At 40.9% G+C, this 72,089-nt stretch overlaps 2 protein-coding genes and 1 non-coding gene across 4 annotated transcripts; 1 reads left to right on the forward strand and 2 right to left on the reverse strand.

Annotated features, from left to right (window-relative positions):
- Positions 1-22,988: 22,988 nt before the first annotated feature.
- Positions 22,989-36,557, reverse strand: LOC146631737 (monocarboxylate transporter 2-like). Of its 2 annotated transcripts, none has more exons than XM_085353884.1 (5): positions 36,493-36,557; positions 35,697-35,917; positions 32,032-32,175; positions 27,478-28,281; positions 22,989-23,689 (listed from the first exon to the last, which is right to left on the reverse strand). In XM_085353884.1, the coding sequence occupies exons 2-5, from the start codon at positions 35,911-35,913 to the stop codon at positions 23,415-23,417; spliced, it is 1,440 nt and encodes a 479-aa protein (XP_085210010.1). In that variant the 5' UTR covers positions 35,914-35,917; positions 36,493-36,557; the 3' UTR covers positions 22,989-23,414. The 2 variants fall into 2 exon arrangements, with proteins under 2 accessions (XP_085210010.1, XP_085210011.1); XM_085353885.1 differs by lacking the exon at positions 36,493-36,557 and adding an exon at positions 36,422-36,461.
- A 2,625-nt stretch (positions 36,558-39,182) lies between these two features.
- kbtbd8 (kelch repeat and BTB (POZ) domain containing 8) lies at positions 39,183-48,952 on the reverse strand. Its single transcript, XM_085353882.1, has 5 exons — positions 48,907-48,952; positions 43,112-43,319; positions 42,681-42,987; positions 41,367-42,186; positions 39,183-41,199 (listed from the first exon to the last, which is right to left on the reverse strand). The coding sequence occupies exons 1-5, from the start codon at positions 48,920-48,922 to the stop codon at positions 40,736-40,738; spliced, it is 1,815 nt and encodes a 604-aa protein (XP_085210008.1). The 5' UTR covers positions 48,923-48,952; the 3' UTR covers positions 39,183-40,735.
- A 12,935-nt stretch (positions 48,953-61,887) lies between these two features.
- Positions 61,888-61,960, forward strand: trnar-acg (transfer RNA arginine (anticodon ACG)). The gene has a single exon. It is a non-coding gene; the product is annotated as a tRNA-Arg (tRNA).
- The last annotated feature ends 10,129 nt before the right edge of the window (positions 61,961-72,089 follow it).

A 72,089-nucleotide genomic window follows, 5' to 3' on the forward strand; every position in this document is an offset into this window, starting at 1 on the left:
GGTGATTGATGACTGGAGGAGAAGTCTTCGGCTTTGCTCTGATTTCCCCTGACCAGTGTATCTGACAGCACCAATCGCCAGGCGGACATTGGAATTGGGCCCTCCGCCATCGAGTGCCCAACCCCTGGCAGAGCTTGCTGCTTAAGCTGCCCGTATCGCTCTACGTTTTGAAAACAGCGGCATAGCTACGCTTAAAATGCCCGTGCAGTAAAAACCAGTCGTGCTTTTGGAAGGCTGTGGTGTATTACACCCACGCAGACATGAAATACCACTAAGCTGGATGTTTTCCACATTCAAGTGCAATTAAGAGAGATTGTGTAGCATATCTGGGGTCCAATTCAGAATGGCTTTTCGCAGCATCCTTACAGGCGAGGAAAGCAGTGAGCCAACGCCTCCCTTCACAGCCCCGTCTGAAGCCCCTGCATCAGCTTTTTGGATGAATGCTCGCCTTGGAACACACATAGGTGGTATATCGTCTTCTCAATTAGCACCTTGTCCAAAGGCCCCCCATGTCCCATTCCCTCCCACAGTACGGGTGTGAAATTTAAAATCCTCCTCCAGCATGACTGCTCTTCTCTTCGGGGGAACTGCACTGCTGAGCCAGCATAATGACAATCACCACAGTAGCCCAGGATGGCAGAGCAACAAAACAGTGAGTGTTTACAGGGAGGGTGAAGGACTGCAAACTAAGCTCAGCGATGAGTGAAAGTGAATTAACAAAGGAATTAGGAGTGTTGGGAGTGCTGTACTGTGAAGGCTGAGTTAAGTCATCGGGCTTTCTTTGGCCACGCTTCTCATAGCCAGTTATGAACGTCTGTTTGTTCCATTAAAACATCCCTCATTCTTTTCCGCCCCTTCCTCATTTCCTACTTCACTCTACCAGTCTGTGTCCCATGGCAGCTCACCAGGTGGGCAAAGTTGCAGCTGGCAATTAACAGGTACCCACCTGAGAGCTAGTGTAAACGTCTGTTTGGTTTAAAGGAATGTGATTAGCTGCATTTTTTTTTAGACAGCTATCTCAGGGGAAAAGCAAGCAAATAAAGGAGGGAGGGAGATTTCTTTTTGATGTTTTGAATAGAGATGTTAAGTTGCTATTACCCACTGGTTTCTTTCTTTTAGTCCTTAGATCTGTTTTGGCTCTAGAGGGTGGGAATGGCACCAAAAAGACTAATTATAGTTGTTAAGGCTTACAGTATTCCCAATCTTTGTGCCTAACCTTTTGGAGCACCTTTTGGTTTTTATGCAGATGAGTATGCACAAGCCTTTGTCCAGTCTTGGATTTGCATTTCTTCTTCTTTGTTCCTGCCTCTGTGACTGATTAGCAGAACTCAAGTTATGGATCGGGTGTAAACATTGATAAGAGCAGTGCATAATGCATGAGTGTAGTTAAAAGTGGAATTTCTCTGTCGTAACTAGAGCAATAGCATTGTGAATACTTAATGTTAGAGTTGCTGTAAAACCTGGAGGTCTTGGAGACACTTCACGCTGACCCCTTCTGATCTGATGCCGTTTTGACACTAGCTCAGAAGCATTCTCAGAACAAGGGAGAGGCAGAACCTCTGCAACCTCTTCCAAGCTCACCTAGCCAAACCTCTCATTCTCAGATTGTGTGACTTTAACCATAACCTGTGAACAACTGAGCTGCTCAGCAGGCTGATCTAAACTTCTATATGAGCGCCTTTCAGGAGTCATGAGTGTTGACACGATTAAGAGTGAGCGGGTGCCTTGTTTCGTGGATGGAACTATTTTGATCCATAAACGCTCACCTGTGGCTGCTGTTGATTCTGATAGAAGTGTTGTAAAGCAGGCTGCCTGTTGTCACTTGTTTTGTCTTTTGGCACAATGGCTAGGCGTGACAAAAACACATCCTCTCCTTCTGAAGCACTTCTTTCGGCAGCGCCGGAAAAAAAAGACACGGGTGGTGCCTGCCAAACTCGCCACAGTCATAATAAGCCAAGTCAGAAATATCAGCGGCCCCATCATATACATGTAACAGACCAATCCTCTGAGTTTTTCATGATCCATTGTGTGATATTTTTTTACCCTGAATCATAAATGCAAATCAGTATTCATTTGCCAGGACGTGCGCTGCCACCCAATTCACTGAAGCCACCCGTCTGCAAAAATCCCAGCCAGTTCCCAGGTCCACTAGGTCCCTTGTGAAAGCACTACGCAAGATATTTTTGCACAATTTGGCTTTCAAAATAAATTCCTAGGTTCTCTTTTATTCTGTGACACTGTTTAGGAAGCAGCAGAGCTCATTTTTGGTTGCATGCCTCAACTTTCCATAAAATCTTTAAAATAAATGTTTCTTTGGCCTGAATTTTGCTCTTCTTGAAAAAGTGTATCAGATATGGAAGAGGATTAGGGCCACCGGAAAAAAAAAAAAGGTCCGAATTCTGACTTTTTTTCTCAGAATTCTGGAAAAGAAGAAAAAAAGACATGCCCACGTTTTGTTTTTGTTTTTTTCTGGTGTGCACCGAGTGACAGATATTATTAAATCACAACCTGGAGCCAGACAAAGATGAGAAAAGAAGGAGGGCAGTGAGAAGAAGAGGAAAGAAGTGCACCTTTCCAGCAAAGCTCAGACACATTACTATGGCAGACTTCCCAGTGTCCTGCACATCAGAGCCCAATCAAATATTCTATTACATTATTCTCCAATTTCTGCCCCCTATCAACTTCTGGGGCCCAGGGGCCTTGCTAGCACTGTCGGCCGAGGAAATGTTTCCTCTGCATCCATCTGTGGTGATGCGAGGACATATTGGAAATCAAAGCAGGAACAGGAGGAGGGAGCAGAGGGCAGGTCCCCTGGCTCCTGGATGGCTCCTCTTCGGCCAGGAATTGCCACTCTGTGGAAAGAGGTAGTAGGGAGAGGTGAATTTGTATGTTAAATGCATACATGCACACACTCCTTACTGTACATACATCTGTTCATGGATGTGGTTGAGCCTTATGCATACAGAAGTAGAAATACAAGCCAGAACATTTGTTCTTCACTTTTCAAATTTGAACTTTATATATTTCCAGTCACCAAAGTTGAAAGTAGACATGGAGATAGTCACATGGGATTAAATGTGCATTCTCACCAAGGACAGCAAACTCTCACATAGGTCAGGTTCAGCAGAGTCAGACATTTTCAAGCTGAGGAATCAGACAGCAGCAGAAAAAAGCAGATAAAAAAATATCAAGAGAACAAAACCCTGCTCAAAAAACAAGGTCAGAGAAAACTGCAAAACTGAAAAGTAAGGATACTGTTGGTGCCAACCCACAAGAAGTAAGCAGTCTTGAAAAAGGCATAAACACTAGCGAGGACACCCATTGAGGACTCACATCAATTAATAATCTGGCCTCTGCTCAAACTGCCTACTGATTCCTTCTGAGCGGGTTTTACTGAGCATTCTGTAATCTTCCCCTTCCCCAAAATATCCCCCTTCAGGAGACATTTCCTACGGCCTCAACTCATATCTCTGCAACACAGTTGGTCAGCAATGTGGTCCTGGCTTGGAACCACAGCTGCAGAGACTCGGATGGAGTTCATCACTGCAGAGGAGGGCAGAATTTTGGAAATCTGGTATTAACAGGCTTGCTTCTTATAATTTCTAATGAGTTAGTAAAGTTAGCCAAGAAGCATTTATAGATTTAGAAGCTTTGTGCAATAAAAACTTTCTCTCTAAACGTGCAGCTACCCCTAAATCCACTTCGCAGCTTTGTGGTTGGACTGGAAAACATACAAACAAACCAAAATACTTGCTTCTGACGTGTGACATCAACTAGCTTCATGCTGTACTCGTTCTAACTGTTACCAGCTTCTGTTTTTGTCATATTTACATTTATGGACTGGATCACAGGTCCCACAGTTGGGACAACAGGAACCACTTTTTTCAGAACCATCCTAATATTACATTTTAATATTGCATTTGTCTATTTGCACAATATTTCTCTGTGAATAGTCTCTGGATTGTTCGTTTATTTAAACAAATAAGTTATAGCTCTAAATATCTGACAGTTTTCTTATCCATCTCAAAAATTGGTACACATGGTATTAATGTGTGTACATTATTATCTGCCCTAATAAGAGAGCAAAATGTTATACCACTACTCATATGAATCCAAAAACCAAATCTGATTTCACTGTGGCGACTATTCTCATCAAGGGCTTCTCCTTATGCACCAGTCAACCCTATAAACCTCAGGCTACAGTTCTCCACATCAACACAAATCCTCATCTAATGAAGACAGATATAAAGGCTTTCTTTTAGTGTTTAGGTATGAATATGTGTAAATACAAAGCTGACAATACAAAGCAAAGATGAAATCTAGCCTAAGGAGATTTTAAAGTGATCGCTACAATGATTCTACAGTGGTTGCCAGATGGTTGCCAACTGGTCTCTAGTCCAGTCTTACCATATCCCCCCCATCAGTTTATGATCAAACACAAGTGAAGAATGATGAGAAGCTTTTCCCCTCACTGTCATTCAAACTACTACTAATGGGTGGCGAGTGATCACATGATTCACCCTGGCAGCTATGTGCATTATGCACCCCGAATGAAAACAAACAAGCCACTGGCTTCTGTTTAACCTTTGGAAAAAATGAACAGATAAACAAATGAAAGGGGGAGAAGTGGAAATAATGAGCAACTGATAACCGTCAGCTGGCGGTCAAACGCTGGTGTGCCACATACGCTTTTTTTCCACCTAAACACACACTCACAGTGTGCCCCTCACTCCAATCACCACCTCCCGGCTGCCCAGCAGGAGACTCGGGTTGATCTCACAGCAGTGTGACAGGACAGCAGGAGCGCCTAGGTGGGTGGTCAAAGGAACAACAGAGGTTAGTGAATAGAGGGGCATGATGAAAGCATGTGTGTGTCTGTGGAAAGAGTGCAGTGTGTAGCCACTATGTCCACTGACAGTGGCCTGAAGATCACGCCAAGGGCACTCCAGCCAGCTACTCTTCTAGCCAGCCCCCTGTCTTTAGCGGCTCAGTGTGCATATGGGACTGTGTGTGTGTGTGTGTCACAGCACATGAGGCTATCTCTATATCTGTGTGTGTACGTGTGATTCACCTATGACCAGCTCTGCTCGCTCGGAGGCAGCTCTTTGTCTTTGTGCTGACAGGGTGAAGATGATCGACTGCTCTGTACCTCCAGTTTCACGCCAAAGAGACAGAGAGGTTTATGCAGTGAACACGTTTCACAGTATATGTTAGAGCTTTGCTTTGTTTCGGTGTAAAGTGCCAAAACATTGGATTTTTTAACAACTAAAAGTCAGCTATGTTTGATATTTGGGTAAGTGACTCTCTCAAATGAGATTAAACTAAACTGTGTGTCCAGAGGGATTATATAATATCAGAATATTATTAGTTATCTAAATTGAATAAAGCTCTCAGAAATGAAAACCATATGTCTAAGAGGGTTCATTCTTCACATGTAATCTCCCTTTTTTGTTGCGATAAGCCTGAATAGTACAATGTTTAAAAATGGAGAGGGGAAAAAAGTACCACGAGGGGATATGTGTGTGAAGGCAGGAATGAAAGAAGTAGTGATATGATCATTTGAAATGATAAGGCTAGACTCATGAAGACTTAATTGTTGTTTTTTTATATATCTGAGGCTTTATGGACAATGTTTTCCTCTTCTGCTCTCCACATAAACTAAAAAGATTTCAGGTCATGCATATTCTCTGTATTCGTTCAGACATTCATGAGTAGTGAACCCTTTTCCAGGACATGTCATGAAAATAATTGCACACTTCCTCATCCAGAAAGATGGTCAACATCAAGATCAGAAGGAAAAAAATGAAGCCAAAATGAAATTTGATCTAGCGTAATATAAGAAAAAATAAAGTCAAAGGGAAAACTCTGAGTACAGAAATATCAGAGCCAAACACCAGTATAACTGTGCAGAACGATAATGACCCTTAACTTGGTTACATCTTTGTTTTTCAGGACATTACAGGTGAGAAGATCTTCACCCACAGTGTTGATTGTTTCTTCTTAAAAACTTAATCAACTGATAGGAAATCAGTTGAGCCCCTAGTTCAACATTTGATTGGTTATTACGGTCATTATTTTCACAGCAAAGATATCAAGCACTGTATACTTCAGATTTCCACTTTGCTGGTTGACTTGAGTGTCTGTGGGGTTTGGACATTCGATTTTACATTATTTTTATAAATTGCTTTGCCTAAAAGAAATACAAGTTAAAATATAACCAGATTAGTAAAAGCAACTGTGACAGCCCTTCATGAGTTAGTAATGTTTTACGATGACTGGCTAATTGAAGTTTCTCCATTTCTTTGAGGAGGCAGGAAATCATGCCAAGACAGTGTTTCTCTTCCTCTCCTTTAATGTCATATTTCTAAGGCTGCTGATACCATTATGTCGACAAGAGTGTGCTGAATTACGGAGTTTGGCTTGCGTCCCTGGAGAGCATGAGCTGTTGGAATGATTAGTAAAGCATGTAACCAGCCTGCATCTTGTTGAGCCAGACAGACAGGGAACATATGTATGTGTGCCGGGCCTTTTAATCAACACATGGGCTGAGAGGATGCTTGCTACTGCCAAGGAATGAATGCGCTTCTTCCCTCTGTGCTTTGAGGGAAATAAGGTAAACCGCCACAACACGAGTGAATCCAAAATAAACGTGCGCTCAGATGTAGAAGCCAAGAAGCAATAAAAAAACCAAAAACCTCTCAACTGAAAGTGCTAAGCAAAATTATATTTACAGAGTGTGAACAGATAGGAATATTCAATCAGTTTTTATAGCCCACAGAGACACATACAGCAAAACCCAGCAGTCATTGTAATATCACTGGCCTAAATAGTGTTATTAAGCTGACAGTGGCTAATTAATTTTATTGGCGGCTTCATTTTCTCCCTCTCCCTGCGGTAAGAGTCCAGTGTCGTCGATAAACGCCTGCCGTCACTCCCGTCCCGCCAAAGGCTCCCTGTAATTAAGAGCTACGCGCTGGGGAGCGCGTGCGTGCATTTATCTATGGAGCGATACATAGAGGGAGTATTATCAACAGGGGTAATAAAGCATGCTGTAGAAGATAACAGGGACAGATTAAAATGCTGTAAAAATCATCTGAAAAGTCAGTTCGTGTAAATAAAGGGAATCTTGATTTGTAAGATGGCTTAAAACATGTCAGTCTGAACTGTAGGTCGTGTCTTCTTTAAGTTGTGCACTGAAAAGCTGAGGCGTTCAGGTCAGGGGGCTAATACTCGCATCATTTTGTTAACTAAGTCTTTGAGTAGGCTTAACTTAACCACACTCAAGATCAGTAGCACAGAAACTGTTTACTATGAATTCAGCAGTATTTCGGTGCTGCAGTAGTTCGGTCTTCACATTTCCCCAACATCAACACACGTCACCTGCCTCCATGCTTCTTCAGACAGTAGTGGGAATGTGTATTAGCTGTGAGTTTAATCTTATTAAAGAGAACAAGGAAGACTGTTATTGTGGTAAAACGTGTTTTTAGGTTTTATATATTATGAGGAAAGCAGGGCTGTGGGTTAAGTGCAGGGAACAGGGTCTAAAGTCACAATACACTGACAGAAAGATTAACCCACAGTCATGCCCATCGTTTTTTAAGGGATTTATTGCATGAAAACAAATACAGTGGCTTCTATATTGTGCCTCATCATTGGCTTCACAGTGTGATGGTTTTAACAATGGCTTAACAAGCAAAAGATCTCTGCTTCAAACCCAGGAGGAGACGTAGATCCCACAGTTTGTTGGCCATGCATGTTCACTGTATATTAACAGGAGTACATAAAGGTTAAATGTGTGTGAGAGGAAAGCTGAGAGCTATTTATCCCCGGAGCTTTGCTCCATATTTTCCCTCCCACCTCTTCCTCCTTGACATGGACGAAAGGTGAAGTGAGAGAGTGAGATGATGGGCTTCGCTTCCTGCAAACGTGCTCATCAGCGCGTTGCATTGATTGCACTAATATCTTCTCCGCAACAATCAATGACTCCGTGTCGTCCTGACACCGTTGCGTGTCTCACAGGCTGTCTCACAGCTGATGGAGACAAAACAGGCACATGTCCTTAAAAACAGCAGTTCTGTCTCAATCAAAAGAAATATATATGTTTTTAAATCATTCTTTAAATGTCAGAATGATGTATTTTTTACACCAGTTTGTCTTTCCACGAATTCTTTTTGTTCCGTTATCACGCGTTCATTATCCAGTAGAAAGAAAACAGAAATTACCGGTATAATTCGACCCTAACTGAGAGCTGGTGTCTGTGACTCTCGTGCGCTCTCCATCTCTGGCAGGGTGGCAGGTGTTAGATGAAATAGAGAAAATGAGCTCAGTGGAAAGACCCATTAGATGCCAGCAGCGGGGGCTCAATTGAACAAATAGAAACACTTTTGTCATCTTGGGTTCACCGTAGCCAGCTGAATGCAATCCTATCAGAGGCTAAACAGGAATGTGCAAACGTGCACATACATATGGGTTTGGATGTAATCCAATAACTACCCCGGCTAACTCGCAGGAATCACACAGAGATGTACGTTCACATACAAAATATTCCACTTTAGATCTAAATTGGCTGAATGTTCCCCACGCAGCAGCTCTTTAGGTAGGATGGAAGATTTCACTTTCAAAACTCCGGCAACTTCAGTGGAAGCCTGTAAAAAATACAAACTTTTTCATTTCAACATTTGATTGTGTTTGCTCCATTTTCATTTACATTTATTGACAATAACTACTCTTCATTTTGGGCAGATTTTACATCATATTTTCCCTTATTTACTGCAGCTGTGTTCTTCCTGTCCTGTTATCCACCAACGGCTTCTGTTTTTTCACCTACAGGATTACCAGCCGTAACGTTACCCACCTTCAGGTTATTCAAAATCAATTTTTATCCTGACCTTATTTCCAGCACAACCTCAGTACTTACTGGACCATACTGTATGCCATCTCTCCTCCTCCTCTTCTTCCTTCATCTGTTGACTTACTGTCACTGTCCCGCTCACCTTCTGGTGCTGGCACATGTGCTGAAATCCTCAGAGCAACTTCACCCCTCCTCCCCTAACGCTCGCAAATTTATTAATATGATTTACATAAAGTTAAAGTTCTCCTGGCAGCCAAGGAGGCCGCTCTAAAATAAGCTGTGGCGCTGACAGAGTCAATGTGTTATGTGTGTCATAGGCCCGAGGGGCTCTGGGGGCTGTTGGGCAGGGAACGTTATAGAGGGTCCCCGGGGGTCTGCTGGCCTGGAAATGACATGGAGTGAGGGAAGAGCCCCCATACTCCAGAATCAGTCATCTCATCTGCAGGGGGAGAGGAGGAAGGACAAAGACGCATCGCCCCACCGCAAGGCACGTACGCACACTCGTGGGAAAGGCACGCATGCACTCTCACACACACTCGCACATGCACGGACACACTCACCGGAATATAATATTTTATGTGTGATTTTTAAATATGGCTTTAGAGAAGGATTATCCAGGAGATGATGCGGGCCGATTATGGTTTCAGGACATCAGGGGCGCTTGAGCTCTCTAGAGAGGCCCAACGCAAGAGTGTATTTTTTTTTCTCATACCGCAAACAGATTTTAAAATAGGGTGAAAAAAAAACATTAATTTAATTTAACATTAAAACGGCCTGTTCACTCAAATGACAGGCATACAATGATGCTTTCTTTTCCTGTATTAGCACGGCTCGAGGGTGAATTTAACAAAAATTATATATTTATTAGGAGTTTATTAATTAAAAGCAGACATAATAAAACACAACTTAAAAATAAAATGACAATTTTAAGTATTTAAAGTTTCTCTATTAATAATGAAGCACTCATAACTCCTTTCAGTTACACAGTGACTGCAACAAAATCCGCTGTTAACATCGTCGAATGACCACCACATCTGAAAATAGCAGTGTGTGGTGTTGCTTACCTACCACAAGGTCAATATCTGCCCGCACCTGATGACAACCAGCTGATGTCAATCCATGCTGACAGCTTTTGGGCTTTTGAGTGGTTTGGGGCCAACCCCACATGGGAAATACAATCTAGTGTAACCAGTAATGGAGCAGAGGTGGTTAAAAGAAGAAGAACAGAAAATCCAACCCACCGCCACACTCGGAGCTATCCAAACAAAACTAAAAGAGAAAAATGTGAAAATCAAGACCTGCGGAAAAACCATTTTGCGCCTGCCTTCGATAAGCCGAAGGCCCGCTTTTCTTTTTTTCTCTCCTAAGGAAGAATAAGTATGACTGCATGGTCTGTGTTACAGCTGTGAAATTATCCCAGCGTGTCTCCTCTGAGCTGCATGACAATGAAAAGGCAAAATGTCAACACCTTGTTTTCCCCGCAAATATTTAAGAAAGCTGTGACTAAAGAAGTCCTCGGAGAGGGGAAAGGAACACAGAGGGGAGAATTAGCCGAAAGATTCGCGTACCGGTTTTCCCTGATGCTTCATCTTAATTACTGCCGTGCAAGCCATGCAAATCCGATTGGTCGTTTATGCCAGGAAATTCATAACCACGGTGCGATATTAATTACTCCGGTAGGATTCGCGCCATATTTGATATGCACGAGGCATTGGCGGTCATTACCAGCCTTGTGTTTCAGCCCTCAGCCCTGCGTGTCAGCGGTAATCAAATCTAAACGTTGACAACAACACATTCACTAATCAATATAGGATGGGAGGGATCCTTTGATGCTGGAATTTTAATCTCTTTTCCTTTCATGTGTGTGTGTGTGTGTGTGTCAATATACCATTAGTATCTCTCACACATGCACACACACAACTCTATTAATTTCTCTCCCAGGATGCTCATTGGATTTCCTCATTTAAAGCACGTCTTTTATGTTCCATTGTTCCTAAAGACATTAGATTAAGTGGAGTCAAATGCAATTACGGCACACAGTTGTTCAGCGAGGGCAAAGTGGGGTTATGTGTCACATTTGGGGGCAGTATAGGGAGAGAAGATGTATGCCATACTGCGATAATCACGCAATGCTCCCACTTCTCCTAATGCATGACCCGGAGAGAAAGATGAATGGTGGGGGGAGTGGACGACGATGTGAGAAAGAGTAATCTGAATGAGACACCGAAGAGAGAAGATGATGGACAGAGGAAGAAAGCCGGCCCTTAATTCCATCAGTGGAGCAACACTGACCTCTCCTGGCTAACGCACCTCTCCTGTCGGTGTCACTTTGTCGCTCGAAGTCCCCGGCAGTGGCTTTAAAATTGCTTTCTTAAATCATCCAGCGTGTGAGTGAGAGGGAACAGAGATCGAGCACGCTGAGGAGTAGAAATAATGAGGAAAAACACAAAGCACGCGGCCAATTACTGACTCGGGTTCTACATTGCTCTTATAAAAATGTAATCAATCACTCGCTCCAGTGTAGGCCACACACAATGCAACCCTCCCACCCCCCAAGTTTAACACTCTGCCTGCCACAGCAACAGGGAAAGGTCACCCAGGGGAGTGGGGGTGAGAGGTAACAGTGCATTCCAGTTTATAACACAGCCACACTTTTAGTAAATATAGAAATGATGGTTAAAGAAAATGAAGCACTTATAATGACAGTCAGCATTTCACTTTCATCCATATTCAGGAAGAACATGCAGGTTTTGCCTCTGAGAAACCCGAGCAGGTCTCTGTTCTTCTGTAAGAGCCACAGTGGGTTTTCAGACCGGCACTGAGGATGCCACCTGAAACTCACAGCAGCTTGAGCATGTTTGGAGAGGAGACAGGGTGGAGATGATGGTCTATATGGGAGGAGAGCATGGATAACAAACAAAAAGGGAAAAAGAAGCCGTAAAGTGGAGGCAAGTACACTGATGTGAAAGCATGTGGCCTGGTATTCATCCATGAACCCCTGTGATGCTTATATGTGCTCATAAGCAAAGATGAAAGATCCAAACAAGCATGGAGACACACACTTTCATGTCCCACTCTGAGTTCAATTTGACCATCTGCATACTGAGTTTATTCAACTGCAGGCAGCTTCTGTGCAAACAGTTATCAGAAATCACTGAATTAAAAAAAAAAAATCTGTGTGTGTTTCTGTCTCACAGTCATCCTCTGCCTCGACTAATGATGTGTTGGCATGCGCATCGCAGCCACATAGCCATTCACAGGGCTGGCGCCTGTTAATGGTCCTGGCACCCCAAGCCACCCCAGTAAAGTGATCCGTCCAACTGGCTTAGCGGGCGCACACGCAGTCGTGGACCGAACAGATGCCACTCATTTCTGCTGGCCAAAGTGACCCAGCAATAAGCTGGCTAAGCACCTAAAAAAAATCTCAGCAAGCTAGTAATGAGAGAAATGAAGTCTCTGCTGTGTGACAACGCAGCGTGGCGCCCCGCCACAGTGACCGCCTTTCTCGCTCTCCTACTTTCTGTTTGTCCTTTTCCTGCTCTTGCCAGTTTTGGGGCTGATCCTGGCTTATTTGATATTTTGCTGACCCTCGCTCAGCTCCTCTATCGTTTCCCATGCTTCTTCTGCATCAGTGTCCTCTTTTTCCAATTGCTTTCTCCATCACGCAAAATTCAATATTTTTCTGCACCACTGTCCTCTCACTGGGCAGCACTGGTATGTTTTGTGTGTGTGTGTTTCCATGTACTTGTGCACCCGCGTGTGTTTTGCTGCTAGCTGATGCGCTCTATGACATATTGAGGAAATAAAAAGCTCCTCCGCGGGGACGGCTGTGGCCCACTAATTAAACACCTCCTATGCGACCTTATTGCAGGCGCCAGTTGCCATAGAATCGAGCTGCATCTTCTGGGCCCTGCGTCAAACTGCATCTCCTCCATCTCTGAATCACAGGAAAGAGGGGGAAGGAGAGGAAGGGCAGGAAGCTGCAAGGTCATTACCTCAACAAAAAAAACAACAACCCTCAATTACTAAACAAAATAAGCTTTACACAGAGCAGAGATATTGGCAGACTTGCTTCCGCAGCTCTGTGAATACTTTTAAGGTGGCAATTTGAGAACAATTTGTCCATGATCTGTTCATGTAAATTGCATAATGTGTAAACAGCGGTGTGTTTCAGTTTTTGTCAGCTTGCACAATGTGAAGCTATTTAATAGCTTTTTAACGGCGCATGTTCTTAGGCAGCTTACTCTGTACACAAGATTATGTTTATCTCACAGACGGTGACTCGAAGAATGCAGCTCAAATATTAAAAAAAGAGGACAAAATTCAGGATAAACTTTATAAATCTTTTTGATAACATTAAAAAGCAGCAGCTTTAGCAGAGCTCTTGTGAATTAGTGCTGGTGACACTACATATTATAATGCATGGGGAAAAAAAATAGAAACACAAACATCAAGGCCCGAGGGGAAATGTGACTACCAACGTCTACCTGAATTGGATAACCAGGGACTCATTTGCACAGTCTCATTTGGCCATTCAGGCTTATTCCTGACAACATTGCATCTTTAGTCATTAGATGTACTGTAAGAACTTGTTGTGACTTGTCTGATTTTCCCCTCTGGTCATCTTTGTTTTGGTCAAATCTCAAAATCTGACTGCATGCCTGCCCCTCTCTGTCTGTGTTACAGTGATATGTTTTATTGCTAGCTTACTATCTGGGAAACTGCTAATGTCATACAGAACACACCGTGAACGCAGCAAAAAGGAGGGCAGGAAAAAAAAAACACAAGCAAACTGAGGGTTGAAATAACCAAGAGGAGACCTGGGAAACACAGCTGAACAGAATCTAACTACTGAGGCAGGGGAAGCAAAATTAAACATAAAACAGACAAGACAAGAGACTACCAAAATAAGACAGGAAGTAACTAAACATGGAAACAGGAACACAGACCTGATGCAAAGACAAAAAAGGGAAACAAACAATGAGACAAGTCATGCTTCATACAGGAGACAGACAAAACAAATGAGAACTAACAGAATCAAACAAGGAGCCGAATGTTTAATGTTTTGAACCATGTAATAACCAATGAAAGTCAAGCATGAGGATACCACATGCGCACTAAGGACTGAGGGATCCCCAAAAGCTTTTATTAATGCTATTCAGCCAGCAAATGAATGTAATAGTTGGAGAGATCCGCAGGTGTGTGTCTGTGTGTGCTAGTGTGCGTCTTGTGTGTCTGCTAGGGTCAAGCCCGCTGAATGAAGGTGTCCTCTGATTTGGTCCATTGTGGTGCGAGGGTCAGCGCAACAGACGACTCAGCACCTGTCACCGGTCGAGTCCCACTCATCACTCACCGCCTCCATATGCTGCCCATTAAAATCAGACATGCGGGCACTCGGCTGGCAAAGTCCACACACCCAGTGACCCTCCTCACATCTGTTGACAAAGTCTTAAACACATGCAGCATGGAGAAGGGGGAAAGGACAGTCGGTAGGGGAGGTAGAACAAAGGGAAACGTTTACATGCTAAAAGTTCACTTTTCCGAACGCACAGCAGAGTAAACTGCGTGACAGATGTGCTCTTATCACTCACGGCATCTTGTGTCAGACAGCATGTCTGTTTATAGAGGGCTCACCAGGCTGAGGCCATTACTTATACCGAACAGAGAAACTACTTTTGTGTGTGTGTGTGTGTGTTAGTGGCAAATCTCTGTAGCGCAAATACTCATATTTTGAGTCACTCATTCATAATTCGTTTATGCAGACATGACCGCCACGAGGATTCATCTATAATAAGCTTTTTATGCAACCATAAACTGATTAAAGAAATCGGGACAGATGCCAAACCATTTAATCATTGAATAGGGTTATAAGATACAACTTCAGTGTGCAGTTGCTGTGTTAAAATGTGTCCATGTGGAAACAATGGGCACAGCAAAATGGTTGCGCTATAAAAGTAGCAGATACTGGATGCAAATGCAGTTATGTGCACAATCCCCTAAAGGGTTTCACGATTTGCTTGCCTGAGGTTGCCAGAGGGACGGAGAGGAATTAGTCTGCGGACGTGTTGCTGAGCCTCTCTTCCCTTAAAATTAGTCATTTACAGTTTCTCACTGAAAAGAGTTAATTTATTCAAAAAGCAATGATAGCAGCCAGAAAACCCCTCATGTTGTATTGCTTTTAGTGGCAATTTTAATCCAAATCTTAAATGATAAAATGTTATTTTGTTTTTTTTAGAGTCAATGCTTTCTAAATCGCCTGTGGCACGAAGCCTCAGGCCCACTAATTTCCACACCATGCTTTTTTTTTCTTTTCTTTTTGTTTTTACCTGTAACGTAAACACAGAATAAACTAAAAGCCTCTTGTTTATTACAACATCTGATCTGGTTTGTTTTTGGACATTCACAGCAAAGGAGCACAATCAAGCCTTCAACTGATGCAGCGAGAGTACTGACTGAGATCATTTTTTGTCCCACATTACCTTCTATTCTTTGGCTCTGTGCTAAATCCAGAACTGAATTGATAATCCTTCTCCTCACATCTTGATTAATCAGCGCCCATCATGTATTAAAGACCTCATAGTACCATATAATCCTAACAGAGCACTTCACTCTCAGACTGCTGGATTACTTGTAGTTCCTAAAGTATGACTGGGAGGCAGAGCCTTCAGCTCTCAGGCCCCTCTCCTGTGGAACCAGCTCTCACTTTGGATTTGGGAGACAAACATACTTTTAAGATTAGGCCTAAAACAGTTTGATAAAGCTTATAATTAGGGCTGGAACAGGTGACCCTGAACCCTCCCTTAGTTATACTGCAATAGACTCAGGCTGCTGGGGTAATTCCCATGATGCACTGAGCATTTCTTCTTCACTCATCACTTTATTAGCTGTGTTTTTATACACGACTACTGTATTTAATAAATAGTAATTATTAAACCCTGGTTCTCCCATAATGTTTCTTTTATTCTGTCTCTTTCCTCTTTCCTCTCACCCCCAACTAGTCATGGCAGATGGCCGCCCCTCCCTGAGCCTCGTTCTTCTGGAGGTTTCTTCCTCTTAAAAGGGAGTTTTTCCTTCCCAAAGTCGCCAAGTGCTTGCTTATAGGGGTTGTGAGTTTCTTTGTAGTGTGCACTTTATATTACCTTACTAAGTGCCGTAAGGTGACTGTTGTTGTGAGCTGGCACCAAATACAAATGAATTGACTTAAACTACTGTATATTAAACAGATGCCTGAGAATAGCAGTAGGTAAAGTACAGAATATCCACACAGTTATACCAAACCAATAACTGAGGTGAATGATCTGGAGTCTGAAGACTGCAAGCTAGTTAAGGCATTTCACTCCATTTTCACTGCTCCACATGCACATAACATGCCTCAGTCTCCTCGCATTAGATGCCAAACACACCCTCAGACTTTGGTGGCCTATTTAACCATTTATTGGGTTAAAAAAAACATTTGGTGAGTTCAGTGGACATCCAAATAGGGTTCTATCCCATCTTTGCAATCCATCAGCAAAGATCAGGCTGTATCACAGATAGTGACATGTTATTTAACCCTAACCTTAGTTATACGTAATTAACCTTAATTTTCAACATAAAGAATGAAAAATGTTGAAATGAAGTCAAAAAAACTTCCACCCTCTCCCTTTGAGGTGCTGCCCTGCTCTGCAACACTCCCTGCTCTTACAGCCACTCCACTGCCGAAGTGCCCACCTGTGGGCTCTGCAGGGATTTTTGCTCATTACTGACTGAGCTTGAATGTTAGACAGCAGACTCTAACCATATTCTACTGTGGTTATAAATGATTTCAAACATGAATAGCTTAACTTACCTTTGAAAATTATCGGTTGCAGTGATAGCAGCATGAAAAATGCATTTCTAACAGCTTTGTATTTTGTGTGATCAGATCTCAAACCTTTACCTGATGCTGTTCATTGCAGTCAACCTTTGTGCACAGTACACTCAATCCATAGCTATTTTGTTATACTGAACTTGAGAATTACTGTTTATTCAATGTTAGTGAAGATATAAATTTCTTACTTTCATCTTACTGTTTTCAAGCAGTAAACCAAATTATATCTGCATGCCTTGATATGGTTCTAGCTAAAGTTTAGTGATTGTTTTTAATAGAATCAGCCATATGACTGCTTTGCAACAGGAATAATCAGCTGTACGGTTTAAAAGCTGCATGTAAGCAGTTTAACCTGAATTAGACCTTTACTGGAGAATAGCCAGTAGCCGAGGTAAGGACATGCATATAAGTGCGGTCTGAGAGAGAAGCAGAGAAATCAAATGAGGGACTTGGAGTTGAAAGTAAAGAGAGTGTCTGTAGAGATTACACGGATGGAATTCTATGCGCTAGGTGTGCACGCGTGTTTAATTTGGTGTAATAAGTGTACGAATCTGAGTATGTATGCAGGCGCGGTTGCAAAAAGTTTAATGTGTGTAATAAAAAGATTCTGAGAGCATGCCTGAGTGACTGTAAAAGAAATGCAGAGGGCATTCTCTTCAAACGGGTGGTATTCAAAGAGCAGGCACTTTCAAAAGGAGACAGCACTGAGGGCAGCCGAGTTTGAACTGTGTTTGTGCAAAGCAGTCTGCCTTTTAAAAAAAAGACAAGCAAAGAATTAATTCCTGAAGTGCATTCACTGAGTCTTCTTAGAAAGGGAGCAAATTTTAGGGGATATAAAGAAGTAGTGGTGGAGCTATGAAGACGTGAAGACAGGGGGTTTACTAACCGAGCAGGGAGCAGGGAGAGGAGGGAAGTTGTGGACTGGAAGGCAAGTGAGTGAAATACATGGAGGGTAAGAAAGGGATGGAAAAAAGGGACACATAGAGGGAGAACACTGGCCCGGGGCGCTGCTACGTGCTTTGCCTTCTTTCTCCCCTTTCTTCAGGAGGCTCTCAGAGAGACGGAATAGACACGAGATGAAAAGAACAAAAACCCACTTTCTACATGGACCTATGGGAACGCTTGAGCCAGTGGTGCCACATATAGCTGCACCGATCTGACCTCGGCGCTGCAGGAGTGATGGCTAGTGAATTACCATGTCAGTGGCCCAGTGCCCCGTCACTCCAGCTCCCTCACACGCATAATAAACACACTCTATCACCCGTTCGGCCCAACCACACCGCCCAAAGAGAGCATATTAATTATAGATACACATTAAATTACTTTCATTACCTCCCCTGCTCAGTCGACGGGACAGAGACAGGGATGATGGATGGAAAGGGGTTTGCTTTACTTCCCCAAGTAGCAAACGCCCCTTCTTTTACCTTCTCTCACCCTTTTCTGGCGTGTTCATTCTTTATTTTGCACCAGTTATCCTGTGACTTGCATTTCCCTATTTGTCTTTTGCATCTTTCCCCCAATTTTTTTGTGACAACTAGACAATGGGAATGTCTGTTCTCTGTCACATAGAAGAGAGCAAAATGTGCCGTAGGGGAAAATTGCCCCCATCAGACCGTTGTTTGGATCAGCTGAATGAATTAATGAATAACTGTGGTACTTTCAGGACCCAATAGGTACGCTTAATTTTTTTTATACTGAATATGAACCATAGGAAAGAAAACCCAGGTTTGTCGTCGGTATGTTATAATACAGTATTGTGCAGCTGAAGTTGTCAATCAGACACTTTCCAGTTGAAACGTGAATAAAATCTGACTCTACTTTTCTCTGTTCATATTTGCTCATGTATCCAACAGCACTGACTGAAGTACAGCCAAAACATTGACAGTTGTACCTCTAATGACCTCCTGCAATTTGAACCAAATTTTCACATTTGGCTTCATCGCTCCAACAGACCACTGATTTTCTGATGTATACCTCAGCCTTTTTTTTCCCCGTTTCCCCTTCTAATAAAACCATTTCCAAAGAGGCTTAAGCAGACAGTCGATGGATCAACACAAGGATCAGATGCATCTCTCAGTTCCTGTGTCTGGTATTTTTTTCTGGTATTTATTTCTTGCTGACATCATTTTCAGATGCTGTTCATCTGCTGTAGGCCTGCTATTTTTTCTTTTGTCCTCCACATGCTCAGTTTGTCCACAATGCCAATATAATGTTTCAGCTAACAGCTCTTTGGGAATCACATTGTTGGTGCAAAAATACTAGTTTTGAAAATCTGGGAATGTTATCCTTGACAGTTTTTGTAGATTTAATTCAAGAGATGATGTCCTCTTGTTGCAAACTGCTCGTAACAAAGTGCCTAAAGATGCAATTTAAAATGTGTTCTTTGGTATGTGTCAGCACAACACTGCCTCAACCCTTGTGTTAGGTGCCTTTTTTTTTTATCCTTGAATGATTTAGTGTAAAGTGGTTAAAAAAAACATTACTCTAAAAAATAGTCAGATGCAGGAACTGGACTGAAAATAAGTGGAAAAGAAGCTAATATCCAAAGAAAACCTTTAGAGACCTGGAGAACTTTCAACTGTGGCTCAAGACTTTTGCACAGCACTGTATTTCCAGTTGTACTCGATTAAACTTGATCTATAAGCTCTCTGATTTGATTAACTTTTGAAATCAATCACAAGAAACCTAGCGTCTGCATGCGCTAATGAAAATGTGGCTAATGTGAAAATAGCACCTCTCCAGTGTCATCTTCTCTCATCCCATACAGTGCAGTCCCTGAGCAAATAACCATGCGCCACATCTCTTCTTTAACCCTAAAGGCCGCTGTAGGCTTCGCAGTGTGTCTGTGTATTTATGTGTGTGCACACTTGTCCTCCTTCGCTGCCTTCTATAAGTTTGATCTCACTGCAGCCAGGAAACCATTACATCGGGTGCCTCTGCTTGCTCAACAACCCCGGGTCTATCTAATCTCTGCTGCTCCGAAACATCCCATTCAATTTCTTCTGTTGATAGATGCCAGTGCTCTTTGAGCCCTTCGGGAGTACATTCTTTCTTTCCTGCTCGTCTCCAACTTTTCGCTTGTGTAAGACCACTAGATTCATCGGGTCAGCCCCCCCTATTGTAAACAACTAGGATCTGATTTGCACAGATCCAAAGGTCAAGAGAACGGCTGACAGTCAGCATCCACGCGCCAGTCTAAGAACGTTTCGTGGCGTACGTAGGATGCTTTATGAAGAGTGATACCCACTTAGATTCACACACTCCTGAGCTCGCTACCTCTTTAACACCGACTGACAGTTACTGTAACTGAGAGCTGCCAGTTACACTTAGAACAAGCAGATGCATTCTAATTGTAGTCGTCATAAACAGATAAGGAAGAAGCACTCTAACACTAGCACTACTCTTCCTGTTTACATTTACAGCCACAGATGCTACTTAGTGTTTCCAGCTATTTTGCAATTATATTACATTTTGCTGTAACCTCAGCAGACAGAGATCTACTGGGCAAGACACTAAAACCCATGATGCAAGGAGAAAGAACACCAAAAGAACCCTTTAGTAAGGACATAGCCCGTGTTTATTGAGATCATGATCACATAACATTGCATTAACTGTGAAATTACTAAACAGCAATGCAGAAGTGTAAACTACCCTCAAGCCATTTTATTCACGGCTGTTTATTTTTTGCTCCACAGCACTTTTCACCCAGCATTGCCTAGTCATTGGACCACCTCCAAGACCCTCTGGAGATCCAGAAGTCTTGTGTTTTTTTTTACCATTGGGCATGGAGGACAACATTTATGGAACTCCACAGGAACAAACATTATGAGAAGGGCAGCCTGTAGAGGAGGGTCAGGAGGCCAGAGGGGAGCACGAGGTGAGAGTGAATATAATAATGACAAACGGATTCCTGGCCGCTGCAACCGCAGCCTCGTCTCTCGGGTACCTTTCCACCTTGTCATGTCCAAAGACCTTGTATAATACTCAGCAAAGGGACAGGAGATAGCAAACACGTGTGTATCTGTACTCGCCTGTGCATTTCTAATTTATTGGCCCACTGATTTGCTGATGCGTGTGAGGCCGCACACAGGAGCACTAGCCTGGAACAGCCGGGCTTTGGTTCATTAGGCGCTCACACCCTTAAGCGGCTGACATTTCCAAACTTGTTCCCCAGTTTTCTAATTGTCGTGAAAAATTGGACACAGGCGCCAACATTGAAAAAGCTGCACGCTACATCTTGATTTGATGGCATTTCTTGAGCATCGCCGGGTGAAAGTGAAATGCAAAAAAAGCACGCTGGATAGTGCAAAAAGTGAGGAGGGAAATTAAACAGGGCTATTCATCCTTCTCATTTGAAGACCTAAATAATCATCTACATAGATAAACCACATAGTGTCATCTACCATTATTGGTACAATTCGCACATCTTAAAAATATGTCAGATGTGGTGTGTAAATTTCAAAAGAATCAGAACAGTTTCGAAAAGTAAACCTTAAAATTGTTACTCAGATAAAGAAATCAAATAAGAAAAGCAAATACATAGCATTAAATCGATTAACAGTTTATACAAATCCATCTTCTCCATAAAATAAATGTGACTGTTAAATGTCAACACAAAATTATGGCATCATTTTGGGGCACTCGTTAGTTTGTGTTTCAGCTTGAAATTAATAAATACTGACAAACGGTTAAAAAGGTTAAAAAGGTGTCATCATGTGCTGTTGATTACAGAATTAAAGTCAGTTTAAGACTCCAACAACAGGCTTTGTTAGTGTATGTTTAAACTTTACAGACTTTACAAAGACCAACCAAAAAAAAAATGGAAATATATGGACCAGCAGACAGGGTATTTCACATACAGAAAGTAGAAGTTATAAAATGTAATCACTGCATGTGCAATACTACAACAAAATATCAGTGTTTTCAGTACGGTGAAAACAACGATGGAAAAACATCACATGTTTAAAGGAAAGTACACAATTCAACATTGCTCCAGAGTCCAGGCAGGTGCAGTTGTACAAATGTCATACCTCTAGAGAGCTGACAGAGTGGACAGATGACTGTAAATTAGTAAAACATGCTGGTCATAATTTCCCCATGAATGTTAAAGAGATGACTGATATTTAGCTGTTTAGAGCAGCTAAAGTTTGACATATAGCTAAAGGTCTTAGCTTTGTACTTTGTCACAGTACTCTTTTATTTCTTTGTTGTCACGGGTAACATACCACATTTGCAATTCATGGCATCTTTTCCATCCATTACTACTCAAATGTAACTTTTTTTTTAACCCAGTAAACAAAAAAGAAAATCCCAGACACATCTGCATTACTAGCGCATTATATAAAAAGACAGAAAATACAATTTCATTTCATTTTAAGAATCACTGTCACAGTTTTTCTTCCTCTGTGTGGCCTTAGTGCTGTGGGATAATTTACTCATTTTCTAGAAAGTGTCATGTAACCTTGAAGCATACTGAGGAAAGTAATAAAAACATGAGATTTGCTGTAACTTACTATAAAAACAGAAATCTCTGTCTGTCCACAAACCCCTCCTGAACCATCAAGAGTTCAACCAAACTTGATGCACAGGGTAGCATCATATCATTTTGACAACAAGACCTGATCAACAAACTGTAAATTCCAGAATTTACATTTTTTACAGTAAATATTCGCATCACTTTTCAATTGTGCAGAAAAAAGAACAACAATACAAGAAATCACAGACTGTGTCTGAGAAAACAATGTCTCTCAGCTACAAACAGCGCTGCTTGAAATGTGAAAAAGCACAACAGCTTCACAACACAGCTGCTGGCGAGGTCCACTGATAAAGAGGTGCCAGTGAGTCAACTCAGAAATAATAACTTCTAGTTTTAGTTCCCCATCCTACTCTGTGGAAAAACAAACAGCTTTTTGTTGTTTACAGAGTAAAAGGCACTCATATCGGTTTGCAATGAGGTAGATCAATACAAATCAAAAGGTTAATGTATAATAAGAGTTGTGCCTTCAGAACAAAATAATTGGCAGGATCAAGAATGAATTGCAAAAAGGGTTTTGTTTTTGGTAACACAAAAGGTACTCCAACAAGATGCATTTCTCATTTAAAAAAAACTTGACCCAATACTGATATTTACTTACAGGCTGCACAAACTCACATGCACAGGAAAAAACTTTTAAACTTTCAAAAAAAATTGGTTAACCATCTTCAATTCTTCATCAAGAGCCATAATCAGGTCAAAGTTGTTCATGTATGTATGTATGTATGTATGTATGTATGTATGTATGTATGTATGTATGTATGTATGTATGTATGGCTTGTACAGCAAAACTTCCATCAGCTTTAGCTCTACCTTGTGCTAATTAGCAAAAGTAATTAAAAAAAAGGAAACACACTAAGCTAACATGGTGAATATAGTCAAAAATCTATACCAGTGAGAAATCTCCACGTTTAACAACGTTAAGCAGCTTTGCGCGCCGATATTAGCAATTAGCTCAAGTTGCTATACAACCTGTTAGCATGGCTGTAGTCTCTGTGTTGTCTGCTGGTTGAAAGACTTTACAGTTCATCAAAAGTCAAAGTAATTGCCGACTGACTGAACGAATAAATCAGTCTGTTAAAAATGAGTGCGAGCAAGCAGAAAGCAATCTGTGCTAAGATCAACCTGTACAGCTACAACTATCACCCCGCTGCATTCACGCTAAATAAAGCAATCACATTTCATTTTGTTTCGGCGCTCTCTGGGTCCTGCTGGGCTGCGCTCATCTCCGTCTCCTCAGCTTCAGGCTGCTCCATCTCTGCCGCTGAGATGCTCATCTGCTCCTGGTTCTCTATGTTAGTTTGGTTACGCTCTCGGTCTTTAGCTCTCTTTTCTTTCTCCAGCATGTGGTAGTTGTAGATGTTCATGACGAAGAGAAAAAGCCCGCCAGTCGTGATGACTGAGCCACACATGAGGAAAAGGTACTTGTAGTCGCCAAAGATGTCTACCAGTAACCCTGTGTGGAGGAGGCCAGAAAGAATATTTAAAATTAATCAAAGAAAACACAGCACAGTGAGAGTATAGCGTCTAGACGGCAAGTTTGAAGGTGAAGAGGAAGATCAGACTCAGATATTGCTTATGAGTGCGTGCAAGAGAGCGAGAGTGAGCATAGGCCAATTTGAGAAGAGCCATCTCGGAAATGACGGGGCCATTACACCCTTCTTGGCTCTCCTGAATTGCCGGAAATGCAATTTGGATGGCTGCTACCAAAACGAATCAGAAGAGAGGCATATTCTCAGAACCATAAATATCCAGCTCAAGTCTGCAGAAAAGTGACAAATGTGGTTTAGATCAGATTTCAGCCTGCGGCTTTTCTGAGCCCTAAGTCCACAAGTCGCCCCGACCCCCGTTTTCCCCTCCAGACACGGATCGATAGGCGAATGTCGCTATCTCTCTCAGTGTCGGCATCTAGGACTGTCCACCTCACTGCATTACAATCCCCCTTAAAGCCGTATGGAATCCTGGCAGCTCGCCTCAGAAGCTGAAGTATTTTGAGCAGGATTAGTTTCTGTTTATTTTCTCTTGCTCCTAGAGTCTTCCCTTCTCTTTCCACTATTAAACATCTAGTTAGTAAAGATGACTGTGTTTATTCATCAGGCCAGTTTTATAAAATTGATGTTTGTCAAACATATTAGGAAGCACATTTAGTACAAACATGCTACCGTCTCCTTCTGAAACCAATTAAAGATGATGTTAAACTATAAGGAAATTAAACTGATTCCCTTAGCAGATCTCCTTAACTATACCACCTGCCATCTTTGCAGTGGAAGATTGTGTTAAAATAATGTTTGTGTGACTGAATGCAATGTACTGTACTATACTAGGAGGGGGTCACTTTGCATTTGGATCAATTTCAACCATCTCAATGCCGGCTGTATTATCTGATTGATAGCACTCATCTGGTGCCTGTACTCCAATGACCATCACCCTCATTAAGACAGCCCTTGATTGGCTAAGCAGTAATTAAGTCCATCTGGCATAGTCACCTCTTTTTTAATGTATTCACAGCTTAATTATGGCCCAGGTACAGGACTTTAATGACGAGAGTTTGAACTGAGCGTCATTAAACACCCAAAGCAAAAGGGTAATTACACCCGCTTACCTCACTTCCTCCTAATTGGATTGACCCGAAGGTTTGGGGGAGCAGTAACAAGCAGAATAGGGGAGACATAACGATTGAGCCCTCTGGAGGAGATTGTTAGACGTGCAGGGAGGCACTTATTTACCCTATTAAATGAGCGCCTCGGAACACGGTCGCTCTAGACTAACTGGGGGGCCTGTAACTTTTCACCTCATTAAAAGTCAGGTTGGAGGCAAAGGACGCGTTTGTCAGCAGGATGATATTCACAGCTGATTAAGTCATGTTCAGCTAAACTACTGTACATCCTCACCTTGTTTATGTAGGACATTAGGCCTGTATGAACACTGGTGAACAAGTTGAGCAACAACAGAGAGGATGGCTTGCTCACTGCAATACAGTATGTGTTATTGACAGACATCACCAAAAATGATAAATACCTTTCAAAACCAAATTTATGAAAACACTAGGGAGCGTACACCCACAAGTATTGTAGTCTATCCTTACATGCATGAAGAAAGATGGCCACAAGTTAAGAAAAAAGTTACATGTAGGAGATGGTAACTAATTTATCGGACAAAATAGGTCTGCCTCGACTTGTTAAGAAAAGCAGTAAGAGTCGTGGAATAAATGATTTAAAAAAAGCATCATTTTTTTTGACAAAAGGAGGAAATACTTTGACTGATATTGCAAAATCAACTCTAGGCTAAAATGGCTATTACATTATATCTCATAGTAATGTTAGTAGCTTTTTTCTTTTTGTTTTACAGGGACAATGAGCCAAAATGCTGAACAGGTGGTCAGTGTAGTACTGTGTGCTAAGGTTGGGGCATATGTAAAAATTTTCCAGCCGACATTCGTCAATCCAATAAATGACGACGGGCGATATATTCGAGCAGGTGACTTTTTGATGGGCGGGGGAATGTAATCACGCACCAACTGATTTAAGCATTTAAAATTTATTTGTAAGTTTCATTTGGAGGGAATACTTTACCTTCTTTTCTTGTTTGTTTCAGTATTAATATAGCTACTTTTTGGATTATTGAATCATTTATTTATTTGAGATGCACTGAATCACACAAAAGACTTTACGTCTGAGGGTTTGGGGTTTTTTTAATGTTCGCTTGAAGAGATATTTTGATTTTTAACTTACTTTTTGTTTAATTTTGTATTGGTTGTTTGGTTGAGTGTGTAAGACAGACAAACACTGGACCGACCTGTAAACACGGTTATAGTGGAAAAAAGAATCCAGTTTCTCTTTGTTTCCCTCCCCACCATTGTGTTTGTTAGTTTTTTTTAATTTAAATAAAATGTTTTTGTTTTTTCTGAACATAGGCTACTGCCGTTCTTTCTTTCTATTATGAGTTTAAGTAAATGAATCGCTGCATTTGGGTGACTCTGAGGAGGGGGGGTTTGTTCGCAGCTGGAATACGGTGCTGCTAAAACAGCGCTATTATTTTTTCCATTGACTGCTTTTATTAGCTTCAACCAACATTATTAGCAAACTTACTTGTGGGCAAATAAATAAATTGCTCTTGTAAAAACGATCAAAAGCTTTTACAAGAGCGGTGGGTCCAATCGCCCAACCTTACTGTGTGCTTCCTAATGTGACGTTTATACACTATGATGTAGATTCATGCATAAGTGAATCAGTCTTAAAGTTTGGCATTGTTTTTTCCCCATCAGTTTTGCAACATGATTTTATAACTGCAATGAAAACCAACAATACCACAATACAAACAATACCACCCTAACTTTACCTCGTAAAGCCTCAGCAATGAAATATCTGTGGATGTTACAGTGGGCTGCGTTTATAGATATATTTCTGGCACTGCAGTGAAAAGCTGTCACAATAGAATCGTGCCCGCTTTTAATTGACGGCCTGAGCATCATGGGCATCATACACTCGTCTCATGTGCACAGAGATTCTCTGAATCTGTTGATGATAGTATGTACTGTAAATGATAAGATATTCAAAGTCTTCACAATCTGATGTTGAGAAACATTAATCTGAAATTGTTCCACAATATAGACACAGTTTGCTTCTTACTGGTAAACTGCCCATCTGTATTTCTGAGTGCCTCACTAAGACGCTCTTTATACCCAACCTGTTGCTATTGCAAATGTTCTTCCAGCTGTGGTTAAAGTCAGACTGTAAATAAAATGCAGCTTTTTTTTTTTCTTATCTTTAAATGAAGCCTGGATTTGCCCCAGATGCTCCATTATGTCATGAAAGCCTGTGCCCATGAGGATAGATGGCTTCTTTCCAGCAGGAAATCACCATGACGAACTGCATCTTTGTGTGGGCGTCTCATACAATACAAAACATCCATACTCCGTGATAATGCGGCTCTGTCTTACAGGAATGATACTGTTACCAAGCTTTACTGCAACATAATGCACAGCCTGTGAATGAAAGAGATAAACAAACAAATATTGTTTGCAAGGCTGCTCTCGCTTGAAAGCGGTTATTTCCTCTGTAATGGTGGAAATTTCTCTTTTCCCCAAGTGTTTCTGCATGTTTGTAAGTATATATTACCTTGCTCTTTGCCTCAGTTGTAGAAAGAAGCAGCGTAAAGCAATCTTAAGTGATCTAAGAGTAAACATGTGTACTTGTGTAAGAGAAAGACAGAAAAAGGATTATGTATGAATGAAGGATGTGTTACCTGCAGCAGGTGGTCCCAGCAGCATGGGGAAGCACTCCACGATCGTGACAAGTCCAACGGCGCTGGGGAAGCGCTGATTTCCCATCAGATCCATGAGGCATTCAAATATCAGGGCGAAAACCATCCCAAACCCCACACCAAAAAATACTGCGTAGACCACCAGGAGGGTATAGCTCCTCATCAGAGGGCACAGCAAATGGCACGTTCCATTAAAAACCATGGCAAAGCTGAAGAAGTACTGAATTCTAGGCCTGATCCACTTGCTGTTGGCTACCAGGCCGGTGCCGGGTCGAACAAACATGTCAACAAAGCCCATAATGGAGAGCAGGTAGGCCGCAGAGTACTTCTCAACACCTTGGCTAACAGCATAGGTAGACAGGAACACAATGGGTGCATACGCTCCAAAGATGAACATGACATTTCCTATTAGGTAAATGACAAAGCCCCTGTCCCTGAAAAAGGACAGATCCACAAACTTCTTTGTGTTCTTCATACAGCTTCCTTTTATCTTAGTCTTGCACTTATTTGGCCGATCCACGTTTTGCTGCGGTGCACAAGCGAGTGTCTTACAAACAGGTCGCATGAGGGCTCCAGCAACACAACAGTTGAGCATCAGACCCCCCAGGATAAGGAGGCTTCCTCTCCAGCCATATGTGCCCAGTAGATATTGGTTAAGAGGAGCCAGGAAACAAAGGAACACTGGACTGCCAGCCATAGCAAGTCCATTGGCTAAAGGACGCCTGGCCAGAAAATATTTACTGATGATGGTGAGAGATGCATTCAGGTTAAAGGCGAGTCCACAACCTGCATGTAGAAAGATTGAAAACATCTCAGTCACATTCCAAAAACCCTCAGGAAGAAAAACCCTACTGAACCTGAGCTCCAAAGGGTACTTAATTAAATTAAGACTAAATCTGCCGGCTGCTCATTAAGGTTCCATCTCATTTCACTTTTGCCATCTAAAATCTCATTACAGGACTCTGGAATTATTTCAGAAATAATTTCTCCATTCAAGTAGAAATAAATTGGAGAGCCTGGGTAATACATTTACTCACTTGCCTTTCTATGCAGAAATTTTTAATCTAATTGGACCTTATTTTGAAGAAGATGAAGAGTTACAGTTAGATAGCTACGGTGTTTAGAATTTCTCCCTCTAATGTCAGGGTATTCTTACGATGCATAAGGACATTAAAGAAACTGATGGACATTATGGACAATGCTGGGCATCCTCTGCACACGGCCATAAACAACCAGAAGAGTCTGTTCAGTGACAGGTTGCTTCTCCCCAAGACAAGAACTAACAGACTTAAAAACTCCTTTGTCCCACACGCCATCAGACTGTTTAACTCCTCTCTGGAGGGGAGAGGGAGGGGAAACAGGAGGACAAAGGAGGGGGGAACAACTAAGCTGTAGTGCCTCTGCACCTCACTGTACAATACCTTGTGCAATACTTTTTGTAAATAGTCAACAGTGCAATAGACTCAATACTTGAAATGTGCAATTCACTTGTATTTTTATTTTTTATTCCTATTTATTCTATTTATCCCCTTTGTATATTTTATTTATATTTGTCTCTGTATTTATATATATGTGTGTGTGTGTGTGTGTGTGTGTATATATATATATAACAGTTCTGTAACTGTAACTTTGGTCGTTGCTGTGCTTTTTTTGGAAGTCGAATTTCCCAGAGGAACCCACCCGAGGGATTAATAAAGTTCTATCTTATCTTATCTTATCTTATAAAGTTTTTGTTGTTTGGTTGTTTTTTTAATGCATTTAAATGGGGATTTACTATATTAGGCTTTTAGGGGGACATAAAAAGTGTAATTTAGCAATTTTTTCTTTTCTAATGAGGAATTTCACATTATTTTGACTTTAAATTAAAAAGACTGACTGCAATCCCAATAAATGTGACATCTACAAGTCACCGAATTATGACACTGTCCCCTAAAACTTAAGAGGAACACTTAATCATCACAGTATAATAACATATGTTAAAGCTGTTGCCAGACTTGTTTTGGTGCAAGTGAAAGTGACAACAGGTTGTCTTCATTGGAAAGGCAACCTCCAAAAAGCCACATGGCACCATTTAGTTGTAATCCAGCTCCTCCAGGATGGCACATCACCTTCTCAAAATGGTTTGCTGTGTCTCCCAGCACAGTCTCAAGAGTGTGGAGGCCATTACACAAGGAGACAGAGCTGTAAAGGGGTGCCAACCCAGCAGGAGTGGTGTCGGCTCCTTTGTATGGGAAGGAACAGGACCCAGCAAAATGACCTCCAGCTGGCAGCTCATGTGCATGTTTCTGACCAAAGTGTCATAAACAGATTCCATGAAGTGTTCATAACCAGCACCGTGCAGCTCCAATGGCATTCGCCAGAGAACATCAGAACTGGCAGGTTCGCTGAGAGCTCATCTGACAGATCTGAAAGAGTCTGGAGATGCTATGGCAAACCTGTGGTCTGTGGCCACCACATGCAAAACAGTTTCTACGTTCCTGGTACCCGTTTTAATGCATAACAGTGTGTTTTAAATGATCACGGAACCCCAAATCATGACGTACCAAAAATGGTAACAGAGGAATTTTCCATGCATTTGTGCTGTCACACCTGGATTATTGTATTGCCTTATTTACAGGCTTAGATAAAACATCTTTAACGCCTCCAAGCAATGCAAAATGCTGCAACCACACTAACACATTCTAGTAAATGAGCTCACATTAACCCTGCTTTATCATTTTTAATTTGGCTCCCAGTTGACTTTAGAATTTGTCTAAAATTTCTTGTATTACATACGGACTAAATGGACAAGATCCAAACTATATATCTTGTAATCATTTTGTGTGTGAAAAGCACTATAGAAACTATTTAAATGACGCTCTTAGTTCAATTATAAATATGTACTACCATCAAAATGTCCTAGAAAGTGTTGAGATTAAATTATTTGAAGTGCCTCAATTCTATGCTTTATATTAACTAAAATGCCATATATATAGCCATATATAGTGTAGTATTAAGTGGACACAGCCCTGAAAATAAAGGCATTAGATTACATGTCCTTGGGGGATAGAATGCTGTAGACTCTCGCTCACGCTTGCCTGGGAGAAAGTAGATAACAGGGGACCATCTTCTAGTAGAAAGTTACTGAAACACTGTTGTTTAGACTAGAGAGGGACCAGCAGATTGATTGTTTGATTGTAACTGATTGTTTATTCTGAGAAAAACAGGTGTGGGATATTAAACTGTTTTGTGATGCATTATACTGCTGATTTATAAGAAATACTCTTTCCAGAGAATCATGGCCTTATTTTTCTGATTAGAAAGAACAGAACATACTGCACAGGAAGGCAAGGTCATAACTTACGCTCACTGAGAAAAAGAAAGAATCTGAATGTTTAGTTTGGAGGGGGGCCGAAGCTTTGAGAATGTGAGAATCGGTCAGACACGTCGAGATTTGCCGGACACCCTCCTGTGCACATCTCCCGTCCGCACATTTGTAATGCTCAAAGTGTTGTATGGAATAAAGACAATTGCATTGATTAAAGAGATTGTTGATTGAGCATTTATACACCGAGTGTTGTTCTTCCTTCAGCCCAAAATTCAAAGAGTTGGTGTATTTAATAAAAGTCCACTGTGTGTATAACCAATGCAGTCAATCTTAGCAACACAGATTGTTAAAGCTGAGGTGTGTGCAGAGAGACAAACCGTGAAACTGTTCATGTGATCTTGTGTTGTGCTTGAACGGTGCCAGGCAGGTGCTCCAACCAATCAGAAGCATTCATTATTCCAGTGACAAGGACAGCATACCTCACCAGCTTCTCAGCATCACAAACACCAGTGAGAGAGTGAATGAAGGAGTATACGAGGAGGAATAATTCTGAGATGTATTTCGCTGTGTGTGGGGTGCTTTTTTATTAACGTGCAGGTGTTTGTGTATGTGTAAGCATATGTCTGCATGACTTCTAGGCAAAACTGCCTAATGCCTGTGTGTCAGTGCACTAGGCACAGGGGAACAGTGTAGAGCCCACACATGCCCCAGGCACCACACATGGCCCAGCCACTCGCTGTGCCTATTAATCCTTCACAGGGGCCCTTGGCTGGGTAATGAGCCTCTTAGGATGGCAGAGAGCCCCCATGTGACGAACCTGATTGGAGCTTACGGAAGAGTACAGAGGGCCATGGAAGATCATGCTCTCTGGGATCAGAGACAGTTCTGTCTTAATTACTGTCCTGGTCCTGGTCCCCTCGGTGCTCTAACTGCACCCTAGGAGCCGGGGCAGATGCCCAGGGCCTTCAGGAAAGGCATGGCAGTCTAGTTATGGGGAGCAGATCTGAACCAAGAGATTCTAAAAGGGATGTGAAAAGATGCAGACTGCCAACATCCCAATCCCACTGGGACCAGGATTGATGGGAATGCAAACTGAATGGTAAACAAGTATGGCATGATATCTTGGTTTTAGTCTGTGATCAATTATGAATTCCCAAAGTGAGACCACAAAAAGTAAAACCTGTTCAAGCAGCAGTAACACATACTGCTTAGGAATAAAAGTACTGTACCTCCAATGACGCCAATGCAGAAGTAGAGATAAGCGATGGAGCTCCCAAAAGATGCGGTTACCATAGACACTCCACACATCAGTCCACCCATGATGACAACTGGTCGGCTCCCAAAACGATTGACCAACATGCTGCTCACCGGTCCTGCAAAAACAGATGAGCACTGAGAACGAGCAGTACATTCTTGTATTATGTTACGTCTTAATGTCGCCAAAGTTTTAGTAATCCGGGTACCTACTACTTCAAGGTAAACTGATGGGTCTAAACCAGTGAAATTCATCATGTGATCATAGGGCTAAATTCTGCCACACAATTTTGTAATGAATAGCTCATTAAACAAAATAAATAACTTAAAAGATGAGTTTCATGTTTTTTTTAATGTCTGTTCATTTTATCTGAAAAGCATTATTATTTGCACATTAGCTGTTGAGCATCCCTGATCTAAACCAAGGGCAAAAGGACATCACAGAGGGTGACAGAAGACCTCCACAGCAAAGCAACCTGGCAACTCATTAAACATTCCCCTGATAATGTAAAACACTACACCCAGTGATCAATCAGCAATTAAAAAGCCTTTTATATGCTGTCACTCTTTCCTTCATTCATAACCTTGCCTGAAAGAGTGACATTGAACCACAAGTCATTCTCCAGAATAATGAAAACCTCTATATTCTTATTGCAAACTACACAGGCTTCTCGGAAAAAAAAAAATTAAAGGAACGCTTTGAAAACGCATCAGATCTCAATGGGGAAAAAAAGATACGTATTCTGATGTGGACAGTGTTAGGAATGAAAAGTTCACACATCATTTGAAGGCAATAAAAGTGATCAACCTGCCCCCCAAAAATCAAAGTGGAAAAAAACAATGCAGCAATGATGCTCAGTTGTATGTCCCCACATTACCCTGTATGCATGTGTGACAACGTTGGGGTGTGCTCCTAATGAGACAGCGGATAATCTCCTCCCAGATCTGGACCCGGGCATCACTGAGTTTTAGCAGTATCCTGTTTTAGCAGTTGTCTCATTGTTGCCCCTCTAGTGCAGCTGTTGTTAATTTCATTAACACCAAAGTGGGTGAAACTGATTAACAGCCCCCTCTGCTACTTACCTAATCAATATCCCAGCAGTTTAACTGAACTGATGCTATACTCTGATTAAAAGCTGTTCCTTTAATTGTTTTTAGCTGTGTAGTTCAGTGGTGGTAGCAGTGATAGATTAAATCTTTTTGTTCCAATTTCTTTCATTTTTGCACTAGCAATGTGATCCTTAAAGAGCCATTAGCTGAAGACATTGCATATCTCAACATGGTGCAGTTTGTCCAAAAAGAAATCTAGGAAAACTGGACAAGTAGAAGTTGTGTCCTTGGGAAATAGGGAAAAAGCATTCTTAAGGGAGGCCGAAGGGAGAAAAGGCTGAGGTATTCCCAGTTACACAAGAACTGGACTTAAAATCAGTGGCAACAGGTCTTATGGAGTGATTCATCCAAATGTGAAACTTTTGGTTCAGATCAATGAGTGTCTACAACCAGTGGAGGCTCTGTTATTGTTTGGGGCTGTACATCAGCCAGTTGTGTTGGGCATCTTGTCAAAACTGATGGAATAATAAATGCAGAAAAGCATTAACAGATTTTGATCCACCACACAAAGCCGTCTGGAAAGTGTCTGATTGGCAAAAACTTCATTTTTCAGATCATGATCCAAAAACACACCTCCAATGCAGTAAAAACATACCTGAATTTAAAAAAATAAAAATACAAACTCTCGACAGAAAACAACAAAAGGCAGCCAAGATCCAAACAACAGCTTCAAGAAGCCTGGAGAACTATTCCTGAAGACTACTTAAAGAAATCAAGAAAGCGTGCCTAAGACAGATCAGGCTGTGTGAAGAACAGAGGGGGTCATACCAAATACTGACATTCATGCTTGTTAGAATGATACAATATTTATTCTTTTTACCATATATGCTCTATTTCCATGTATGATTTGACATGTTTTAATAAATTGCTGCACCTGTGTCCCATTTTTCTAGCAAAATATAAAGGAATGAAGGGTGACTCAAGACTTCTGCACAACACTGTATGGGAAATCAAATATCCACCCAGCTGTTTATACAGTTACACAGGTTCAGAGCAGGGTCAAAGATAGATCATCGTTTTCGCTGTAGCCGTGTCACAATAGGGCATCTCTTGTTCTACCACCGTATCCATTTCCATTATAAATTTATCATTGTGACTCGTTGAGTCAGAGGTTTCCTGAAAAGGCTGTCATGTCTTTCCCATGGGGGCCTGGTGTCAGACCCCACTGTGCTGAACCTTCCTCTGATATATTCCCCTCTTTCCTTCTCCTCCGCTAGGTGACATTGTTGAATCCTTGCCAAGGACAATATGATAAAGTCCTGTGCCTGAGCCACATTGGAGGGGAATATTTCACTAGTTAGGCCGCTCTGAGTTGAGTGCAGGTGAGTAACATAGCGTGCTGTCCTGCAACCTTGAAAGCAGATACTAACAAACTCAGGTTAAAAAAAAAAAGAAAAAAAAGAAGACGACAAGAAGAAAATCACACTAAATAAAAACTCAAGATTCTACTTTTTTCTTTCAGCAGTGAATAAAATATTTATGTCTTCACAAAATCGTAGAGAATACAGTTTTTGTTACCTTTATTTATTCTCAACGTTAGTATTTTGAAGACAGTATATAATATATCTAAGTAGGGTCTGATTTGTGACATCTGACTTCACTTCTACAAACCCAAATGTACAATAGATGTCACATGCAGTGGTGCTTACTTCCATAAATTCCCTTTGGACCTCAGTGAAGAGACTTAAATTTAGGTCAGGTGACTTACATGGAAGCAACGTTCACTTTATTAGGCAGCGGGTGCAGTCGCTCATGTGAAGCCAGTTATACTCGTTACTGTATTTCTCTAAATCTAAATTACAACCATACACAACAGTCGTGCCTTTGCAGCGGACACAGACACCACACAAACGATCTTTATGAAACTGGGATTTTTGTGTTTATGATGCTTATCGCCAAGTACAAATGCACAGAGCAGACTTCTCAAAATACTGATCTGTCTGCTGTCGGCTGGTTTGAAGCTGTGCTTTAGTAATGCTTGATGCAACTTCTTACAGAAGGTGTAGAGAAAGTCTGATCAACAGACCACGATCGGTGCTAGTATGGGGTGTACGTGGTATGTCAGAGCCCTAGGACAACAAAATAAAACACAAAAGAACAAGAGACCAAAAAAAAAACTCAGTCTGGTTAACCTGCAGGCTATTATTTACCAGCCAATACAAATGTGTTCTCTAGTAGTGATAAGAGTACTGATTTAGAGGTGCTGACTACAAAAGGTGTGATGGCCTAAAGGTATGAGGCCACACTACACTGCATTCCAAGCAGCTCTGGGTTTGAGATTATCATATTTATGCTAACCAAGTGGTTTATTGATGTAGCATCACAGCTGACAAAAACAGACTGCAGAAGACTATTCAAATTCAATTCAGTTTTATTTATACAGCGCCAAATAACAACAACAGTTGCCTTAAGGCGCTCTATATTGTAAGGTAAAGTCCCTACAAAAATAAAGCATACAGTAATGCTAACTATGTGGATAGGAAAGCTTAGAAACAGTTTAACCAATAAAGCACACACAGAGTCAACTCACCTCCTGCATACATGGCAGCTAGCATAATAGAGGAAATCCATGCTATTTCACTGTAGCCAGCCTGCAAGTCTTCTTGAATGTCTTTAAAGAAAATGGAAAGGGCTTTGGGTGTGGAGTAGGCAAACCCAATGGAAATATGGGCCCCAATCACAACCATCCAGCCCCAACCGCCATCCAGGGGCTTGGAGCCCAAAACATCTGCTGGAGCAGGAGGCATGTTCCTGTTCAGAGTGTACAGTATAGGGGGACACAGTGTTACAGTCGCTGCATGCATGAACAAAGCAGTACAATCTAAGTAAAACACACAAGCGCATATTAATTAAAAACGAGGAGTCGGATTTCAAAATAAAAGTCTCAACATCATTCTAAACTTGCTGACAGGTAGTTGAGACATGGACTCACACCGAACTTAAAGTTTGGGCTGTTTTCAGATTCTGCGACATGCTAGACCACACCGGCCATGTTTGTAAACAGAAGCGGGGGAAATAACCCGCAAAACTACGCAACAAAGCAAGCTCTTGTGTAATATACTGCTGCTGCTGTTGGTGGTGGTCATCATAATGGGAAATGTGTGATTTCTTCCCTAGACGTATTAAAATACAGCAAGACCCAAAGGTCTGACACTGCAATTCCACATTAGAGTTTTTTACAAGCCAAGATAACTTTTCCGATCACTCCGTCTCGTTAAACCGTTCCGCGCAGAGTGGGGCAGGAATGCTACTCACCACCACGTGGACAAAGAAACCGGTTAACCAGCGTGTGTGGATATACTGCAGAAAGCCTGACTGCATCTTACCGTTCACTGAGCGTCTGCGCAGCCTCTCTTTACGAAGTTCCTGACCAAAGTTTCACCAGCCTACAGCTTTATTTGACTGCTGGTCACATGTCGCACACATGGGCCCGAGGTGATCCGATTCACTAAATCAATGGGACATGAGCTTTGTCTCCTCTGCGTTTTTCAGCCACACTGCTGTCTGCGGCGGCATTCAGTATGACAGCCGAAGGAAAAACTAAATTCTACAACTACTAAGCTATTACAACAGGAAGAAAGCTGTTACGGCTGTGTGTCCTTTACCTTTGGCAGACATAAAATGTTTTCATGTACCTAATGATGGTTTTCAGGCGTTTTCCAAGCCAAAATAAGTTAATCTGACCCATCTGATCTGATAAATTGAGGTCATAATCTAACTACTCAAGATCCGCCTCTTCTACCCGGTGAAATACACACAGACTGGACACTTTATTAGGTATACTAGTACTGGTTTGGACCCACTCTTGCCTTCAGAAGTGCTTTAAAACTTTATTGTACAGATTCAGCAAGGTGCTGGAAATATTTCTGATCTCAAATGTGCTTTACTGAACTGAGATCTGCTAACTGTGGAGGTCATTTGAGTACAGTGAAGAAAAAACCAGTTCAAGATGATCTGAACTTTGTGGCGTGGCATATTATCCTGCTGGGAGCAGCCATCTGAAGATGGGTACATTATAGCCATAAAGGGATGGATATGGTTGGCAATAATACTCATGGAGGCTGTTGGTGTTTAAATTATGCTCAGTTGCAATAAGGGGCTCAGGATGTGCCAAAAATAAATAAATAAATAAATAACCCTGACACCATTACACTACAAACAGCTGCCTGAACTGTTGATATGGGGCAAAAAGGATCCATGCATAGACCATGGACAGCAAACTCTAACCCTACCAAGTGTCACAGCACACAGCATAATCTTCCTGTTCTTAGCTGACAGGAGCGGTCTTCTGCTTTTCTAACCTATTTGCCTCAAGGTTTGACATGTTGTGCATTCAGAGATGCTCTTCTGCATACCTTGGGTCTAAAAACTGATCATTTAAGCTACTTTTTTATAATCCTATCAACTCAAAGAACACTAGGCATTCTCCTCTGACCTCTGGCATCAAGGCATCATCCAATAGTGGACACCTTCTCTTTGTTAGGCCATTTTCTGTAAACCCTATAGATGGTTATGCAGGAAAATCCCAGTATTTCAGTAGTTTGAAACACTGAAACAAACCTATCTGGCACCAACCATTGCACACGCTAAGCCATTAAAACCACCCTTCTTCCCCATTCTTATGCTCAGTTTAAAGTCCACCAGGTCTTCTAGACGATGTTTGCAAGTCTCAAAGTGTTAAACTACTGCCATGTGATTAGCTGAGCAGATAAGTTACATCTGTTCAACTGCTCACTAAGTGTCCAGTGAATGTAAATGACCTAGCATAGCTTTCCACTATCTGTGACACAGCAGCTACAGTATAAGTATCAGAGAAGTTCAAGGTAGGAAACATTTTTAGGATCAAAAATATCACAGTGGAACACAACAATATACAATTGAGGTCCAAAGGCCTCAGTCACTTGAAAGTTAAAAATAAACAGAATAAAAATAAAACATTTCACTTTTAATAGTTTTATTTTCAAATTATGTGCAAGGTGAATTTCACAGTTGAGCTCAACAACCACTATAACCTGAAACCCAAAAAAACCAAAAAAAAAACCCAACAGAAAAATAAATGGATTAAAAAGACACAATGGAATAGCACCCATAGGTGATGCATGAAGATGACCAGAACGAGCTGTGTTTGGCCACACAGGGCAGCCAACTCTTAGGAGAAAGCAGGTTTTATAGCTTTGTGTATTACATGACTGGTGTTTGAAATATGTTGTAACAATGCAGTTACTTCAACTGTAATGCTTAGTTTCAGTGAGATGTTCCAAAGATACTACTGTACTACGGGGTGGAGGGGGGAGGGGGGCAAATCAAAATATATCACTCGTGCGGGTAATTTTTTTTTCCCCCTCAACAGAACAGGATTACTCTATTATAACTAAACAGATAATTATGTAAAGAAAAAACAAAACAGCCACTAGAGACAACAAAAAGAAATCACATCTATTTTTCAAGTTATAAAAGAAACTGAAGATAACTTTAAAAAACTGTGCAAGTACAGCAAATCTATAGTACAGTATATTACACATAACAAAAACAACTTAAATACAGTACTGGGTATCAGTAGAAATCCTGAGAGTTCTCCGTTCCTGGTTCGCAAATGGCTGTCTGTGGACAGTCGAGTGAAGCCCAGACCCACTCTGACCCTTTTTCGTGGGAAACATTGTTCAAGCTGGGTTGACTAGAAATCAGGTTAAAGTCAGTCAACAGTGAATCTTCTCTCGGAGAAGTTAATTATATCCTCAAGTCCTTAATGAATGCGACTTTTCCTGTATTAAATGCCAATGTAAATCTCTTAAGATGATTGCTATATGGTTGCTAAAATGTTTTCACTTAATAGGAGGGCACTCCTTGCTTAGATAAAATACACAAGAAATGTGTAGTGCAATGATGAAACAGGAACCTGCGTGAGGAAACTGACGGCACTAAAAATGTCACACTTTGACAGCAAACGCCCTCCAGTGGTGGCGTTCTTCTGTACAAGATTGTCAAAAAAAAAAAAAAAAAACAGAAAAAAGCACCAGCGCCAAAAGTTTGTATCCTCTGTGATGACGTGTAAAGACGGATTCATAGCTTTACGAGGGTGCTTCGTAAAGTTTGCAGTTAAGGACCGCTGAAGTGGCGAGTTATTCAGTGCAACGCTGAGTAAGACTTTTCAGATATTCTTCATCAGGAGGAACAGTTTTTGATTCTGATGCCCCTTTTTTTCTAGCTGCAGGCACATTGGCATCACAAAAGATCTCCACGAAAAATCCGCATCACTTCAGCCAACAGCCAAACAATCGTTATGGGTACTACTGATCTTCGCTAGCAGAGACGAGCACACAAAACAATTAATGCACTTTTAATAAGGTAATACAATGTAATATAGCCTAATCACAGTTCCAAGATTTATTGCTACCACAAAATCCGTTTCCAACTTCCACGACAACTATAGTAAGACCTCAAATGCTCTTTTGGCATTACGAGGAAGGCTATTGGAACCCTTTTTTTCAAGCGTTTAATAACCCGGTGTCAAAGAACAAACTCAGAGCTCAAACTCAGAGCAAACACTTGTTTATATCAACACAACGGCCTGAAATGTCCCTTTGCTCCTAATCAAAAATCTCTGAAGTTTCTGAGGTAAACCTGTTGGTCTGAATGAGCCACTTAGTGTTGCAACAAATTTGACTCCGTCCTTGTTTCTCCAATGTGGAGAGTGAATATTCTAACATTTCACTTAATGGATGCCAACTCAAAGCAGGAAAAAAAAAAAGTCTGGAAGCCGCACATAGTGTATGTTTGACACACTGACACCTGTGGAGGAAGAGTGGGCAATAAAAAGTTACCATTTAACTTTCAACCTTTAAAAACACTAATGTCAATCACAAGCACACTTCAAATTAAAACTTGCATATGAAATAAACTGAAGAGAGGCATAAACGCAGAACAGGAAAAAAATCCACACAAACCTCAGAGCCAGCAATCTACTAATGACCTAAGGTACTCATCTTACCCGTATGAATATATCGTTTATATGACTATTTGTATATTTCTATATCTATATAGAGTTTCACTTTATGCTGACACATAGCATCCATATCTCCAGAGGCAACACCCTCAGTTCCATGCTTATCATTTGTAAAAATTCATACACACATTAATCAGCCACAACAGTAAAACCATTTACAGATAGCACTAATACAACCCAATCCACAGAGGCCCCACCCTGCAACTCAGGGGTTTTAACGTTGTGGCTGACTGGTGTATTTATGCACCTAACACAAAAATAGAACAACATGGCTCGACAACAAGCAAAAAAAAAAAAAATAGTATAATTGCACTTATGAGTCATTGTACGGTTTTGTTAAACAAGCCTCAGTGTGGGTAGTTGGTGCTTTCTTGAAGAAAAAAAAAATACTGCAATCTTTAAAAGCACCCCCATTTTGATCATTTTAAACCAGAGGTTGAACAACTTAAGACTTAACCAAAAATGGTGCATGTGGTGCAAACCCAAGGTAACACCAGGCACAAGGCAGGCAGGACCACACTATCCCCCCTCTGCCTCAGAGATGGGGTCCACAAAATTCAAATACCTCAAAGCACTTTCTGGAGACACTGTGGATAAAGTTTGGCCACCACGCATTCAAAATGGCGGCCCAAATCCCAGAGGCGATCGGGTGTCTCATAGACTTTGGTCCATACATCTGCCTCATCGTCATACTGGTAAAGGGAGTTCTTCCTGCTAGTGCGAAACACATGCTCCTCCACCATGACTTGTGTAGCTCGTACAAACAGGTGTAGCTTGCCTTGCAGCAGCATGGCCTTGATATACGGGCTTGTGGCTTGGTCAAAGGGTAGATCTTTCTTGCGGCTCCATGTGTTCTTCTCAATGTCGTAGACCTCCACAGTAAAAGTACGCTGGTGGTTTCTGCAGATCCCAGCTATGTAGTAGATGCAGTTTTTATACAAGGCAGCCAGACCCTGACTCCGAGGGACACTCATTGGCGCCAGATGACTCCAATAGTCCTTACGGGGATCATAGCAGAAGAAATATTCACCTGTGCGAAACAAAGAGAGAGTTATGATCAGATGCATTTAAATGGTTTTCATATGCAGTATGTCTGTTGTATTAATATCACTTTATTTACATATTTTGTACAGATAAAAACAAACAAAAAAAAAAAAACATAATTGCATAAGTTCCCCTGAGCACAGAAAGACTCACCTTGGAGGACGTAGATACGGTCTTTGTACTCTACAGCACTGTGAAACTCCATGGCCACTGGCATTGGACTGACTGCAGTCCAACAGTTGTCTCTGGCATCATAGCACTCTACTGATTTTAGTGCATTTCGCCCATCACCTTCATAAACACGGCCTCCCAGTGCATACAGCTTCCCGCAGCAGTGCACAAGCCTGCATCCAATTCGGGCTCTCAGAAGAGGTGCACGTGGAAGCCATCGGTTGCCTGCATGCTCGTACTGCCAGAAGTCACTCTCTGCTCGATGGTCTATGGACACCTCGCTGTTACTCGGACGGTACCCACCAGCAATGTAGATGTCATTTTCTGGGGACACCAAGATGCCAACCTCCCGGAGATCATTAGGTGGTTTGCAGAGTTTGAACACCCTTCCTGTCGCCGTGTCCAGACAAGGCACCGTCTGCTTCTTACCTGAGTGTTTATGAGCAGCATCAAAGCAGATGACCATCTCAGAAGCAGTCATACCCAGGCGCTGTGGACAACCATTTGTGCCAGTGAGGCGAGCTTTGGCCTCAGCAGAGTCTGTTGAAAGGGAGAGGGCGCAAGCAAAGGGGGGAGGTATCCGATTGAGAAAGGCCTCATCCAGCAAGGGCAGACGGATACACTGGGAAAAAACCTCAGCTAGATGAGTTTCACGGCCAGACAGATCATGCTCTAGCCAGCGGACAATGCTCTCATAGACATGCTCTTCCTTTTCCACATTGAGGTCATCATTATTCAAAATGCTGACCAACTGCTCCTTGGTCATCTGGAGGAACTCTTGCTCCCGTGATACACACAAGAACTAAAACAAAAGAAGTTTTAGAGTTTCAGTTCAGACATTACAAAGTTCGATGTCAATGTTGTTGACTGCCACTGTTCCAACAAAAATAAGACATTTGCCAAAAGCAGGAACTGTGTCACATTAAGTCTTTAAGCTCTTGATGAAGACCTGAAAGACTATAAAACAGTACTCTAAATTATTTATCAATTCCCCTGGCCACTAAACAAGGAATACATAAAAGTAGAAAAAGCCATAAACACAAAAAAGAAATAAAAAAAATTATATCAGTCGTCTACCAAATTATCATTACATATTAGTACCAACCAAGAAATTTAACACTCAGTACATCCTTAGTTTTTTGGCAGCCAAATGTCCTGGTCATAAAGAAAGCAGAACTACAAAAGTAGATACCACAACATGTCTAAAAATTGTGGTATAAAATAGCTGAAGGCATTCATTACATCACAGTCCAAAAGTAACGGTTAATAACCAATTTAGGCTTATGTTCAACTGACCTTCTTGCGGATATAATCCTGTGAGCGTTCCCTCAGTTCCTGGTGCCCATATGCATCAGCAAACATAAAGACTCCTATACAGTTCTGAGGGTCAAGTCGGCTGATCATGAACTGGGCACACTGGTCCTGCAGGGCAGGAATCTGGAAAATGCTGGCTGCAGTGAATAGGGCCTGGACATTAGACTCAGAGAGCGAGACCCTGGATGTGTAGGCATAATCTAGGACAAGGTGCATGGATTCAGATTCCACGCCAACAATTCGAACCTCACGCTGACTGCTCTCTGTAAGGCCACTGGTGAACATGGACCTAGAGGAACATTTGAAAAAACACAAATTATTTTATGATTATTATAAATTCTCATCTTAAAAACTGAGAAAGTTTATCAGAAAATCGTATTTTCTAGATACATATGCAGTGCTTAATTTCCTACCTAAAATATGGGCTGATTGCAGCAAGAACATTTCTGTGGCATGAGAAAGTCTTGCCATGGTCCACTTCTACAACGATGTCTGTGAGCTGTGCTTCATCGTACAAGGCTTTGAGCTGCTGCAGGATGTTACAAGCATGAACAGCATCTACCCCATTGTAGTTGGTGATTGGAAGCGTCCCATTTTGTACTTGTAACAGCTTCCCTACCTCTGAACAAGAGCAGAAACAGAAAAAAATATTATTATCATCTCACTTAAATTTTTTCAGTCAACTCTAAACACATGTATAACTGACATGAAAACACAAAATGCTTCATGTATATACCAAAGAGCCCCAAAAATTAAGGAAATGCTGCAGAAAAAAAAACTGCCTCACAGACACTCTAGATATGCAAGCTCTAGTTTGCTACAAACGAATATCACATGCAGTATGCCAACAAAATATACTGTAAGAGAAGAATAAAGACAGTGCACGAGGTATGAGTATTTAAAGCACTTTAATCTCAGTATCTTTAGTTGTTTTGACGAATGCAAAGTGTCAATTTTGAGAATGAATCAGAAAAGAAAAAAAAACCCAGATCCCTTTGACTGAGTTAGCATAAGACATAGGTCAGGTCAGGTCCAGAGGATGTCTAATGACAGGTACCTGAGGTTACCTGGGGACACAAGATCAGGAGAGTTGTAAACAGGTTGCAAAACCACACATAATCACATAATAATGATAATTACTAAATTCTTTAAACAGTAATACAGCGTACATAGTCAACAGTGCTCTGGTTTAAACACTCATTTATGTAGAAACATTTTTTAAATTAAAAATTAATAGATTATTACAGAAGAAAGGACTTAAATATGATGTTAACATACCTGACAATAGCAGCCACAGCTTCTGATCTGGAGCTACCAATTCTTCTGAAGTTTTTGTTTAGCTGCCAGTGTAGAGCTCTGTACCATTTGCCTATTCAGTTTATACAATGTGCATTTTTAATACTTAACTGCTATATAGTCATTTGGAAGAGCATCAATACCAACAGTACCGTCTTCAGCCCATCCAGCTGACACACAATTTTACAAACCAGCTGCAGACAAGCAGCCATGCTTCCCTCATTAGCGGCTGAACACATGAAAAACGCGAGTATGTCTGTGGTCTGGAGGTATTATAAAGTTGATGACAACAACATTGCCATTGTGAGATATGTAAACTTGGAAAAGCGACCCACTTCAGTACTGGAAAGAACATGCTAATCAGCTTCCCAGTATCGACCCAGTTGCAACCCAGTATCTCATGCCCCCTTTAGCTCTGTGGACAGTGAGAGCCTTTTTAGTGCCGTTGCAAACGTCCTTGATGAGAACAGAAACAGGCTCAAACCTGACAAGGTAGAGATATTAGTTTTCATTAAGAGAAACATACTATATTTTCTGCGAAACTTACTACTGTGATGACAGTAAGAGTTAGGAGTGCAGTTCCTAAAAGCACATTACTGGCTTTGCAAACACTGTGGATCTTTTATTTTTTTATTTGTTTACATGCCTGCCGGATATTTTAAGTTGAGGTGCTATTTGTTTTTATATTAGACTTTTTTTTAATATTTACTGTGCACTAAAGTCCATAAGTGAAGAATTTATTTTATTTATTACTTGATTGTTCAAGCTACCTCACAAAAGTGCTGTGTTTGTTAACAGAGCTGTTAAATGTTAAAATAAGGTGAATTAAATTAAAAAATGAGGAACATCCAGGATCTGTTTGTTCGCTCTTCTTTATTCTTTTTTTTTTATGTATTATAGAAGTATCGGATCGGGACTCGGTATAGGTAGACACTTAAAATCAAATGACTCGGACTCTGACTCTATGGCAAAAAAACATGATCGGGACATCCCTAACATGAACAGTAGTTTAATCTTCACAACACTGAACATCTCTTAAGATAAATGTTAAGAGGTAATTTAAGTTCCCATCAGCAACATCAAAGTATTAAACATTTATCATGAATATTAACCTTGTAGCCACACACATCACCACTAACTATTAGCATTTACATAAGAAAGGCACTAGCTGTGCGTTAAGTTATCATTAAGGTAATGGCTAGCCAATATGACTAATAATAAAAAGATAACATTAATGTAGCAGGTACGCAGCAAATGTAATCAGTCCTGCTCATGTGTAATGTTATAATAGGCAGTGTTAGTTAAAGGTGTCTATATAAAGTGTATATAGGCAGTGTGAAGTGTTTGAACTGTTTCTGCAGCTAGACAGCAACAGCAGCAGTTAGAACCTAGCAGACTAACTCTACTTGATCAGCAACAAAAATATAGTGCCAAGTCAAAAGAAGCAAAGCACAATTTCAGACAATCTTAAAATATCTGTCATATTTTATTGTGGGGTTTTTGCACTAAGTTCAATAATATAGAAACAGTTATCATTGATGTTACAGTTTGTATTGTTGTCAGTTTTTTCATTTCATTTTCTTTCTCCACTGGCATTGAAGATGGGATTTTCTTAGACAGTGCTATTGAGTTTGAATTTCTAGTATCATAACTACTCTATAAAGCACACAGCCTCTAACCCACTGCCTAAGAGATTTCAAAATATCTGAATTTCCTTAGTGTTAGAGCTGGGCGATAGAACGATAACGATATGTATCGCGATATAACTTTTACTCGATAGAGAAATTAAGCTATCGCGATAGACCTCGCCGCTCTTGTCCTCAAAAAAAAAAAAAAAAAAAAAAAAAGGTCAGCCAATCCAAATTAAGTAGCGCAGAGCCGAACCAATCACAGCCGCAGCGTCACGTCGCGTGACTTGTTACGTACAGCACAAGTGCCAAGCCCCACATGTGTATTTGTTTGGGAAGCAGCCAGCGGGTAATGGAGGAAATGAGTGTGCCGACTAGAAAAATCAACCGAGCATGACCGAAGAGAAAACAGATGATGGTTCCAACGTCGGAGAGATTGTCAAACAAGTCTGGAAATACAATAAACTGGTGCATGCGTCACACTGTGCGCCACGTTATTGTTTCGGTGAAATAAATTTCTACAATACTGTTACTGTTAATTCTACTCTCTGCAGTGTTTAAATGCTTACATATACACACAGTTACTGTCCGTCCACACATACGACTCTGTTCTGCTTCTATGCCCCAGCTTTGTTTACTTTTTCCCACCGAGGCTTCTAGACTTCTGATTGGCCAACATTTCTGCACGGTTAGGAATCTAGCGCCACCTGCTGCTTTGGCATGTTCATAGCAGCGTTTTCCTTCATTTCTGCTTTTATGTGTGGACGGGATTATTTTTTAAAACGAAAACGGAAAATCTCCGTTTTCAAAAATACCAGTGTACGTGTGGACGTAGCCTCAGTCTCTGACTGGAAGCGCTAATTCGTCATTCGGCTTTTGTCAGACTAAAGTAACTGTTAAAACTGTTTGAAAAGCTCAGCTATACAACAAGGAGAGATTGAGAATTTCCTTTTAGTTCTCAGTTTATTTGATATTTATTTGACAAAAGTTAGTCAGTTTTGTCTGTTCTTCTGTAAAACAAACTAAGATTTATTTTTAGAATTAATATTTTGTTTCTAAGTGGAATTGACAATTTAGTCTGTTTTGTTTGTTCTATTTTGAAACTTAAACGCTTTAGCGGCTGCCTTTTGTGTAGTTTGCAATATTTGCCTTTATTTATCTGAAAAAGTCTCATGTTCCTTAAGTACATCTACCCTGTTGAACTTATTATGGGAAATAAATATTTAAATAAAAACAAGCTGCTGATTATTTCACATTTTACTTGTGAGCAACGGCACATTTAAATCTTACAAATATAGTTATTTGGCTTATATCGTGATAGATATCGTTATCGCCTGAAATGAAAAAAAAACATATCGTGATATGAAAAAAATCTCATATCGCCCAGCTCTACTTAGTGTAGATGACTAGAGTGTAAATACAAGAGTTTCTGTGATCTTACTCAATCCCTATGTTTCACAAACTTTTAAGCAACACTTACTTGGAGATTATTTTAGACATTGTAGGTAAATATTGTTACTTTTCTAACATAAAAATCTTCAAAAGAAATACAAAACCTTCTAATTATTTTATATTATAAAGCAATTTCCAGCTGCTCCCTTGTCACAGGGGGCCACCAAAGTGGGTAGCTTCGCATGTTTCTAAGCTGGATGCCCTTCCGGCCCCCAAGGGGATTTATGCCTCCTTCTGGGATTAAACTGAGGATCTTTTACTTGTGCTATGATATACATGATATGATATACAGTTTTATTTTGGATTTTAAAGACATTCAAATATATAAGGAAATAAACTCAAATGACAAAGAAATGTGCATTACATGAAATAAAAATTAATCAAAGCCCAAACTGGAGTACAAAGAAGTATGCACATGCTTATGCGTACCCCATGTTCAACACTGCCAATTTAGCAGGATCATCATTGTGGTACCCTCATATACATGCATATACTTGACCCACATTCATATTAGCATAAATATGAACCAATATATCTTTATACAAACATTAATTACATATTATTTAAAAAAAAAAAGTCAACTGAATAAAGCTTGAACATTGCAGTTGTTCCATAAATGAAAATACAAAAAACAGCAAAACTGAGGGATAGTTTTTGTTAGGTAAATCTCTAAACCACTATACTATGGAGCCACACATTCTTTTTATAGTGTAATAACATAAATAAAGTGTGGAGTGTGTGAAAACCTGATGACCAAATTTTAAGGATGTATGCCACCTGGATTAAAGGTCCAGATATAATGACTGATACAGCTGTATAAATATAACTATTTCCTGCGCTATATTTGCTTGTTTCTAAACTTGTACCGAGAGATTGTTCCCTTTCTCTTATACTGAATGAAAGCAGCAGGACAATACATGAGCCTAGAAACTCGTGAGTACAGCAGTGCTGCCCTTATAAGCGTACACAAAGTGAACGTCTTTCTTATCACATGTGTTATATCAAGTTATAAAAGTGGCACACCAACTTTATGACTGCTGTAAAGCTTCACTTTGACTTATACGGTATACAAACTTACAACAAATGTCTCGGGTTGTGCAATGCTGACAGGACAAAGACTCTCGGTGGGTAAATAGAAAACTACTATCACACCAGGTGGTAGCTAGCTTGCTAACATCTCTCATCGCTGCCCTGTGCCTGCAGTAACGGTCTGGTTAGCTAATAAGACTGAAAACAAACTTGAAGAATAGACACTAATGAAGAGCGACGCTGTACACAACTTCGCCTGAATGCTTGTGTTTCATAAAATACAGTAATGCTCGCGGTTGGCTTAGCTAGTTGAGGAGCAAGCTTAACTTTTAGCAGACAGCTAGACACCAAGCTAATGCTAGCAAAGCTTTCTTTGACACAACATTGCGAGATATAAATGGCGACAAAAATCTGAAGTGTTTTAAGTGTTGACGTCTTCATCTTATAGAAGCATAAGAGTGTGTAGCGCAATGTCTAGTGTATTCGTTTGATGACTATAGCCATTACTACAACTTGTCTAACCTTTGTCTCTTGTCATAAACAAGTGTTTACACAGTCAGCTGTGGCAGCGAGCTAACCGGCCGAAAGTTAGCCACACAGCTAACGTTAGCTACATAGCCGGGCTAACGACAGCCAACAGTTTTGAGGAGTCGTTTAGAACCTGACCTTATTTAATGAAACTGCAACATGTCAAGACCCCTTCGTTTAATCTGTAAAGCTACGCCTGGTGAACACATAAACTTACATATTCTAACTTTAAAAAGCAATATTTAAGTACACAAAACAATGAAGATTTTGCTAACCTCCACTGGCAGCCATTCTCTCCAGTCTGTCTCAGAGCAGACCGACAGAAACGTCAAATGAGTGCAGAGCGGAGCCCCGGAAACAAGGAACAGCCAATCGCAAGAGGAGAACGGATCTCAGAGCCAATCATTTTCCTTTTTTCTGAAATAGGAAAAAGTTAATACTGCATGGATAAATTACACACAGGGCACTCGGTTAGAGCCAACCAAAAGAAGTCAAATCAGCAGTATCTAAACAGGTGCATCCAAAGCAGAGGTTGTTTTCATATATTGGTGGGAACAGTGGAGGTAGACATAAGTTCACCTGCAGGCAAAAGGCTAACTGCACATGGGGATAAACACATTACAGTAGCGTCTTATTCTACAATGTACAACATGCTTTTTTGGTTTGCAGAAGAGTGCTGTTATTGATTTATAGCGCTGAAATGAAAGCTATTTAGACTTCATATAAATAGTGCAACATGAACGCTGAAAAAATAGATGAGTATTTTTTCAGTGTAATATAATAAGAAAAAACATTGCATGCCATATAAAAATATTGTACACATCAATTATATTATATCGACATAGATTAATATTGCTGGAAAATATATTTTTAAATAGCAAAGATAATAATGCATTTTACTATAACAAGTGTAGGCAAAAGACTCCACATTCTTGACAACCATGTGGTGACACATGTTAAGAGCCATAACCAAGATGTTTTGTGGATTGTGGCATCCTTGCATTTAGCCAGCAGGATGGACACATTTATGTTATGTTCCAATGCAGATCTTGTAGTAACATATGCCATAGGAGGCAAATGTTCAAATCAGCGTGACAGCGTATATTTTGAAGGTTAATCAACATTCATTGTGACTGCATGCCTAATTCTAGACATATGATCTGTTTCTAGTACTTCAATATCTTGGGGGAAAAGTCTAAACACCAATGAAACACCCTACAATCCAGTGTTGCATTACCTTTATTGTCTTAATAAATAGTAAATCTGCTGTTAAATTGCATGTCAGTGATGGGGGCAACCCTATGTAAAATACATTATCAGTAACAAATACTTTGTTACTGTACAGAGCAGTATCTGTACTTAACATAAGGTTTGTTTCTGACCAGCTTTTTTACTTCCTTCGTTTTTAGACAAATATCTCCTTTCTACTCCTTACATTTTCATTACTTGTTTATTACTGTAGGTTAAAGACATTTGTGGGCAGTTATTATTTCATGTCACTGCACACCTTCAAGTTGATTTGAATCTGAACAGAGGGAACAATAACACACAGAAGACAATTTCTGGTGTATCTATCACCAGTTATCAGGATTTGTGATATGGTAACTATAAAATAAAGAAATGTCCTGTTTTGCAAGTTCCCTTATGATCTGCAGCATAGCACCTACTCTGTGTTTGATACTTAATCAATCTAATCCAGTCCTTTGTGGCCACTTAAAATATGTTTATAGAGCTGTGATGTTAAACAAATTTCCCACGTGTGGGACTAATAAAGGTTATCTTATCTTATCTTATCTTATATTTGTTGCCATTTCTGCTGCCCTCTTTTTCCTCTTACCTGGATACGTAAAGGATATTTAAAAGTCAAAAATTGATTGCAAATTCTACTTTGTGATACGAATAATCTTTCATTGATTTCAAATGCAGATTTCAAACAGGTAAACAAATATAAAAAACACACACAAACTGTCTTTCTGTGCAGTTTCTAACTAAATGTATAGTTGCTGTAACTTCACTCACAGATGGAGATGGGGTTGAAAGAAAGACATGACAGGAGAAGAAGAAGAGATTGTTATTAAAGGGTAAGACTGCTCAGTGACATTTGATAGTCTAGAAGGTTAAAGCTTCTGTAATGTGACATTTTTTGGATGTTGGATCTATACCTGATGTGCTGCTGGATTTCTATTTCATATTGTGAAATATCTTGCAAAACAAAGTGAAGTGTACCTTATCCAAGAGTAGCAGAAATCCAATTAAATTTAAGGCGATGATGCTGATTATACCAGCTTGATACTGCTGGTAGCTGCGGCAACATAACATATTTTTATGTCTGGTTAAATTGACAAAAGCAGTGAATCTCAGAGCAGCAACAACATAAGTCAGCATCACAAGTCACAGCCTGTACACAAACTGTACAGGCGCTCACAATGCCAATCTTAGGAACCTGCTGACTCACTTTAACCTGTGACTGTACAAATTTTTCTGTTCAATGCATTTTTAAAAAATTCTCTTGGTTTTTCTCTGCTTATGTTCAGCATACATTGATTTGATTCATTAGAATTAGAATTTTAGTTGAAATACTTCCCATGTATTAATATTATTTTATTAATATGACACAAGGTTTAGTCTGCTTTGCAGAGAAAAACACCTGGTAGAAACGTCCTCAAAGAGCTACTTTTTACTTTTACATTCGAGTACATTTCAGTGTCTATACTTTACTGAAGTGACAAATATTTGTACTTTTGCTACCTCTGTACGTAAGTTAACATTCATGTTAAATTATCTTATTTTACCAATTTTGGGAAGGTGCTCCTGCTGCTGGCCTGGATTGAGCCAAAGACTGATTGTATCCTCTGTGAAATCCCTGGTTCACGCCAAGGCCATATGCTTCCATGTGTGAAACCTTCTAAAATAATGACTTCTATTTATGGTTAACCTGCCTTTGCCTTATGTGCTGTCTCTTGGCCTCAGTGAAATGATGCCGACCATTCTTGTTACTGTGTGTACGTGTTCTAAGCACAGTTTAGAGCTCAGTACTCAGTATTTCTCATGTATTTAAATAGCCAAGAAACATGGCTGCCGGGTCAGAGAAACAGGTGCTCACGATGTCACAAAAGCATGATGATGAAATGGCTTCAGGTTATTGCCACAGTTGTCCTCATACACCGCACTCAGTCAGTAACTGCAGAGTCCCAACACCTTGTAAATGATGCTCTAGGAACTTCTTCAAGATCTTTATCTGTCCTGAAAATGTTCTCCAGCTATTTTTTTGAGCATGTCCTTCGTGGTTGCCAGGTGCTGAAGAACTTGCAGGAAAGCTAACTGTATGTGAAACAGTGGAAATGTTGTGCTGTCGGTCAGTTACTACATCACACCTTGGGAGCAGGTAATTGTTAGGTTGAGGTTCATGAGCTTCATCTCCTCCAAAAAACACCACCACTGCCCTGTAGACATCCAACCAGCTAATGAAGGCTGCTCCCCTACACCCTGAGGTGCAGGCAGGACTCTCCCAACACTCAACCACTAACTAAAAGCTACATCTTTGCTCATTTTACTTTCTTTTCATTTGCTTTCTGAGAGCAGAAGGTCCTTCAGTGGGTCCACCTCTCATTGCTCTAAGGCCAGACACACAAACCCATACCTCAGCAGCCTGCTCTCATCGCACCCCCCACTCGCTGACCCATTTTTACCCTTTGACATTTCCTGCTCACACATGGTCACATGTACTTTGTTCCCACTCTCCATCTCATCTTCACTCCTATAACTTTGAGTGCTGAAAGGCTGTGAAAGGCTGGAAGAAAACTACATACAAATTCATGGATAGGTTATCTTACCATTTCCTAGTCTGCATGCAGTACACATTCACATCTGAATGCCACTTGAGTTCAAGACATACATTTCAAGCACTTTGACACATTGAAAAATACATTGTCATTGTCAGATTCTGTACAGTGTCTTCTTTTAGATGTGGTCATTGAGCTTAACATTGAGGGAAAGAAGGCCCTTTTCACTTTCTTACTACTCTTGTCCAGTCGTCTATCAGCCTGTTCTGTCTGTGTCCCTTTTTTTTCAGTTCGCCCCTCCTTCCCATCTCCACCTCATTCAGGTTGTAGAGAGGATCACAATCACAGTCTCCGTCAGACATCTGCTTTCTCTTCTTCACCAGCATCAGTGGCTAGACTCCAGGGGAGCCCTTCACCTATCGCTATCAAAATAGTTCAGTTCTCCTCGTTCGTATACCTGTAATACATTTGTTCTGCTTTCATCCAAATAATATCTCCTTATTGAAATTCACATTTCTCAGTTTAACACATCAAACGAGCCTTATCGCAGCGCTTCATTTCTGCAGGACACACGTGTTAGAGCAACAGGACTGTGTTGCTTGAATGGCTTGGCAAACTATGTGTACTGTGGTTGATGTTTTTAAAGTGGGGTAAATTGAGTTTTAATTCAGTCTGGCATGTTTACGCTTATCCTTGAAAAACCAGGTGAAGGTTTGATTAGCAATGACAGTAGATGAAAAATGTCTTCGTGCCATAGCAAGTTTATATATATATATATATATATATATATATATATATATATATATATATATATATATATATATATATATATATATATATATATATTTACACTTGAATTTTATTTAATATGTGTTTATCTATACTTTTGTTGTCTAATTGGCATGTTTTTTATTATTAAATCACTTTAAAATAGTGATTTTCTATGAGAAAGATGGGTATATTTGTTGCCACAATCCTATCCTTCTCTGTTTGTATTCACCCCCCCCACACACACACACACACACACACACACACACACACACACACACACACACACACACCACCACCACCCCCCACCCACTTTCCACCTCATTTTTTAATCAGATAAATGAGGCTTGATGGCAGAAAATAAAACAAACGTTCAGCCTCACGCTGAGATTTAAGTCTCTATTAATTTATAATGTTGGCCAATTTTTAAGCCTTTTAATTCCGACATTGTGTTAAAGGGTTCAGATCGATACTGTGGCATTACTTACTGATTTATGGCTAAGGGTGCTGTGTTAACATAAACCAAAATAAATATGTTCTTGGGGAAACAACCATTTTTCTCCTGCAAATAAAGTCAAACTTGGCTATTTCATTGCACTCTCTATTATTATGTTGATTACATCTTTCATGCTCTTCTCATGCTGTCAGCAATAATGAGGCAAAGCCCTGGGTGGCCGTGGCAGTTGATAATTTGCTGTCTGTCTGAGCTGAGATGGGACTTTGCTGCAGTGGGTCATTTGGCATTCATGTGACAGCACCTGCAACCTCAAAAGAAATAGAGTAATTACTCTGTACTGAAAACTGTGATTGCCATGTAATCCCCATAATTGACATACTGTCTTTTAATCACTACTGCTTTTATGAATGGATTTACGCCCCCAATAGCGTAGTGGTTAACACAAGCGAACAGTCACTGGTTTGATTCCAGTCAGAGATACAAATCCTATTTGGAGTTGTGCCAGTGCAAAATGCTGACAAATCAAACATCAGAACGACCGGTTGTGGCAAGGGAGGAGTTGAAAGTAACCTTTACTAGTAAATTTATAAGAAAATCTCTCTTTTATGATTATTGCTGAAAGTTCAACAGAAATTGTATCAGTTAATTAAAGCAAATAATTAACCTTCAGTCTGTGGGAAGTGACATTTCAAATCCTTCCATTCTCTGGTTTTAACCTTTGAATAAAAAGACCCCAAAAACCTCTCTTCGAAACGTTTTGCTATCATTTAAGCAACTTTGGAAGTACTGTGTTAGTACTCCTATCACTGTTGGCCTTGCCAACTTATTTTATTTTATTTTATTTACAACTTTTTTCATATTTTCATGATTCTGTTAATAAATGACAAACTGGTAATTTATGAACCTGCAGTTAACCTGCAATTAAATGATAATTAATGTTGTTGACTAACAGAAATTATTTTGGAAACTAACTGTAAAACATGGCACGGATGCTAAAGGCCCTCTTAGAAGAAGAAGACTTGACACGTTAATGATGACATCACTGGGTTTGATCCCTTTTTGCCTTCAGAACTGCTTTAAACCATCATGGCATTCATTCAATCAGGTTCCTCTAAACATTCTCAGAGATTTTAGTCCATGATGACATGATAGCATCACACAGTTACAGTAGAGTAGTCTGCCACACATGCATGTTTTGAATCTTTTTTTCCACTACATCGCATTGATCGATCCTCTATTGGAATTTGAGTCCAGTGAACTGATGGCGATGCTGAAGAAACCAGTTTCAGATGACTTTACTGTTGTGACATGGTGTGTTATCCTGGTAGAAGCAGCCACCAGAAGATTGTACACTGTGGCCATAATGGAATGGATATGGTCAGCAACAACACTTAGACCAGGCCTTGTTTCTCCACTCCTTCATGGTCTGGTTTTTGTGGCCACATGCAAATTCCAGCCACAGCTGACAAGGGCAGCACCTGGTGCGGTCTTCTGCTGCTGTAGCCGATCTGATTGAAGGTTCAGCCTATTGTGCATTCTGGATTGCATGGTTGTAAAAAGTATTTGAATTAAGGTTGTTGTTCTGATCTCTGACCTCAACAGGGCAGTTTCACACAGACAGCGGATGCTCAATGCTCACTGAATATTTTCTCTTGTAAACCCTGTTCAAAGCCACTTAAATCACCGTTCTTTCCCATTCTGATGCTCGGCTGAATTCCAGCATGTCATCTTGATTTTGTCTACATATCTAAATGCACTGAACTGTTGCTATTAGACATTTGTGTTAAAGAGCAGTTGAACAGATGTACCAAGTAAAGTTTGAGTGTAGCGTCTTTCTCTTTCAGTTGTAACGTTTAGCATTAAAACTGAATTTGTTTTCCAGAGAGTTTAGCATTTTCTAGGCAATGCAGAGTGTTTGTACAGTCACACATTTTCGATCATCCCTGAAATTGAGCAATGAGAAGGTGAGCTGCCGTCTCTTAGCTTAACTTTGAGAATTTCCATGGGTGGCGTGTAGGTAAGATTGCTCTATATTTGCCATGCAGTACAAATCAAATATTCTGGGAATTTAAAAGAAGGGGAAACACATGAATCTTACAGTTGTTTCATTACAAACCAAAACTGCTGACCTGAATCATTATTCACATCCACTGTGGATGTGATTTTGATATCAGACCTTTGATGTGTATAATTTTTTTGATAAAAATAGTTCTACACAGAAACCATACAGTCAAAACCGACATTATTAAACACTAGTTAACAGTACTCCTGCATGGATTAACCTCCGAGCATTCTTTTCATACAGCTTATGATTGGTAGGTAGGACTTTGTTCCAGTGCCGTCATCAGTGCTGTGCAGGCTGGAAATGCACCCTAATGCTGCGTAACACTGTAAAATGACAGAAGAGGAGACAAATAAAAGTACAACTGCAATCTTAGCAATCGATTTCACATTTTTTTTCCAATTTCTTTCCATTCAGCCACAGTGCAGCTTGTGAAATTGGGCCCGGCTACTGTTGAATCAGAGGAAAAAGGCTTCCTGGGTTTGCAGTTATTTGATGATAGCTCTCGTTTCTGATTACCTCCACCGCCCGCCCATAGATGTCCTTTTTGGATACATTGAAACTGTTCACCCGCTACTCTTTCGACTTTCTCCCCATCTTGTGCAGCATTTTCTGGTAACAGCACTCTTAACAATGCACACTATATTATTATAGTGTGCATTTACAACACGGCACAGGTTATGCCCAGCAAATGACAGTAAAGGAGGTGTTTCAAGGGAATACACAGGGTTACAACTGTTTTTTCTGTCTCATGCTTATCAACTATCTGCTGGTTCTAAGTGAGGTAAATGCACATATCAAATGCATACACTATTATATATTGTACATATATTTATTAGTTTCAGGTTGGCCATTCTTGTATTTTGCTCGTTTGTGTTGTTGTGTTTGCACATCTCTGTTGCTTGTGGGGCTCGCACACAAGAATTTCACTCGCATGTGCTGTGCCAGTGTGCCTGCACATGTGATGTGACAATAAAAAAAAGTGATTTGATTTGATTTGAGTGATTTGATATCTGAGTTTATTATATCAGCAGTTAATCATGTTAGCGAGTGTCTATAGAATTTGTCAACAATTTGGGGAGGATTAAATTGCAGAACAAACAAAAAGGAGACAAGATGGAATGCATGAGGAAGATGAGGCAGGGGGTGTAATTGCAGTTTAAATGTGTGTTTTTGTCAGAAATGGAGGTAATGGGTTATTATATCCCTCTGGAGGCCTGCAGTGGAAAATGCCTGCAGATGTTGTGAAGGGCCATGGGCTCCCCCACCACGCCACTCAGGAGGAGACAAATAGGAGCACAATGGGAGGCTGCTGTAAATACAGAGTTGGAGGTCCGTCTCCATCTTTATAAAGTCCCTTTCTTCCTCTTTTTCTCAGACTTTCTTTCTCAGCAATCCCCACCTGAGTAGCTGATGAGCAGATGGTCTGAGTTTCCCCAAAAGCACCTTAATTTCCAAACAATCCCACTATAGCAACTCAAAGTGCTGACAGAGATCTTTGTTAATGGTTGTTGTTTAGCGGTGTAACTTCTAGCTTAGATGTTTTCTAGGTTTCGTTTCAGACCTTTTATTATAGCACAGTAATGCAGTAGAAGATGACTGTTGGTAACACTTTAGCGTCCCAAACATAGACTGTATATAAATGATATACGTAGCCTCTTTATCTGACAAAATGAAGCCAATGCAGCATTCAATTTAATGGTCAGCAGTAAATATTTTCCTAATGCCCTAATCAGACGCTAATTTTAAATGTTTTTCACTACATTTTCTTAATTTTGGTGCCCAGCAGGGTGTGCAGTAGGACTACCGTGCAATTGAGAAGTTGCATGAGCCTCGTTTGTTCAGTTAAGTCCATAGCGCCTTCATAACAGTTAGAAAATACAAAATGCTCAGCTCAAGGTTTAGGAGCAATCACTGTGTCTTTACACTCACCAACCACTTTGTTAATTACATGTAGCTAGTACTGGATTGGACCCAGTTTTGCATTCAGAACTTCCTTAATTCCTCATTGCATGGATTCAACAAGGTGCTGGAAATAATCCTCAGAGACTTTGGGCCATAGTTAAATGATAATGGCACACGGTTATTGAAGATTTTTTGGCTGCACATCCATGCTGTGAATCTCCCAGAAAGGTTTTCTATTGGATTAAGATCTGTGACTCTGGAGGCCATTTGAGTGCAATGAACTAATTATCATCTTTAAGAAACTAGTTTGAGATGATTTGAGGTTGATGGCATGGTGCCCGCTGGAAGCAGCCATCAGAAGATGGGTACATTGTGATCATAAAGTGATGGAGATAGACAGCAACAATACTTGGGTAGGCTGTGGTGTTTGAATGATGGTACCAAGGGGCTCAAAATGTGCCAAAAATGTACACCACCACTGGCCTGAACTGTTGATGGATGGATCCATGCTTTCATGTTGTTTGTTGGTTGTAATGAGTGGTTATTTAAGTTATTGTTGTTTTACTCAAAGCAGTCATTTTGGTCATTCTCTTCTGACCTCTGGCATCAAGTAGGCACTTTCACCCAGAGAACTGCCGGTGGATCGTTTCTCTTTGTTGGAACATTTTCTGTAAACACCAGAGATGGTTGTGTGGGGGAATCCCACATCCCACCAGATCAGCAGTTTTATGAAATACTAAGACCCATCTGGCACCATCAACCACTGCTATGTTTAAACTCACTTTAGTTTGAACTTCAGCAGGTCATTTAGATCATGTCTACATGCCTAAATGCACTGAGTTTCTACCATGTGATTTCCTGATTAGATAGTTATTCTAATGAGCATTTGAACAAGTAATGTATTAAACTGGCTGGTGGATCTATTTACTATATGCAGTCCTTGGTCAAATCAACTCAAGCGCCATATACCAGTTTTGAGCAGGTTATGCATCAGACAATGTATTTCCCTTAAGCATTAAAATCTGTGAATCCTCAAGTTGAATGAGGCTGTGTTTCCACTTGGTCCTGGACTAAGAAAGTATTATTGTTGTTATTATTCTTAGTGTTATTAGATTTTTTACACTTAAGCTTCTGTATGGTATATAGCTATGAGAGATAACTTGTTTCATTTTGTTCCCAGTCTCTGTACTTTCTTCTAATACCTTGTTTTGCAGACAGAAATCAGTCTGGTATCAGTCTTTTTCAACTGTCAACAATAAAGCAAATATGCTTATTCCCCAAAATGTCAGACTTTTCTCTTGTTTGGCTGAAGATTGTTTGGTCTACTTTATTTGCAGCACAGAGTTTAAAGGTCCAAGAGAAGTATTTTATATAATTCAAAACAACATAGACACTGAATTCCTCAAAATTGAGTTCATTTGAGGAGAGATCAGATTGTACAAATATCAAAGTCTTTTGGAAGCTGCCTGAATATTATCCAGTCTGTTGCAAACACAGTGGGCAGCCTTATCCTGTGGTGATATTAACCATTCATGCTTTCATCTTTCATAGCTATAAGATGGAAAGAAAATCCTCAGTTTAGCAGAGACGAGCCCTAGAAGGATAGGTCTTTTTTTGTGTGCGTGTGTTGCTGCTGCGGCGGAAATGTAACGGAGCTAATAACGCCGGATCAAAAGCATTCTGATCTAGTTGCCAAAAGCCACAGGGCCTAGTAGGCAGCCGAGGTTTGCGCTGCTCCAACTTTGGGGACGGTTTCAATGGGCTGCTCCTGGGTGACCGTGCATTGTCTGCCCTTCAAGTTGGAAAAGCAAACAAATAAGGCTATGCTGCCTCCCGCTGTGAGGTCGACTCATTTGTTCCACTTGTCCGGCTGATGGATTTGGTTTTTTAAAATTTGGCTTTTTTTAGCCTCCTGCTAATTAGTTAAGGGAAAAAACACGCACTCCACACATTTCGTCCAATTTGACTAGCCTCTTTTTTTTTCTCCTTCTAAATCGCCCTCCTGTGATCATCTTCACAGACTGTGCATCCACAGCATGGTTGCACTCGGTCTATGAATTAGGCAGAGCCTGAGTGTCCTGGAGGCTCTAGTCACCCTGTAGGAGGGTCTATGAGCGGTAACAGATTAGGCGGGGCTCCCTGGAGAAAATTCTTAGGTCCTGGCAGAAAAGGCTGGGATGGGCTTTTTCCCCCCCTCTCTCCCACTTTCCTTTTACATTATTTCAGGCCCCAGGAGAGTATTCTCCATCATGTCAATGTAATGTAGCACACAGAGGCAATCATGCAGCCTCTCTGGCCTCGAGGCTGCCTGCTCAGAGGAGAAAATGCAGCTTTAGCACTTAATCATCTCACCAGTACCTGGTGCACCAGTCTATGAGAAGGTTTTCCACACAATATGAAAGCAGATCGTTAATGGTGGCTGTGTTGTTGCGTAGTCCCCAATGGTTAAGGGGCTTCTCCATTGACACCCCCCCCTACACACACACACACACACACACACACATAGTTGAAGATCAGTGAATACTCAGACCTATGCGTATGTTGGCCCAAACCATGCGGAAAAACACCACAGCTGGGCGCCAATGTTACATGCAGACACCTGCTGAAACATTTGGATTCATGACTCCCGTCTCCTCACTGAGGAGCGCACTGCAATCAGAGTCATTCTAGTGTGATCAATGCCACACCGCTGAGGAAGACCATGCATGCTGAAGCAGTGATGTGGGGCTTTATTGATATTGCCTTGCATGCATACCAGACATTGGTGTTTCAGAGCTGCACGTATCACATTTGATAGGAAGTGGATCCGATACTGCCTTAATGTGCTGGTCACACTGGTTGGGAAGGCCAATGACAAGAAGGGAAAAAAAGCGTATGTGTGTACATGTATAGAAATGAACAGAGCAGTGTGTGTATTATCAAGTGATTGATCGGCTACACGCATGGCTCCAAGGGAAGACATAGGGAGAGGTCAAACAAGACTGTTCCAAATAGACCTGTCGGAATGAGCCTCGGGGAGGCCTAACTGGTTAGACAAGGGCAATACTTTTTTACCACAAGTGCCCTTGTTTTACTGTGCACGGGCTGGACAAGCCCATGTATTATTCACTGGTCTCACTGGGTGATAAATGGGAGGCCTCCATTCTAAGCAATGGAATATTCACACCAGTGCTTATCTCTTTTAATCCCATGACTGCAGGCCAAGTCACTGAATTAGTGGGCAAGGCATAACAGTGCCATTTAAACTGCAGGGGCAAGGTTGTTTAACTAGGAGCTATTTCCAAAAGCTCTTTTTTGATGAATACGTCTGGCGGCGTTAGCTAGTGTTCTTTTTAGGACGTACAGTATTTAAAAAGAACACGTGTTTTTATGCTTTGGAATAAATCACAGTTATGCCCGTGCACTGTAAATTACCTGTAGCAGTTTGTTTACCATCTGTGCGCTCATTTATTTCCCTTCCCCTCTGTGTTTTATCTACAACATAAAACCAAAGAATACACATATCTGCCAGCACGAGGTTATTTTTATTAAACTATTGCTAACACCAGCAACCGTATGGCAATATTTTAATGACCAACTCGTGTCATCTCATAGAACTCGCAGTGATGAGTTTCTTTTATTTGGGGCTATAAAAAGATAATTAAAAAAACTTCACACTCTTATGTCTGTATATAAGAACATGATGTTTGGGGGTCTGTAAATGTACAAATAATAAGGAAGAGAATGAAAGCTTTATTGATCCATTAAGGAAACTCTCTCCATGTATAGAGTGAGTTTATATAAATCTATATATAAGTGAGTGCCTTGATCGGAACAGGATTATTAACCTACGGTGTTATTGATGGTGGGAGGAACCAGAGCTCCCAGAGGGGTTCTGCACTCAAATGGGAGAACGTACAACAACTCCAAATCTCTGGCCAAGTTCGAACCCATTTGTGTTTCTTTTCCCTCCGCACATAATTTATTTGAACCAATTTGATTTTATGTTCATATCAGGAGCTTAATACACATTCAGATCCTTTTACTTACAGAATAAGATTATTCTTTGCTTAACGTCATAGAAAAGATGCTTGCACAAACAAATAAAGGCCTCAGATACAAAAAAGAAGTTGTTTAGTCAAAGGATAGCATTTTGCAAGGGATACTGTAACATTTCAATCTCTATCTAAGGAAGGAAAAGAAGCCAGTCAAAGGCTAAAAGCAAACTCTTGTACAAACTCTTGCTTTAACCAGTCTCAATCTAGGTTGTTTCTGATTTAAATGCATGACCTGTTTATTCACAGGGCCAGTGGCGCAATGGATAACGCGTCTGACTACGGATCAGAAGATTCTAGGTTCGACTCCTGGCTGGCTCGAAGTGTGTTTTTGACACCTGATTTGAAGGAGGAGGTGGAATAATCAGGATATGAAGAAAGAAAGAGGTTAGTTTAGGTTAGGGATAGAGATTAAAAGGAGCTAACAAGTGGAGAGCACTACTTAAAGCTGACAACAGTGATGGACAAAAGATAGATGAAGAGTGAAACTTTCAATAACAAGGGTTATTTCCTCACATGTAGAAACTACAGAGGAAACAGTTGAGGAACCACACCATGCAGATTATGGTAAAAGAGTGAGCATTATTAAGGCATCATGCAAAAAAAAGAGAGCACACTTGTTTTGTGCTGATGGAGAAGGTCAGAAAGAGCTTCACTATTTCTTCATGTTTCTAGAAAAAGGATATGATAAGAAGGCAGAAGAGGGACTGTGGTACTGCATAGAAACAGGAGGTGGGTGCAGGGCAGGGAGGGACAGAGCGAGACTGATGTCATCAGTACATCAGTTTGTAAGTGGCATTTTAAATGTTCACATTACAACTTGCAAGATGTGATTAGTGACATACCACAAGTTATTTTATTAGCATCTGCACTGTAGACCTACCTTAACTTTACCTTACATTACCTTAGAGCTAATATAGCTACTGTATAAAAAAAATAATCAATGTACTGTTCAACAAACTACTTCCTGTCTTGCTAAAAAAAATCCCAATAACTCCATGCAGCCCTGCCATGGTCATATTTCAGCAGTTTGGAAGAAGCTGGATCCTGTAGTCCAACTACACCGCCAGCCTTTGTTTTCCCTGCACAGAAACTGGATGTCTGCCACGGAGCTTTCTAGAATACTAATGACAGTGGTTAGCGAGTCAAAGTTACTGACCTGAGGTGCCGAGATAGAGCACAGAGCAAGGAGTGGTGGAGCTGAAGCTCAGCCATAATAAGACTGGAAATGTCATAGTTTATTACCTCTGGTGTGGATTGCACTCCACAGGTTGTGGCTGATAGCGAACTCCACTCATTCCCTATTCATCCTGCTGTATGGATTAAGGGTGGATGATGACGGGGGGAATCTCGACAGTCAGTGCAGACGGGGAAAATGTTTTGCATTCTTTCTCCCCTGTTGGAAACATGTCTGAAAGGCATGCTGTAGTTAGTGTTGGACTCCAGATGAAGCTCTGCTTAGTGGATTGGCAGAGAAGGAGCACCTGAACAGCCTCTGGAAGCAGCGTGTCTGGGTTTTTTGGTTGTTGTTGTTTGTTTTTTTTTTACTTCTTCATCCCATTGTTCACCTGCCCTTTTTTCTCGTGTTATGTTTTTGTTTGTTTCATTTTGGAACTAACCATGTTTCTGGCAGCCCATTTCTCCCATTTGCTCTGCCCATCATCTCCCAACTTTTCCAGTTTCATTTTAATTCTGTTCCACCCTCTTCCTTCTCTCTCTATCGCCTTGTCTCTCTGCAGGTGGGGAGGCTTGGAAGAAAAAAAACCTGAAAGAAAAAATGAAAGAAAGGCGGCTATGCTTCTTTTATGCCCCTCATGCCTTTCCTCGAACAAGGCGAGGGTTAGACTTGTCAGGCAATTAATGTACCTGCACATGGCTACAAGGAGCCTCTCCATTAAAAACAAAGCCAATTCATTCATGGATTGGAGGATAACCCCCCCCCCCCTCCCACACACACACACACACACACACACACACACACACACACACACACACACACACTCCTTCATTTGTATCAGGGTTAGAGTAATTACCCCCCGTGCAGCTAATCTATTTCTGCAGCTACTGATTCATCTTCTGCATCTTCTCAATCTGTTTGAGGTGGTCTCGCATATTTAATCTTTTTTTTTTCCAAAAGTCACTTTTTATTCAGTTTTTTTAAATCACTGATTGCAAAATCTTTGATTTCCAGCATGAATTTCAGCCGCTCTAAGAGTTTAGCTGAAGCCCGGGCTTTAATCCTTACCGTACATCAACCACTTGGTAATAATCCATGCGCAGAGATTCATGCATTAATGCAACAAGGTATAAATATTAATCATAAAACACAAATTAACATTGAAGCAGATTATAGATAAAAGCAGCCGTGGGAAGAAATGAGGGGTGAAACTTTTTTAAGTCGGAAAACTTTTGAAATTTTACAGAAAAAAGTAAATCCGCACAAAAAGAAGTGAACACCAATGCAATGCTTCACACACGCTGCTCAAGTGTAAAATTAAAACATTTATTATGTCGGTGCGTCTCTTTTTTTCCCCTCCTATCATGCGATTCCTATCTTCACAACATCGAGTGACTCCTGAATTTGTGTGTCTGTATAACATTGTTCCCCTAAAAATGCTTTTTAGAAGGTTTAAATTGAACAGCTACTGAGTACACACGTTTCCAAGATAATATCCAAAGTCCAAATGCTGCCTATTTTTTGTGGAAGAGCAACATTGCCATCTATCACTGAGAAACAGTAATGCAGCACACACAGGAAATAAAAGAGTTGCATGTAAGCTGTTCAAAGTTGGGTTTTTTCTGATGTCTATGAAAACCTCAAAGCGTCCAACTAACCTTTTAATATTTCTCCTGCACAAACGACACTGTTTTTATCTTACCTGTCTGTATTCTATAGCACAAAAACCTTAAACATCACTGTTACAACAGCACGAGGAAGCTAGATAAGCCAAAATAATGAACAGACAACAACAACAAAGGGGTTCATCTACACCAAACTCCTATCCCTCTGTGTGCAGTTCTGCTACGGTGGCCTCAGATGGGAATACTCCACGTTCAGTGTGAGATTTATTCATTCCATTTACTTCCAGGTGTTTTATTTTCATGGGATGAGGTGATGCTGCACATTGGTCCTGTCCTAAAAGTCCCACCAATGGCTTGTGTGGATGTGATTTCATTTATCCCGACTAATTCACTGAAGGGTTCGGGTTATTTAGTGGCCTGCCAGTGTGAGAGACCACAAATGAAGATGGCCAGAGTGCTTTTATTTGGTGCTGTGTTTGCAGTGGTGGCATCATTGCGTGATGTGCGACTTTTTTCCCCTTCTTTTTATTACCATGCAAATGTATAAAGCACATCCATGTACAAAGACACCGTCGTCACCACTGGCAGAGATAGTTTCTTTCCTAACCATAATTTCATGCATAATGTCACAGATCTGGATGCCGCGCGGCCCAACTGTTCTCCCGTGAATCCTAATTCCACATTCAGATCGCTTTATTTCTGAGACGCCTCTGCAAATCGTGCCCTTAATTAATCAGAATGATGCATCGATTCCAACTTCCCTCTTCCCTTTCCTCGACAATTTTAAAGGGCTTGTGAGGAGCGCGTGAAGAAATGGAAACACAATCAAAGCAGTGGAACTACCCAGGGAAAAAAAGGATACGACTTTATCAGATGTAGCATTTGATTACCCCGCCTGTGCTTAAAAATCTGCAGAGAAGAATGTTAAAAAAAATGTTAAAACTATGCAGGAGTTCAAGTGCGTGTCTGTAAATGCACATCTACCAATCAGAAGTTCCAGCGGGTCTCGGTCGCCTATTTTTCAAGCTTAGTTTGCCAGGTTTTCTTTGGGGGAGCTTTTTTTTCAGCTTTGGCTACCTTCTGGTCTACTTTCCCCTCCCTCCATCCTTTGCTCTTCAGCTCTAACAGCCCCTGACAGCTGGAGATGAAATAGAAATTTTGATATCAAACACCTACACAAAGGAGGGCTGACCTTTGATCAGCGTGCTGTTTGATGTTGTGACATAAAATTTGCATCATGGGAGCCCTGGCAGCGGACGTTACCGCAAAAAGGGGTAATGCCAGAGCCCTGTCAGGGAGCCGCGAAGGTCAAGGGCCTATTAGGAAGGAACAAGCCCTCTAATCCCACACAAGGGCCCTGCAAAGCATTTGATGTTCAATGCACAGAAATAGAATGAAAAATTGAGCCCTGAGAAAAGAGCAAAGACATTAAGAGGTTATTTCGTATCAGCCGCTGAGTGAACAGGATAGGCAGGGCATTATAGAATTGTTCTTATTATACTTGATGTTGTGTTTAGATCAAAAAAATTCATAACCTCAGCTGGTCAAACAAGATTATGCTCTGCAAGTCAGTCGCTCTCGCCTTGTTGAAAGCAATAACCTGTGTGTCTTTAAAGCATTTCGTACTACACAGATCCTCGCCAGAAATAACACTGGCGTGCTCTCTCAGGTGTGTGGCGGCGCGGGCTACTTTAGAGCATATGGCACGCTCCGTCTGAATGTTGTCTATTGATCTGTGGACAGGTTGATCAGTGGAGCTCTGAAGCTCTTTAATTATTCAAGCTGGCACGTCATTTTTCATGCTCGCTGTTATTCCACAAGACCAAAAATAAATGTGTCACTCCCACTTTCCATCTTTCATCTGGCCATCGGCTTGCAGCCTCATTAGCTGCACAGCACAGTTGAAGGAGGAGAGGAAAGGAAAGGAAAGGAAAGGAAAGGAAAGGAAAGGAAAGGAAAGGAGAGAGAAGTTGACATACATTCCTCATCCCTTGTTCAGCACACGCTGTTTAACAGGTCTGCTGCACTATGTCAGACAATCATTTGATCTCATTTCAGGCAATATCATCATCTTTCCTCTCGGTCCTGTAATCAATATTTCAGTTACATTTTTGCTCTCACTTTAAAGCGCAGTCGTGATGCATGCCAAAGACTTTTATAATACGCTGAAGACAGTGTTTTGTTTGGTTAATTTATGACAGTTACTCATATCAACTTTGACTTTTTAAGGGAACATCCTGAAAAATGCGTTTGATTTACTCTCTTACAGGTTTTTCCTCATATTACTCCACCCCTGCACATCTGCAATGAAGCGCTGTCCAGAAAAAAACACAGAGGGATATGCTTATATTACTTTTAAATATGTAAGCTTGACTTGAGAAAATCTGTTTTACTTTGGCTTTGACTGAAATTAAACGTGGATTTTTTTCCACAGAAGGAGACTTTCTGTTTGTCGTCACATACACTGACATAGTGTGTAAGATGATATAGCTTTTATTAGTCCCACAGTTGGGAAATTCACATTATCACAGCAGCAAAAATGAAAAGGAACAAAATAAACAGATGCAGCAATAAAAAAAAGATAACCTATATGAAATATACACTAAATGAAGCAGGGAGGAAAGTCTATATTACACAACGTAGAAAGAAATATCACTTAAATATAAGCGCAGTGGTTCAATGTGAATAGAAGAAGTATGAAAATCTTGAAAATGTTACCTAAAGTCTATCTAACTAATATTCACATACGCAATACAGGTTAATACAGAAAAATACTACTTTTTGAATATTTAATAATCTCTCATTAACTTTAAATTATTATTCCTGGTGGATTAATGGCTTTTCCCCATTAAAGCAAAATTAAGAACCATAAGAACTAACATTAGCATTAACATCAGCTTAGACTGATGCTCAAAAATGATACAGTAACTTGTTTAATGTTGCTTGTGTTGAATCTATGTTTAGGCGCAAGCCCTGATCAGTGCATCGTCTTTTTCATTGTCTATCCCATAATCACTGCATTTTGATGAAACCTGCCCATAATGTGAGCTGATAACAGCTGACCAAAATAACAGCACATATTGGTCCAATCTGATATAAGGCACACTACTTAAACTGTGCTTAAATTGCTGCTGCTGCCTGTGCACGCTGCTTTGCAACCCACCTTCCATTTAGCTCCTCCTGTTCGTGCTGTTTTCATGTCTGTTTTTTCTGTTCTGTGCTCAGCATCGGTTTTCCTCTTTTCTTGATGTGATAGGGGTACTTCCCCCTTTAATGAAAGAACAATCATTGTGCTTAGGATAGATGTCCATCCCTAGTGAACTTAAATCAGTCAGAGTTCAAGACATTTTCTCAAAATGACATATTTTTGTACATTTTAATAATCCAACAGGGGGGGATAAAAAAAAGACCAGATAGAATCTACTGTATAACATTACCTCAGTCACCATATTTTCTGACACCAGTATGAGGTAAGACTTTCCAGGTCAGACATTTTTAAGACTCAGGAGTTTGCTGGCCTGATCAATAATTTTGTTCTCTATAATTATCTCACTGTTGCACTCATTAATTACACTTTCAAGGCTCATTTCCAGTGCTGGCAACAGATGCCCATTCTGCTGGAGCATCCAGGGAGGCGAGGGCGAGCTAGTGGTGGTGGCAGAGAGAGCAAGGCCTGATTAATCCTCTGTCTCTCTGTCTAAGGTTGGCTGCCACTCGCAAGGGGTAAAATGCAAGCACTCTGTCATTTGAGACTTCACCACATGGGAGACAAATGAGGCCTTTGGTGGCCAAATCGATAAGTTCCTCTGATGAGCCAAATTTTGTGAGTGCCGCTTCTGCTTTGAAGTAATCCTCCAAACAGTCCGGGGTAAGGCTTTTCCAGAGAACTTACTGTGCAGTGTTTTTGGATCATCAAAGTGAGAGAAAACTCACTTGGACCACTAGCTAATTCTAATGCCTAAGACGTTATATTATGAGCAGTTTTTTTTGCAGTGCAAAGCATCAGTTGCTGGTCTTTACACTAACCAGATGGCCTTCAGTTGAATCCTGTGTCTAAGTCTTCATTTCTCTTGGATCCTATTGTCTAGAAATGCTGCCAATCCACCTGCACGGGCGGAGGAAATAAAATGATGAGGATTAGTTTGGCTGATGACAAATCCAGAGTGATGTGTGACGTTGCTAAATGTGATCACTACCTTGCCAACCTCTCCATCTGTCCAGGAGGCGGGGTCGCCAGATTGGCTGAATAATTCCACCAGACCCAGACAGCTGTCAGTTCTTATCTACCCTGTGCTCCCACGACAACACCTGGATGCAATAAGTGGCGAAGTGAAGAGACTGTCGTTACAGTCATTACCGCCTCAAGTTTAGAAAAAAAAATTATTGCTGTAGGTTTGAAAATATTAACTGTGTGCGCGTGATTCCATTTTATCATCTTTATAACAGTGTTTGCTTTTGCTGAGTACGCTCCAGGATATAGTCCCCCAGAATGAGTTAAAAGTGCAGCATCGCCTCCAAAATGTTCCTTTTTTACTGACATCCACAAACAAAGGGCAGACAAGGGTCACAATCAGATATACATTCAGTCCCTATAATGCCCTTTTAAGAGCAGCCTGGGCAGATCGGAGCGCAGATGAAAACACACTGAGCTGGCACATGGATGCCATCTGTCTGTTAGAAAGCTGGATGTTATGACCAGAAGGTCAAATTGTAGTTCCATACATAACAGTATTTCCTGTCCATAAACAATCAGTCAGGGACTAAGAATTAGATATTTTTCCAGTGTATTTCCACATGTCCAATTCAGGGTCACAGTTGGCTGGAGCCTATCCCAGGGCTAGCACCGAGAGACAGACAACTATTCAAGCTGACATTTACACATCAACCAACGGAGAAACAGCAATAAACCTAACATTACTGTCTTTGGACTGCAAGAGCAAGCCAGCGTGACCAGTGGGAACATGCCAACTCCACAATGAAAAGCCCAAGACATCCAGTGGAATCAAACCCATGGCCTACTTGCTTTGAGGCAACAGTGCTAACCACCACACCATACTTAAAGCTGCAGTGTTTTGTAAGTCATGAAAGCGTTAATTCAGCTATTCTTTTCAGCAAGCGCTGCATACATCTGGCTGCAGAATCCATTGTTTGACAGTTGGGCAGCCCAGTGCAAGAAAGCCTGAGTTCTAAGTGCTCCCCGCATCATGTGGATGCGGGGAGGCGGGGGTACAGGAGAGAAATGATGGAAGAGGAGGTGGAGCGAAGGAGAACCAGCTGCGTTTGAACCTTCTCGATCAGGATACAGCTGTACAGTTGAGTGCTCAGACCAGACTGGGCCTAAACATGGAGCGGTTTCATGCTTCAGCTGCAACTGGGAAACAGACGGCAAATGAAGAGACTTGAAAGTTCTTCCCATACACAGGCCTGTTTAAAGGGTTTTGGCTCGATCTGCACTGTATGAATCTATAGAACTCTTTGACTGTGTTCTCTGTTCACTGTATGTGAACTATAAAGTTACAGAAAACTGACTTTTCATTATTACTCTGTTAGGTATCAGATATTATCAGATGCAGAATGAAGTGCTGTCTTTCTCCACAAGAGGGCAAACTCTCTCTGTAATATTTGCATGTGGAACCATGAACACAATAGGCTTACTACTCAGTACAACACACTTGTCTTAGAAGTATGATATAATTTAGGAGTAACTGGGATGGCTATGGCTCAGGAGGTAGAGCAGGTCTACTGAGCAGAAGATTGGTGGTTTGATCCCTGGCTGCTCCTGTCCGTGTGTCAAAGTGTCCTTGAGCAACACACTGAACCCCGAGTTGCTTCGGGGTTCAACACAAAGTTACAGAAAACTGACTTCTCATTATTACTCTGTTAGGTTCAACGTACAAAGAAGTCCTTGCGTGTGTGTAAATGCATCAAAGAGACATGCTGTATAAAGTACCTGCAGTGAACCAGAACCAGTCCATTTATCGTAACTCTTTAGCTCAAAGGTTCAAGTTTGTGCACAGCTTTCAAAGCTTGACATTCAAACATGGCTTTAAAGCATATTGATTCCTTTTTTCTTTTGGTTTCTTACATCTGACTTTCACCTCAGATTTAATATTCCCACATTGAATGTCTGCTTTAGCTTTTTTAAAATATACTTCTTCTTCTTTCACGAGACAGGAAAGAAACACAGGAGGTTTTGTGCTTCGCTGTGGTGGAGGCTGAGACTCCCCACCATCACTCCCAGAGTCCCAACTTGATGTTGGGAGATGAGACGGGAAACAGGTGTCACCCATGACCTTCGGTGCTCAGACACTATGGGCCTCACAACCGGGAGTGCTCCATAAGCTCTTTCACCATTCTCCCTCTCATCCTTCGCCTTTTATACTGAGGCAAACCTGCACAAACACACACACAAACACTCCCGTATGTGTCATCAAAGATTACACCCATCGCCACTGATGAGCATTCAGGATTGTGTGTTTAGCATCAGTACTGCATTACAGTTACAATGCATTTCTCTTGTGCTCCCGCCCTGATTTCAACTCAACTCGGAAAGACGACCCCTCAGACAAAGAAGGGAACACAAAGTAATAACCTCTAAATCCCCACGACTGGCTTATGTGAAGCCGGAGACGATTGGGAAGTCTGCCTTTGAGAAGGCTGGTTGTGGGAGCTGGCAGTGTCAGTGTCCTCAGCATGTCTGTCAGTGCCTCTCCTATCGCCCACTCTGTTTTCCTCATAAGAAAAAGATTAATTTTGCAGATTATCAAGCTCCAATAAAGTGCTTACTGTTAGCCAGTAATTGAGAGAAGCCGATGCCTTGTCCAGAAGCAAATAATAGACGGTCAAATAGAGGTAAAGGACACACAATACACTTCTGGTAAATCTGAAAAGTGCACTATACCAAAACCTGTAAACAGTACAGGGTTTAAAGCGCGCAGCTCCCAAAACAAACAGCATGAATATCAGATCAAAGGTGAAATGTATCCAAATGCTGACTTCAGTTATGACTGGAATGGCTGCAAGCTGCGCCTTGTGGGGCCCACGTGGGATAGCAGCGCAATTTATGGTTTAAGCTAGCTATTGCAAAAGATCTGAGAGATAAGAGAGACTTAATCTAAAAGAAAATATTTTTGAACCAATAACTGGATACTTCATACATGCATTAGCGACTGAGTAGTTGGTAAAAAAAAAAAAAAGCTCTGAAAAATATACCTCAAACACAAGACTCCACATGACTTGTCGTCATGCTAAAAACCGCATCACATTATCCCACATGATCCTCTGTAAGTAGCCCAGTTATTCCTCGACACATAAACAAACCCCTCTCTGTAAAGATCTTCGTTCTTTTCTGGTTAAATTTAGCCTGCATTTCACATGTCAAAGCTTCACAGCCATTATCCCGCCAGAGACATGACCATAGAAATCCCAAACCATTTGTCTATAGAAGGGGCGCCTGTTTATGGACTAATGGTTATCCTGGTTGTGTGTCTATGGCATGAGCCTGACAGCCAACTCTTTGACACCGAGGCCACATAGGCAGATGGCAACCAAATGCCTTTTATTGCCTCCCTTTACCACTTGTGTGTCCCGATCGCATTAGTCATGAACACTGCAGGGACGACATGACACAAAACTCATATACAATCTC

The sequence above is a fragment of the Diplotaxodon limnothrissa genome, linkage group LG5, assembly GCF_057381915.1.
Source record: "Diplotaxodon limnothrissa isolate DT_005_m linkage group LG5, D_limnothrissa_male_GT1.1, whole genome shotgun sequence".
NCBI lineage: Eukaryota > Metazoa > Chordata > Actinopteri > Cichliformes > Cichlidae > Diplotaxodon > Diplotaxodon limnothrissa.

Coding starts and splice junctions, on each gene's coding strand:
- LOC146631737 (XM_085353884.1), bottom strand. CDS start 35,913: ATGCCTCCTGCTCCAGCAGATGTTTTGGGCTCCAAGCCCCTGGATGGC. Junction 28,282..32,031: donor CTGCATTGGCGTCATTGGAG/GTACAGTACTTT, acceptor TTCTACATGCAG/GTTGTGGACTCGCCTTTAAC. Junction 23,690..27,477: donor GCTGGGACCACCTGCTGCAG/GTAACACATCCT, acceptor TCCTCCACACAG/GGTTACTGGTAGACATCTTT.
- kbtbd8 (XM_085353882.1), bottom strand. Junction 42,988..43,111: donor GCAATCAGCCCATATTTTAG/GTAGGAAATTAA, acceptor ATGTTCCTCTAG/GTCCATGTTCACCAGTGGCC. Junction 42,187..42,680: donor AGGATTATATCCGCAAGAAG/GTCAGTTGAACA, acceptor CTTTTGTTTTAG/TTCTTGTGTGTATCACGGGA.